This window comes from Haemaphysalis longicornis, unplaced genomic scaffold (genome assembly GCF_048455015.1).
Source record: "Haemaphysalis longicornis isolate Haplotype H1 unplaced genomic scaffold, Haemaphysalis longicornis Haplotype H1 scaffold_13, whole genome shotgun sequence".
Taxonomy (NCBI): Eukaryota; Metazoa; Arthropoda; class Arachnida; order Ixodida; family Ixodidae; genus Haemaphysalis; species Haemaphysalis longicornis.
In genome coordinates this window covers 94,534,781-94,606,869 of record NW_027526233.1, presented here as the reverse complement: position 1 = coordinate 94,606,869, position 72,089 = coordinate 94,534,781, and the positions used below count along the sequence as shown (strand labels likewise).

The 72,089-nt window shown below is 46.9% G+C and overlaps 1 protein-coding gene across 1 annotated transcript; it reads left to right on the top strand.

Annotated features, from left to right (window-relative positions):
• Nucleotides 1–30,755: 30,755 nt before the first annotated feature.
• On the top strand, nucleotides 30,756–56,566 carry LOC144164413 (acetylcholinesterase-like). Its single transcript, XM_077694941.1, has 2 exons — nucleotides 30,756–32,269; nucleotides 56,355–56,566. Exons 1-2 carry the CDS (start codon nucleotides 30,768–30,770, stop codon nucleotides 56,494–56,496), a joined length of 1,644 nt encoding a protein of 547 aa, XP_077551067.1. The 5' UTR covers nucleotides 30,756–30,767; the 3' UTR covers nucleotides 56,497–56,566.
• Nucleotides 56,567–72,089: the final 15,523 nt, after the last annotated feature.

Here is a 72,089-nt window from a genome sequence, read left to right as displayed (position 1 = left end):
CTCTAAAGTGGACGCTTTAAAATGAGTTGAAGAACCGGGCACTGAAATGGGTAATGTCAAAATAAAAGGGCATTGTTCAAGGGAAGATGACCGTTCAAACGTCCTAGTAAGACATTGCCGTTTTTTGTTGCCTGTGTTGATATGTCACGTGTATGTCAGCACAGGTTTGAAGCAGCCGCAGCGTGTAATTTGCATTTCTGTTTTTATTTCAAGGGAAAGCTACCAGACACTATGAATGTTCATTTAGTCATATGCGCCCTAAAACAGGCCATACATACATGAAAATTAGCAGCTTTTAGTGAAGTCTTTTGGGTGGGCGGCCACATTTGCTGCTGAGAAGCAGAGGGACCTGGATTCAAAACCCCATATCCCCAAAGTGCCAAAAGCATTTAGTTTTTTTTTTAATCTGCTCGGCATAGTGTAACCTATAACAAATAAAGATAGAGTCATATCGCCATACCCACAAACAATCCTAGAAGTAAGGTCTTCTGTTAATAAGCTACCGTCGGTTGTCACTAACACGACCAGTGTTCCACTGATGCCCACTTTGGCTATGCTTTGTATATATATCAGATGATTCTTTGCACAAAAAAGGTTGCCAGTGAGCTTCTGCCCGGTCGTGCTAAGTGGGAGAACTTAAGGCGCCCGGCTCACCTTCGTAGCTCGTACGGGCTCAGGGCGCCATTTACCCAAACAGAGGCTCCGAAAAGAACGCTGCTTCCCCACGTTGAGATCGAACCGGAGTTCCTCGAGTTAAGAACCTAATGTTTATCCCATTGCACCACAAATACTTTTGAAATTACAAAAATAATCAAATCGCCCTTGCTGATTTCTTAAAGGGTGACCGAGGGTTCCGACAAGCTCAAATATTCCAGAATATTCATCCATCCAACAAATCTCATCGCTTTACCATTGAGGAGCAACACATAAACAGCGGCGTGGAGTTTCTTTACCTGTTATCAGTGCTTCCAATCTTCCGGTTGTCTCATTACGGTAGGTAAAGTCACTGTTCTGACTGCTAATTCTTGGTTGCTCAATCAAAAGTTTCACACAGCCCTTGCGACATCATAATATGGTGCAGTACGCAGATCATTTGAAATCCACTCAATGAAACAGTTACTCTTTTGTGATGGCCGCAATTTTGCCATAGACAAAAACTTCCTCAAGATGTGGACTCCTGAACCTTTCGAAGAAACAAAGTCGTAAAGTCTTTATAATGGTCGCAGTAAATAGCCAAGCCTCTTCGTGTTAGTTACTTGCATAAAACACATTATTCTTCAGGGGACGCCACAATTTTTTTTAAATTTTCACCTTTTATTTTCTTTTTTCGCAGGATGTGCATGGGAGCCCGCTTTCACTCGTGAAGAGCAAGGCACTGCTACAGCCTTTGGAGAACTGTCGTCTCGAGCTGATGGGAAAATTTACCGGGCTGTTCAAGTTAAACCAGGAGCACTTGTAAAAAAATTGTTAACACCTTGAATCGCTTGGATGGTAATTTCTTCATCGGAATACCCTCAGTCTAGTGCTAGAGGCTGTAGTAAGAGCCTATAAAGGAGTGCATCCGACTGCAAATGAACGTCGACGTCGGTACAGCTTATCAGTGCAAGACAATGGAAACGCTGATTATTACATACCAAGTTTCACTTACTTGTGCGTTTCTTTAACAGAAAATGCATATTATTGAAAACCCCACTCGCATGCTTATAATTCAACCCTTTCTCACTTGCTAGACTGCAACCTCTGACCGTATAAACCGAGTAAACTGAAATTTTTATAATTTGCTGGAAAGAGTTCGCTTCCCTTTCAGCAATATTTGATGCAGAACTTCCTCAACAAAGGCAGCAGTTTTTAAATGTTGTTACCGCATCAGACCAAAATGCAAATACAAAAAACAAAAAAAGTCGATTTAACAGCTCACTGACAAACGCCCTAACCAAGGTGGTTGCTCAAATTGCTCAGTCGTAAATTCTAGGAGGACGTTTACTTCTAGCTCTGCTGTATAACGTTCATAGGTCAGAAAATGGCTTACCTCTAAGGTAGCGGTAATATTGCCCGAGAAGGTGAGATTTACAATACAAACTGTTTCCTTTCTATAGCAATATTTCAATGCGTGATGTGACCCTTGTGTGTGTCTTAATTATGGAACACCTGGAGGTAATGAACTTCGACTATACTTAGACAAAACAAGAGAATAAAACTGAGCCCTTTTACACATTAGTTCAACACAATAAAAACTGATATATTTATTTCAAATCATTCAAAGTAACCATAATACGGCATAAATTACAACGATGATATAGAAAAAAAACGTATACAGGTATCATGAAAATTACCAAAAATTAATTTGTGGCATTATGGAACTACATACAGTGACACACCATATACGAAATTTACTGAGACCACTACTATTGCAATATGACATCCATGGCTGTGAACATGCTACGCCGAATGCAACCCATCTCGCCTCTGTTGATCTTCATCTCTGGTGATCTCGAATTCAATCCATCCATGTGTGTGTACAGTTGCATGTATTTGTTGTAAATATAAATACATACATTACCTTGTACTGGGATAATACCGACGTGGAAAGGAAGGCAATTTTATCCCTAAATAAATGTTGTTTAAAATTCTTTTTTAATTTATATTTTTTGGAAATCCTCCAATGCTTAAAAGCCAGGAGCAATAGAGTTTTGTCCAGGGCAGATACAATCTTTTCATTATTTTGCCAGTGATCAAGGTTCGAGAGCGAGTAGTTTCAGTGCGCAAGCATTCGTAGTGTCATCTACCACAAGAAATCTGTGCGCGTGCCCGAAGTGAAGGCTCAAACGCGTCGTCTGTAGACGTGCTCCTGAAAGTGGTCTGTACGTACTCAAAGATATTAGCAAAGACGGCGGCCAAAAACAGATCCAAGAGCATGAATTAGTTCGCTGTCTGATACACTTAAGATAATAAAACCAACAAGATGCATCTGCTTTTGTTTACGATGGAAATTATTAACCTACAGCCTCCTGGCGGACCTAGAATGAATCTTGAATGTGAACATCTTCGACAGAACTCTCTCTGGTTGGGTTACAATTTAGGAAGAGGCAAATAAGCCAAACAAGAGAATTTATTGAAAGCGGTGCCAACTTTTCGGAGCCTACTCGAATCGTTCATCAGGGGTGATTGTGTATCACAAGAAGCAGCCCTTACTGCTGGTGTTATTTTTTTTATTTTTATTTTTAGTCGGATCTGCTCTTGCGCGTCGGATGCCGTCGCCGTACATGATGGGAAGGGCTCCTATGGATCTATTCAGGCCTTCCGAGTTCCCTTGTGTGGGCCAGGACTCGAGGAGTATTCTTTCTGAGTAGTTGGTTTCACTGCCAATTACCTGCGCGTCGTCCAAGTCAATCTTGTTGTCAGGTTTTTTACAGTGTGCGGCCAATGCACTGCGCTGAAAGTCCTAATTGCGGATGTCGTTTTTGTGTTGTCGGGTGCGTTTTGCGAAGTTCCTCGTCTTGCCAACGTAACTTGTGGGGCATTGGGCGTGAACAGTGTTGTACACCACCCCTTGGGGGTTCCCTTTTAGCGGGAACCCTTTCGGTAGGGGCATTACCCATCCAAACGTTTACACTGGTTTGTGGGAGACGACAACCCCTTCCTTCGAAAGAGTGCGGGATGTTTCACTCCTTCCTTCAACAGAAAGGGGAGAAATACTGGCGGGTCTTCGGGTAGAAATGGTGGGGGAGGGGGGGGAGAGGAGCAGACGACGAGGAAGAAGAAGGGTTGTTGACCAGCGGCGTCAAATGAGCGGTATTTTTATGGTTGCTGTCCGAACGGGGGAGATGGCGTTTGATGCGCCGTATGAAGTTGCCCGTATATCCATTTTTTGGGGGGGTCTTCGATTACGGCTTTTTCTCCTTTCTTCTGGTCGTCTTCTGTGGAGCACGCAGTTCTAGCTGTAAGTGAGAGAGCTCAGACTACAGAAGATTTCTGGTAATTTGGGTGGTAGCGGTAGGTATGCGTGGGTTCCCTTGAGAGTGTGAAATTTGGTCTATCTGGCTATCTTTTTACCAAAATGTCGAAAAAACGTAAGGTGCTCTCCGTTTCTTTTTCTCATGGTGGTAGACCGAGTGGATGGCTGGTTCGATCCAATTTAGATCTGACAGGAAGTTGTCTGCTATTGTTCCTTAAAAGCAGTCGTTGAAGAACCGGAGGAACAGCTCGGGCTTTTCGGGGAAATTCTCCAAAGCGGTCTTTTAAATTTTATCCATTAGCAGATTCTCTGTGGTTACGGAAACAGCCGCCCCATCGCAGATCCATTCGCTTGCGGGAAATATTCCTACTTGTAGCAGAAATAGTAGCTCTGCAGGCCGAACTGCAGAAGATGCACTATTTCGCCGACGCTCAGGAAGGTCATGGAGCTCAGAATGTCGTCGTTCACGAGGACAGTATGCGGTTGCACGGCCAGGGAAGCCAACGGCTGCTTTCGTAACAACACCGAATCTGGCAATAGAAAATTTGAAAAGACCGCTCTTGAAAATTTCCCCTAAAGGCCCGAAATGTTGCTCCGGTACGTGGACGACTGGTTTTGTTGATCAAAGGACCAACAGCAGACAACTTCCTGTCGCAGCCTAATTCGATCGAACCAGCCACCCAGTTCACTATGAAAAAAGAAACGGACAGCACCTTACCATTTCTCGACATTTTGACCAAAATACAGCCAAGTAGACTAAATTTCACAGTCTACAGGACACCCACCCATATCGGCCGCTACCTAAAATTCGATTACTACCACCCAAATTCCCACAAATATTATCTACTGTCAGCTCTCTCACTAAGAGCTTGAACTCCATGATCAACAAAAGACGGCCGGAGGAAAGAAGAAAAAATCGTCACCGAAGAGCGGAAGAAAAATGGATACAGGAGCAACTTCACACAACGCGTGAAACGCTGTCACCCCCGATCTGGCTGCATAGAGAAGCTGAAGGCCAACTAAGACAGCAGGCGGCATTCCGTACTCACGCGAGTTTCTTTGCGTGTTTGTGTGCAATAAAAGCGCTGTAGAACACGTCGCAATGGAATAAAATAGACCGCTCTCAACGATACTCAACTTTGTTCTTCATTTTTTTCTGATGTGGCACATGACTGCACACACCCAGTGGTTCCTGTGCTTATTTTATAATTTACTTGGGGGAACAAAGACTGCTTCGGTGTGTCAAACCACATAATTGGAGTCGACTTTGCGTAATGGAAGGACCGCTATGGAACGCGTCGCAAGTAATAGGAATTGAGAATGTGGAAGTTAGCTGTTGCGGATCATTTCGGAGGACGCTATCAGGTTGCGACTTTTCTCGACGCAGGCGTGCGTCTTTTATCGCCATTCTATCCAAACGCGTTTTCCCGTTTAGAAGCTCTTCATTTAAGAACACCATAGGCCCACAGTAGGGTGAGCTCTCTCTCTAAGGCATTAGCAAACGATTAGTAGAACTGACATAGGAAAAAGATGAAACAGCTACGACGGCAATTCAAGCAAGTGTATCTATAGTGGACGAAGAGGAGACCGTAGAGGATGACCCAACAGATTACTAAGGATCAAATGCGGCGCCAGCCGTTGCAGCGGCGACGGCAAAAAATTAAAAAAGCCTGCCAAGCAAAAATACAATTCGCGCACCGCCTCACCGACCATGGGAAGGCCACAGACGCGCGCTTGCGCGATAACGATAACCGTTTCAACTTAGAACAACATCCTCTCTTGCGTCGTATCCTTGTAAGAAACAACACTGGTTCGTATTTCTCGGAAATCACTCCGAGAAAATGGCCCCCTCAAACACAAGGACGATCACCGATAGAACCCCTTCGCTATGTGGCAGCTGGAGCATGACTCTGAGCTGGACCATGCGACTCGCATCGCGGAAAAAACTTTGGAGTTGTGTTGACCGGAACGAACGGTGTTGATTCAGTTCATTTGGTCGGCCGTACGTTGCCGCACTTCTACTATTTCGTTGCAAGAGTAGAGTTAAACTGTGCGAATAAAGCTGTTTATATCTAATCTGCATGCCCGCGCCTATAGCTGCTTTCCGAATGCAGCGATCCTGGCGACAACCGGCTTACAAACAGGAAGGGGGAGAGGCGAAGGGCGCGCCGACAACCGTGAAATTTTAGAGAAATATGGAAGGGATGGATAGTAATAACACTGCTCCGCTACTAATTCATTATTTACCGAAGATATATCAGGCCAAATGAAAAAAATTCCCCCGCATTTCCCCGAAGGGGAGTATGAGTTAGTGCGAAGCACGGGGTGATGCTATGAGGGGGAGTTTGTTGAAGTTTGGTGGCATTTTCCCCGTTAGTTACATTAACACCCCCTCGTGATCACGTTCGGCTTAACACGCCTCGTTTGTCCCTCTGCGGAAATCTTGGTGAATTAACGTGTATGTTCGAGAGATGTTCGAGAGGGAATGTAATCACGCACACACACAACACACACACGCAAAGTAAAGTGAAACGACAGTATTTATTTCAGCACTTGTTTGTGTTGTCGTTGTATGCGACGGTCATTACGACCGCCTTGTGGTCGCTAAAGTGGAGCGTTAAGGGTTGTTGCAGGACAGCCCTTACATTACAGTTCCTAGCAAAGGCCAGGTCTATATACCCGCCGTTGACGGTGGTAGGAGACTCCAACGGTAGGCACGTCATGGAGTGATTGTCGAGCATGTAGTCCACCAACCACTCGCTGCCCTTTCGCACGTCCACGTTAAAGTCCCCGACCAAGACGACGGGGTCCGAGTCTCTTACGCGCGCACTCGCGCGTTTGAATGCGTTAAAGATATAAGGCGCGTTACTAACACTGATATCAGCGTCGCGTCCGTGGCTGCGAGCTCGCAGTCAACAATTTTGAGGGAAGGGTTTTTCCGTATTAAAATGGCTGTACCGCCTGCGCGGGCTGAAGTTAAGGTGTGGAAGCACCAGAATTTGTGGCCGAATAGGCGGACAAAATTTTGGCTGTCTTCGATTGATAATAACTTGGTTTCTTGCAAAAGGGCAACATCGATATTCTCGTTGTTTAAAAGGCCGAGCAGCCAGTTCTTACGTTTGGAAGAAATTAGGCTAACTACGTTAAAAGTAGCTATTTTAACCGCGTTGAGGGGGGCTGTCATCGTGGGGTGAGGGCTTACCGATTATCCGCTCAGTCGCAACCGCTGCCATTGTCGCGCGGTGTCGTGTCCGCACAGCCGGTGGGGGAGGCGGTCCTGCCGTCTTGCGCTGGGGCTGTTTTCTGTTCCCCCCTGAGCTGTTCAGGAATTCTCGGTGGTGCGTCTTTTGTGGTGGGCCTCTTCCCCTCCTGACCGTCTGGGGTGGTGGCGGCTTGCTTGGCTCGTGCCTGACGTCGTGTTCCGACTCTTCTCTCTTGAGGTGCTCCCTGGCTGGCTACTGAGGTGGAAGGGCACGGGTCGCTGATGGGCGCCGGCGCCGCGTTCTTTTCTTCTCGGCTGTTTTCCTGCTCGTTTTCCCGCTCCGCTGCCTGTTCTTGCTCGGTTCCGGCGGCGTTTTGAAGGAGGGGGCGGGGGGTTGCGGCTGCGTCATTCTCCAGTGGCAAGTCGGGGACACCTCCCTCCTTCCCCGCAGCTGTATCCAAGGTCTCGCCAGGGGGGGAGACGTTGTCGGCGCCTTCATTCCTTTCATTTTCCTTGGCGGGTTGAACGCCCTTTCCCTGGGAGGAAGGCTGTGGGTTCGTTGTTTCTTACATTTCTTCGATGTCCATAAACTCATCGAGAGGTTGTTCCTTGCGCTTGCCTCTGGCCTTGGCGGCGTAGCTTTGCACACACGCAGCGCTGTCGTGCCCAAACGTGCGACAGACGCGACACCAGGGCGTTGTACACTGCCGGCGCATGTGGCCGAGCAATTGGCAGCGCAGGCACATGGCAGGCCGGCCGGGTACTTCTATTAGGACCAGGTTTCCGTAGATGGTGACCTGGTGGGATATGGCATCAAGGGAGTTCGCGTCCCTCGGCACGATCTGCACCACCCTCGTGGTGCGCCACTTCTCGAACGAAACACTTTTGACGACACCGAAGCGTTCCAGGTGGTGCAGCAGAAGTTCGTTTGGCACGGTTGTGGGTACCCAGTGGAGCTTCACTGTCTTTTCCTGATTGTTCGGGTCAATGACCAGGCACCTTTTTCCTTTCGCCTCGATTTCCCCCTTCGAGGCCAGTTCTTTCATTTCTTCGGGCGACTGGAACGTAACCATCCATACATGGTTAAACTGAAAAGGTCCTAGGCCGGTGATCTTCTTCAAGGCAGTCACAGCACTGAGAGCCGCTGCAACGTCGTCGATCTTGTACGGCCGTGCCGACGGGTCGCCATGCAAAAACACCCAGTTTTCACTTAGCTTACCCGTCGGCAGGGTGGGAAGCAGGGTACGGTAGCCCGTCCGAGCGGCGGGCACTTCGGGTGGCGCAGAGGACCGGTTCGGCGCGCTCGCGCCTTCCGCTCTCGAGGAGCCGTCTTTGTGCATGACTGCACCCTCTGAGAGCTGGGGAGACGGCCGTGTTTGCCTCGTTGATGTCCTCGTGGGGAGCGAGCTGGTGCGATTCGCGTGTGTCTACGCCCCCAATGAAACAGCAGCTCGCTCGGACCTGTTTAACGCCCTGCGGCCTTACTTGTGTGTGTCTGGGGCAGTTTTCCTTGGGGGTGACTTCAACTGTGTGTTGAGGGCTAACTACAGAACAGGGAAAGGTGGTGGCGTCGACGCATCGTCCCGTGTTTTGAGCGCAGTCCTACGGGACAGCGACCTGTCCGACGTAGCCTTGGGGCGCAGCTGGCCAACCAAACGCTACACGCGCTGGCAGGGCTCGTCCCACGCGCGTCTGAACCGGATCTACGTGTCGGGGGAAGGGGTTACACGAGTGTCCGACTACACCGTCACTCCCATCTCGTTCTCTGACCACGGCCTCGTAACGTGCACCGTGGCCCTTAACACATACACGGCTAAGCAGAACTCAAGTACCCGATGCCTAATGAACTCCACAGTACTTAAAAACGAGACATTTGTCGAAAACACTCAAAAAGAAATTGAAGCACTTCGGTCGGGAACCATTAGTGTGGAAAAGTGGGAAACGTTTAAAGCACGCACAAAAAGTTTTGCAATCACCATAGGGCGCGAGGAGGCCGCACGAAAAAAAAAAAAAGGGCCGCCTCACGGAGACTCTCTGCGCGCTCATCGAGGCTGATGAAGAAAAACCAGGGGAGTTTAAAGACGATATCCGGTTAATTAAAGAAGAGCTCCGGGGAGAGCTTGAGAAGAGTTTTTGGGGAGCCCTGGTGCGGAGCAGGGAGCAAAAGGTAGAGTTCGAGGCAAGGCCATCGAAGCTTTTTGCAGCCTTCGAAAGGGAGAACTCGGCACAGAAAAACATCACGGAGGTCAAACATCCCGCAGGTGTGGCAAGAAGCAATGAGGAAGTCGCAAGAGCTTTCGCTGGATATTATGCAGAACTATTCTCTCGACGGTCAGTCCTAGATGCAATCCCAGCTGAAGTACTAAATCAAATTCCCAAAATACCTGAAGAAACCAAAGATCTGATCAACACCCCCATAACAGAAGCGGAAATAGAGCGTACCATCAAGAGCCTGCCGCGGAACAAATCGCCTGGACCGGAAGGTATAATCTCAGAGTTCTATATAGCCTTTAGAAAGGAACTGAGCCCTATCCTAGCCATGGTCTTTAAAGAAATAAGAAAACAGAAGCGCCTGCCATCCTCCATGCGGACAAGCCACCTGGCCTTAATCCCCAAAAAAGTACCCACCGATTCTATCCCCGACGTCGCCGATTACCGTCCGATCAGCCTTCTCTCAACGGACTACAAGATCCTGGCCCGAGTTCTCGCCAGACGGCTGGAGAGTGCACTAAGCGCTGTAGTTGGTCCTCACCAGACATGCGGTTTCAAGGGGCGGTCCATCAATTCCAACCTACATCGCATGAGGGTAGCCATCGAGGCGGCTGAATCAGGTCTGCTACCTTTGGCCATCGTTCAACTGGACCTGAGGAAAGCGTTCGATCAGGTGGACCATAATTTTCTACTGGATCTCCTCCAACACTGCGGAATCGGTGACACAATGATCGATTGGATCAAAACTTGCTACGAGGACATATCTACCTGCGTAGTAACAAATCGGTCTGTGGGAACGCCCATAGACATCCACAGGTCGGTGCGCCAGGGCTGCCCCATGTCACCCATCCTATTCACCCTCTATCTTGAGCCACTTTGCCGTATGGCCCTTGCATCCGAGGTCATCAATGGCCTGGAGATGGGAGACGAGGAGCTCCGTGTTCTCGCCTATGCGGACGACGTGGCCTTCATCTGCACTCGTGGATCACAAGTGGGTGAGGTAATTAAACTAGCAAACCAGTTTTGCCGCTTTTCGGGAGCAGAGATAAATTTACTTAAGTCGAGGGGAGCCTGGTTGGGTGATTGGACTTCCAAACCAAGTCACCTATTTGGAATAGCCTGGGAAGAGGAGATGTCCAATTACTTGGGAGTCAACCTCAACCAAAGCGTCGCAGTCAAAAATCGGTGGAAACCCAAGCTGTCAGCTGCGGAAAGAAAGCTGCAACCATGGAGAAATAGAAACATTGCTCTATTCACGAGGGCTCATGTGTGCAATGCGATTGCATACCCCGCAGTGCTGTACGGGGCCTGCATAACTTCCATCGATGCAGACACCCTGAATAGGCTGCACCTGTCCTGGGCGGTGTTTCTCTGGCGGTCCACATTCGAGCCCATGCGCCGCTCAAACCTCTTCTGGAGCCTAGAAAAGGGTGGATTTAGGCTCGTCAACGCGGAGCTCAAGCTCATTATCCAACGATTCTTGTAGTTTCTGGGTCTACGCGATCCGTTCCTAGTGGCAGCCACGCAGTGCCTGGGCACCAGACACTTGGCCCCGTGGCTTGCCACGACAGCATCACTCTGCTTTGACACGCGCGGAACGAGGTTCTACAAAGAAATCGCGCTAGCCTTAGCCCTGCTCGAGCAGCATTTCTCTTGGGATTATCTGATCAAAACAAAACCCAGAAAACTATACTGGGACCTCGTGGAGAAGGTCCTGCCGCCCCCTCTCTATCGACAACCCCCAATACCCAACGATGTCTTGAAGCGAGTAAGACGACTCCCTGTGCCCACCGCCTCAAAGGACTTTTTCTTCCGCCTCCACATGGGGGTGCCGCCCGCAAAAGCACGTCTGGAGGATAAGGGTTTCTTTCTCCTAGGCGGCGCGGGTTGTCTCCTCTGTGGAAAACGCGAGACGGCAGAACACGTCCTCACAGATTGTAACGCCGCGGCCGTCTTCTGGGACGAGCTGCAGACCGCGTACACCGAGCGATCGGACCTGTCGTGGTCAGGCCTCCGGCACCTGAGTGCGCCCACAGACAACAAGGCGCTTCGGGACTGCGTGCTTGTCCTGGGGCTCCACTGGCTGTGGAGGGCTCGAGTGGATGCAGTGGAGTGCGCCAGGAACCCCAGGCCTACCTGGAGGCACTTCACGGCAAAGGCTGAATGGACAGTGAGCGTGTTGGGGGCATCAGATTCTGACACGGAGCTCCGCGACTCACTGCAAAAAGGATGCCAAGCACTGCAGCGCTTTAAAGAAAAAGAGATGCAGCGCTCGCAATGGCTGTGATCTTGCCTAACTAGTACTTTGTAGAGACGCTTTTCCCCTCTGAACAGGCTTTGTACATCCTTGCCCAGAGTTTACACTCATATGTCAACATGTTACCTTCACACGATTCCCAGTTCATGTACTCTGATATTACACTGTCTCAGGATGTCATATTTTCCTGCTTGTTTGTTCGTTGTTGCCACCGCAGTCCCACTACGTTGCTTACTCTGCGGCTCACGTGAAGGCACGCCTAAAGGTGATTGGAGTCCCTGCGGCCACAGTATGTACGCGTACCAGCATTGGTCACCGCATCGAGCGTGCCAGTGCATTATGTATATATGTATATCCTTGTAAATAAAAAATTGTTTGGAAAAAAAAAGTCGCGTCCGTGGCTTAGTCGGTAGAGCGTCGCGCTGCGGCCGCAAAGTCCTCGGATCGAAACCTGGCGCCGGATGCTGTTTTTTTATATAGTGTAGTGGCCTGGCTGGCGCGCCGAGAGACGGTGTTGCGAGCTGGAGAGTAGTAAAGGGGCTTTAGGAGAGTAGGCGAGGGGGGAGTGGAGGCGCTATGCGAGCACCCTCACGCGTCGGAAATCCGGCGCCGTTGCTAGGCACGGTAGCTAGCTCCGTTGCTAGGCTGCGGACGGAGGACGGCGGTGGAAGCAGGAGTAGGACCGACTAAGAAGTGCTTCGCACTTAAAACAGCGCCAACGTGGAACGGCAGTGGGGTTATGGAACGCTGGCCGGAAAAACAGCTTCGTCCTCGTTTCTTCTGTTGTACCCTACTGTTGGGGCGGTCAAGCAAATTGTCGCATGCGTACCCTTGGGCGCATCTATATTTTTGCGCGCCAAGCGCCGGTGGCAAACTTCACGAAATTGAGAAACCTGAGGAAGGTGCCAAGGACGTTCCTCACGTTTCAGGGTTGGATGCGAGATTGGGCTGAAGGCTAGAAGCGAAAGACGCTTCAGCCATGAAAAGGACTCCGTGCTTACACAACCTACTGCGCTTTACATGACGCATTGCGGGCCACAATTCACATCCAATTACCTTTGCAGAGAGAGTGAAACGTCCGCCGCGGTGGCTCAGTGGCTAAGACGTTGCGCTACTGAGCACGACGTCGGGGTTGCGATTCCCGGCCGCGATGGCCGCTTTTCTGATGGAGGCAAAAAGCACGAACGCCCGTGTGAACGAGATTTTGGCGCACGTTAAAGACCCCCCGGGGGTCAAAATTAATCCGCAACCCTCCACTACGGCGCGCCTCATCGCCTGCGTTGCGTCGGCACGTTAAACTCTACAATCAATCGATACGTCCCCTGGCCCCTTTTTGAGAACACGGCCATATACGAAAAGGCTTCCGACATACGTGAAATATAACGTGTGTTTAAAAGCTATGTATTTTCCAGAGGGCGTTTGAACTTCCGTGTTCTAAATTTTTATAAATTCAAACCTCGATTTAATTAAGTTGAGAGGACTCGCGAATTATTTCCTTAACTCAACAACATCGGTAAATCGAGGTCGGCATTTCTTGGTCACTTCATTCGGTTCATTCGATTACATACTGTAACGGAATCCAGCAAGCTTATGCGGAGTGGTATGTGCGAAGCGTAATAACTCCAATGAAAAAGCGGCCTCGGCGTATAAATTGAGACCACAAAAAATGAACTGCCTCCGTGGGACTAAGAATTTCTTTCACACCAAAGGTCGATGATCTTTGTTTGCCTGTACTTTGTAAGCAACGGCCGTATGGATGCCTCGTAAGATTTTAGTGCGTTTAGTACGTCTTCCGTATCCTCCTGCGTTCCAGCAAACATCCGCACCACATCAAGGGCATACATTACTTGACCCGGTGTCGGCACGGGAGATTCGATATCTTCAAAGTCTTCGTCAGCGACTTGAGCCGCCAGTTCCTCCACGCTAACTGCAACCCTGAAGATATCTCCGCCATCCAAAACTTCCGAAGAGGCTGCATTTCCGTCGGCGTTCACGTAGTCGGTGAAGCCTATTCCGGCCGGAATAGAGATTACCGACGGAAGGTGCTCCCAGGCATTTTCATTCTGGTGCGCGTGGCTCGGCGGGCTCCACGTTCGACAGGCTTGTCAGACAGTTTACTGTTGCGCTTGCTGGCGCCACCAATGCCGCCCGCATGGGTAGCTATACTAGGCTGACTGTAGGCTTAACAACTTGAACCTCACAAAAACAGCATGAGTGCTAATGCAGAACGAGGAAATAGACGGGAGAAAATGCCGGAACTACGCGCAGAACGATGGCGAGCGAACAACCAAAGAACGCTCTGAAAAAGCCCATCGAAACTTTTCTTTACGGCTGACCCCATCTGGTAAATTGAACAAAAAATTGCAACTCCCGGTTTTCGCCGCGCAGTTTTTCAAAGCGGGACAAAGGCGCTGCGCGATGTCATGGTTGGCGCACTATGAATCTATTTTGGCGTTCTCCACAAAATAGACCAAAAATAAGAACACTTTTTGTGCTGCATTTTGGAAAAAAGTTCTGTTAAACTTTAACAGATCTGGACAGTGGTTATATTAAATCATGTTTTTACCTGCGATATATATATATTGTTGCAGGGCAAGGAAAACGCTTGTTCACAAGTAAAGCAATGTGTCTCTATTGGCAGATAATTAAGAAGGCAAATTCGGACAGGCAGCTAGGTCTTTCAGCTCGTGCACACGCTAGTCCACCAGAGCGTCTTCTTCTTCCTCGACTGATAGCCAGGCTGCCGCACAACCCCGGCACATGCCCACTTTGGGGGACTGCGCCCTTTGCAAGTCGAGTGTCTGGCCAGCTCATTTCTCTAACACGTTCCACGCAGCATAGCTCCCCCGCAGGATAAGCACCGACTCGGTGCTGTGCGGCTACAATGTGGAAGGTGAATCAGGGGAGTGGTACGGCTTGAGGCGGGCGACGTGGACGATGTCACTCCGAGGTTCAGAGCTGGAAGGGACGACGAGGACGATTTCATACGTAACGTGCGTAACTTGACGAAGTACTTTGTAAGGGCCAGCATAGCGGGAAAGCAGCTTCTCAGAAAGTCCGACACGGCGAGTCGGACACCATAGTAAGACGAGGAACCCTGGTGAAAAGTGTACGACACGGTGACGTTCATCATATCGGTTCTTCTGGCTGATTTGTGAAACGGCGAGGGGGGAACGGGCAAGCTGACGTGCTTCGTCGGCTCTTGCGATGGCTTCGTGGACATATTCGGTGCACGGGTGGGTGGCGGGACGCAGAATGGTATCAAGCGGCATGGCCGGTTCCCTCCCGTAGAGAAGGTAAAAGGGTGAGAAGCCTGCAGTGTCGTGACGGGAGGAATTATACGCGAAAGTGACGAAAGGCAGCGCAATGTCCCAGTCGCTGTGGTCACTAGACACGTACATTGCAAGCATGTCCGTAAGGGTTCTATTAAAACGCTCAGTAAGGCCATTCGTTTGTGGGTGATAAGCTGTAGTCACCTTGTGGCGAATCGAACATGAGCGAAATATGTCCGCAATGACTTGAGAGAGAAAATTTTGACCGCGGTCTGTGACAAGCTGCCTAGGGGCGCCGTGGTTCAGTATGACATCATAGAGGAGAAAATCGGCCACGTCAGTTGCACAGCTCGTGGGTAGCGCACGGGTGATAGCAAAGCGGGTAGCGTACTCGGTAGCGACAGCAATCCATTTGTTTCCGGAAGTAGACAAGGGGAAGGGCCCATGGTTCAGTGGGAATTTCAAGTGGTTGCAGCTGGCCTGCTGGTAGCTTGAAGGGTAGCTTACGGCGTTGGCACAGGTCACCTTCACGCGCGTAACGCTGCACTGAGCGGTAGAGTCCTGGCCAGAAAAAACGACGTCGCACGCGGTCGTAGGTGCGGGTCACGCCGAGATGGCCGGCCATGGGTGCGTCATGAAGCTGGTGCAGCACAGTCCGACGTAGGTGTTCCGGAACGACGAGCAGGTTACCAGGACGATCCGAGCGAAAGTTGCGACGATATAAGACTCCATCGTGTATAACAAAGGAGCGGAGGGCAGGGTCGTCGGAACCAAGGTTAACGCCGTCAATGATAGAGCGCAGAGAAGGGCCGCGCCGCTGTTCTTCGCCAATGTTCAGGAAGTCGGAGACCGCTAGGACACAGGCGTCAGTGTCGTCCGCAGAGCATTCCGGAGGGCTGACCGGGTTTCGAGATAAACAGTCGGCGTCCATATGTAGGCGGCCGGACTTGTGAATCACCGAAAAAGAGTATTCTTTAGGGCGCAACGCCCAGCCGCCAAGCCGACCGGTAGGGTCTTTCAAGGAGGAGAGCCAGCACAGTGCGTGATGGTCAGTCACGACTGCGAAGTGCCTACCATACACGTAGGGGCGGAATTTGCCGACGGCCCACACTAGAGCAAGGCATTCGCGCTCCGTTATAGAGTAATTGCGCTCCGAGGCCGAAAGGAGGCGGCTGGCGTACGCGACCACTCGATCAACACCGGCTTGCCGTTCGGCCAATACAGCTCCAATGCCGTAGCCACTAGCGTCGGTGCGAATTTCAGTGGGGGCAGAGGGGTCGAAGTGAGCCAAAATCGGCGTTGAGGTCAAGAGTCCAATCAGTGCGGAGAATGCTTGCTTTTGGTCGGAGCCCCAGATAAACGTTGTGTTCTTCTGAAGGAGATCGGTAAGAGGGCGGGCGATGGTAGCAAAATTTTGATGAAGCGGCGGAAGTAGGAGCATAAACCAATAAAGCTACGGACGTCTTTAGGTGAGCGGGGCTCAGGGAAATCGCGAACGGCACTTATTTTACCAGGGTCTGGTCGAACTCCCGCCGAATCAACCACGTGGCCGAGGATAGTGAGCTGATGGCATCCGAAGCGACATTTCTTGGCGTTGAGCTGGAGACCGGCCTGACGAAAAACTGATAGGATTTTAGAGAGGCGGGAAATGTGGCTGTCAAAGGTGGGCGAGAAAACAATGACGTCGTCCAAATAGCAAAGGCAAATGGACCATTTGAACCCGTGCAAAAGTGAGTCCATCATTCTTTCAAAAGTAGCCGGCGCATTACAGAGGCCAAAAGGCATCACTTTAAACTGATAAAGGCCGTCGGGTGTCACAAAAGCGGTCTTCTCGCGATCTTTTTCGTCCACTGAAATTTGCCAATAGCCTGATCATAGGTCTATTGATGAAAAATATTTGGCTCCATGGAGACAATCAAGGGCATCGTCAATGCGCGGTAGAGGGTAAACGTCTTTCTTTGTTATCTTGTTTAGGTGTCGGTAATCAACGCAAAACCTCCAGGTGCCACCCTTCTTTTTTACTAGTACTACGGGATATGCCCACGGGCTGTACGAAGGCTCTATGATGTCTTTGTCGAGCATCTTGTCGACTTCCTGCTGTATCACGAGCCGTTCAGCCTGCGACACACGGTACGGCCGCCTGCGGATTGGGTTTGCATCACCAGTGTTTATCCGGTGCTGGACAGCAGAAGCCTGGCCCAACGGGTGGTAACCCAAGTCAAATATGTCTTTATAGTACTCCAAAAGGCGGTAGAGCCCTTCAGCTTCGGCTGCTGGAAGTCCGGAGGCGATCATGTCCTTGAGCGCGTCTTCCTGCCTAGGCTCCGCAGGGGTCTCGTTGAAAGGGCTCGATGGTGCGTCCGCCGATAGAGGGGAAACTTGATCACCGTCCAAAGGGCAAAGGGTTGCAAGCGAAATACCCTGGGGCAGCACTTCCGTTGACAGGCCAAAGTTCACAAAAGGGAGGCTCATCACATTATCAGTAATTGTCACTACGGTGTGGGGAAGAGCGACGTCGCGCTCGAGTAGCACTGAGCGTATCGGCGAAACGACGTAGTGACCATTAGGCACGGGCGGCCGCGATAACAAGGGCACCAATGTAACGCTTTTTGCCGGCAGACGAACGCTTCTTTCGCAATTAAAGCGTGGCCCTGGTTCGTCGCCTGCTGTTGACAAAAGAGGCGGCTCTAAACGGAGGACACCGGAGGAGCAGTCTATAAGGGCAGCATGTTCTGACAAAAAGTCGAGACCAAGTATAACGTCGTGGGGGCACTTCTCAAGGACAGTGAACTGGACGGGGATTTGGTGGCCGGAAATTTCTACGCGAGCAGTGCACAGCCCAGAGACGACCGGCATGCGTCCGTCGGCAACACGTATGACACTGGTTGGGGCAGGGGTGAGGACTTTTCTGAGTTGGCGGCGGAGATTAGAGTTCATTACAGAAATTTGGGCTCCAGTGTCAATAAGGGCACGTACAGGGACGCCGTCTACATAAACGTCGAGTAAATTCTTCCTGGCAGGTAACGGCTGTAGAGGATTTTGAGGCCTGGTCGTCAATGCAGCGTCACCTCCAGGCGCTGCATCTCCTAGTTTTCCGGCGAAGTGGCGTAAGGGGTCGGAGAGGACGAGCGGCGAAACGGCGGGGAGCGCGATTGGCGACGCTGCGGGGACGGTGAGCGGTCGATGCGAGAGGGCGAAGTTCGGGCGGCATCGTGTGGCTGGCGTCGAGGCGAGAACGAACGGGGGGCATCGTTGGCGTACTGGAAATCCGGGTAGGGGCTGCGGGTAGGCCGAAGAGGACGGCTTTGGCAGTATCTAGCAACATGGCCAGCCCTATGGCAGTTGAAGCAGATCGGCCTGTCGTCCCACGTCCTCCATTCGGCTGGATTCCTGTAATTGGACGTGCGATAAGTATTTCGGCTTGCCGTTCGGAAAGGGGTCTCGTGGCGGCCGGGATGGTCCACAGCGCAGACGGAGCGTATGCCCAGGTTTTCGATCTCCTGACGTACGACGGCTTGTATAAGCGGGATGGACGGGTGGCTGCTCTGAGATGCGTGCTGAAATAGGGAGGCTGGTGCCATTGCCTCGAGCTCGCGTCGTATGACGCGCGTCAGACCCTCAGGAGCATCTCGGCCAACGTCAGACGGGGACTGTCGGCGAGAGGGTACGGGGTCCTCGCACGAAGATGTCGGAGCGGTGTTCGGCAGTCGGGTGAACGGCGCTGTGATGCGGCGGCGTTTGGCCTGCTCAAACTTCTGACATTCTTTGATAATAGCGCTGACGGTGGTGCAGTCTTTGCAGAGCAGCAAGTGAAAAGCGTCATCAACGATTCCTTTGAGCACATGGCCTACTTTGTCGGCCTCTGTCATCTGGGCATCAGCCTTCATGCAGAGGGACAGCACGTGATGGATATAAGACACGTAGGACTCGGTGGTTGTTTGTGCACGCGTCGCCAGTTCCTTTTTCGCCGCGAGCTGACGTCCTTCTGGTTGCCCAAATAGTTCCTTCAATCGGGACTTGCAATCGTCCCAGCTCGTCAGGTCGTGCTCGGTCGTTTCATACCAGACTTGCGGTGTTCCCTTCAAGTAATATCCTATGTTGGCCAGCATGAGTGTCGGATCCCACCTGTTATGGCCACTGACGCGCTCGTACATCTTGAGCCAATCCTCAACATCGACGCCATCGGTGAGGAACCCGGGCTCGCGAGGGTGGGAGATAATGACGAACGGTGGCGCGGATCCAGAGGCTCCAGAAGCCAACATCGTTCCTGCTGGGATGCGGCGGCCGCTCCGAAGCTCCGTTTTGGGTAGCACCTCCACCACAGATGTTGCAGAGCAAGGAAAACGCTTGTTCACAAGTAAAGCAATGTGTCTCTATTGGCAGATAATTAAGAAGGCAAATTCGGACAGGCAGCTAGGTCTTTCAGCTCGTGCCCACGCTAGTCCACCAGAGCGTCTTCTTCTTCCTCGACTGATAGCCAGGCTGCCGCACAACCACGGCACATGCCCACTTTGGGGGATTGCGCCCTTTGCAAGTCGAGTGTCTGGCTAGCTCATTTCTCTAACACGTTCCACGCAGCAATATATATATATATATATATATATATATATATATATACATAAATATATAAATATAAATATATAAATATACATATATATATATATATATATATATATATATATATATATATATATATGTAGCAGGAAAATATTTCTTGGACACCGGCAAGTCGTAGCAAAAAAAGAGAAAGACACACGTCGAAAAAAGAAAAGGTTTAACGTTTCGGCCGAGGGACCGGCCTTCGTCAGAAGGCCGGTCCCTCGGCCGAAAGCTGGAAAGCTGCCTGGAAAGCTGCCTTTACCCTATCGAGGGGCCCCTGACCCTTGTCCATCTGGCGGGGCCCCCGGACATCATGCCGCGTTGCGCCATTGCCGGGGGTGAAAGAGTCTGGCGGCTTGTCCTGCCACAGGCGGTTGCGAGTTGAGCGTCCATCGTGGCTGTGGAAGGCACCATGTGAATTCGTGTTCCTTGGTGGCGCCGGGCACCTACCGGTAAAATAGGTACAAGCGACTCCCCGGCCCGGCGCTCGGCCCTTGTGTGGGACTACAACGCTTGGGAAGTTCACCCGGCTTGCACGGGAAATCGCCCCTATGGAATGGGGCGGCTGCAAAATCGCAGGAACTTTTTTTTTTTCTGACGAAGGCAGGTCCCTCGGCCGAAACGTTAAACCTTTTCTGTTTTCGACGTGTGTCTTTCTCTTTTTTTGCTATATATATATATATATATATATATATATATATATATATATATATATATATATATATATATATATATATATATATATATATAGATATATATATATATATATAAATCTAGAGCAAGATAAACTCACAAAGCGCGCAGAAATAGTATAAGTAAAGAGGCCGATACACAGCAAGAACAATAACAACCAATGTGTACTTACGTAGCGGCAACGGGACTTGCCTTCATCAGAGTAACGTTACATGATTTTGCTGTCGCAAACATTTTGAACACATTTCTTATATAGGTTTGCATAAAACTGAGAGAAGGAGCGGAAAATGTTTCGGAAAAGGAGAGTGGGCATACAGTCAGGCTACGCCTATGTTACAACATAAAAAAAAGGGCGGGGGGGGGGGGGAGCGAGAGAGAGAAAAAGAGGTCGTGTTAACAATGCAGCGTTAAAGGTTGCACCATGACGGGTCAACGTATGCCGCGCGGGCTGCAAGTTCAGACAATGGGGGAAACAGGACAACCGCGGCTTGAAAAGAAAGAGAAGAGTATACAGTAAGGCATTCAGTGGCTGGGGAGACTGGTTCGGGGGGAAGCGAAGATGGGTGTGCCCCCCGCGGATGAAGAGAATAGATAGGGGGCACAAAAGAGCATTTCACAGAAGCTAACAATTGAACAGGAAATAGGTAGGGTCACAAAAGGTTAAACATGAATAGATCACAAAGAGTTAAACATTCTTAAGTGGGGGTGGGAACGAGGGGTCCTTCCCCAGGACAAATGGCATTGTTGGGCCACATTAGGCTAATAAATCTGCTGTATTAGGAGAGTTCCTGCGAATGCTGATGGCAAACTGGAGGGTAGGAATAATGAACATAGTAATAAAAATTATGAAGCCGCTAATTTTAATCGAGGGATAAGCACGTTAGTTTTCCGTAACTTTCATTAATTCCAAGTGTGGCTGACCCAAACTTATAAATGAGATAAGATTCCCGAACCTCGCGGTCGTGGTGCGTTTTGAAGGCGGATTCTAAAATCGTTGCTTTAAGATGTTCAAATGCATGCCCGGGACTGTTCACATGTCTTGACAGGGGCAAGTAAGGGCAGCTTTTTGCCTGAGAGCGGTGAATATTGAACCGTATTTGGAAGGGCGTTTCAGTTTGGCCGATATATTGTTGCCTACAAATAGTGCCCTCTAGAAGATATACGACATTAGCGGAGTCACAGTTAAAGTTACCTTTTATATTTACGTAGTAGTCTGAAGCAGTGCTGGTGGCGCGCTGTGTAGTGGTCATGTGTGGTCATACTTTACATCGGGGTTTATTGCAGGGCATGCAGCCAGTAGTTGCCGGTCGGTTGATACGAGAGTTAGTAAGAAAGTCACGTAAAATTCCTATTACGCCGGTAGACAACGCGTGGTGGTTCGGGGAATATGCTTTTTAAGCGGTCACTTTGCATTAGGATATTGTGATGTTTTTTTAGCACGGTTGACACTCTTAGAGCGTAGGATGAGTGGGTTAAAACTAGGTTAGTTTGCGGGTTCCCGTTCGGGGCTTTTTTCTTACAGATTTTGTTACTGTCTAATTGGTTGGCTCGCACAATAGCGTCGTCGATAACTTTTTCCGGGTATTTTTTATTCAGGAGGGCGGTCTTGAGTTCTCGACAGTTTGAGTCAAAGTCGGCTTGGTTTGAGCAAATTCTCCTAAATCGGTTGGCTTGGCTGTAAGGTATTGCTGTCTTGCAGTGTCTGACACGGCTACTTCGAAAGTGCAAATAGTGCCGCGTGTCTGTCGGTTTTCTATACAGTTTAGTTTGAAGCCGACCTTGGAAGGTAGTAACGGTAACGTCCAGAAAGTTTAAACTGTGTTCCGAATAGGAATGAGCAATGGAAATACAAGGATGGGCTAGGTTAAATGCCTCAATGAAGGTGAGGAGCTCCGCCTCACCGTGTTGCCAGATCATGAATATGTCATCAATATAACTTTTATAGTACATTGGCTTTAAATTTTGGGTGTCAAGAAAGTTTGATTCGAGGTGAGCCATAAAGATATTAGCGTAGTTAGGTCCGATTCGAGTTCCCATTGACGTTCCGCTGACTTGCACGTAATGAAGTCCGTCGAACTCAAAATTGTTAAGTTCAAGAATAAGCCTAAGGAATGTTTGGAGAGCAGAAGAATCGATAGGTTTGTCGCACGATGACTGCTCATACGCAAGGTATACAGCGGCGATGCCATCTTCATGGGGGATGTTAGTATACAGTGACGCAACATCAAGGGTGACTAGAAGGCAGTTATCAGGAATTTCAATTTTTGAGATGTCTGAGAGAAAGTCATTGGTATCCTTAATGAAGGAGGGAAGCTGGGCGGAATGTCGCAAATGAGATTTTCCACATAGCGCGAGAGGTTTTCGGTAACAGTGCCAATGCCAGAAACAATGGGGCGCCCTGGGTTGTTCACCTTGTGAATCTTTGGGAGAAGATAGAATTTACCGGCTACTGGGCTTAAGGGGATCAGGGAACGAGCCGTGGTTTCATTTATTGTTTTATTTTTAACAAGCTCAGCAAGTTTATCTTTGACAATTTGCTTATAATCTTGAGTGGGATCATTGGGTAGTGCTTTATCGAACGTCGATACTGATAGTTGCTTATTGGCTTCGTTAACATAGTCGGTTTTGTCAAGGATTACCATTGCGCCTCCCTTGTCGGCAGGTTTAATAATTATGTCGGGACAGCTTGCGAGTTCGTCTAGGGCTTTCTTTTCGTTGGTAGTCATGTTGTGGTGGAAAGAAATTTGTGTTTGGTATGCTTTTCGCACATCGCGTTGGACAGCTTTGATGTACATGTCGAGGCAACTATCACGCTGTGTGGGAGGGGTCCAGTGCTTATAGCTAGGTAGGGTTCTGCGGGCTTCTTCCGTCGCGGGGTGATCGTAGAAGTATTCTCGTACACTCATGTTTCTGGCGAAGTTATCTAAGTCCTTAAAAAGTTGAAATTCATCAAAACCACCAGTAGCAGGGCAAATGTTTAGGCCCTTTGACAAGACGTTCATCTGAGTTGGGGAGAGGGTTATACTTTAAAGGTTCATTAAATTCCCGGTAAGGTTTTCTTTTGTGACGGCAGGCGAGGGAAAAATATTAGTACAGGTGTTTAACTGAACTGTTTGGGGTGCAGTAGTCGAAGCATTTATTACAGTCGTAGTGACATTATCGGCCGTATTGTCAGAGTTGGGGCAGTTACTAGTGCCGGAGCTTGTTAGGTTCTTACGCATGTGGCCAGTGTTAGAAATCTTATCTCGGTTAAACTTTCGGTCTTTTGTTCGGGATATGGCGGAGGCCGTCTTCAATTCGTAGTTGCTTAAACGGTTCAACTCTCTTTTGCTTAGTTCCTGACTAAGTAGTTCCTCTTTCTTTCGGAGAGAATGGGCCGTAGTTTCTTAGTGATTGAGGATTATTTCAGTTAATTGTAAAGATGCTTTATCGAGTACTTGTTTCCACTTATTCATGTTGGACGGGGAGTGGAAGAACAAATACAGAATGGAGGCCGGCGGTGACACAACCATTTCTGAAAACAGCAATGATGGGTGGCGCGGGGAATTTACGGGCAATTCACAAGTTCACAGAAGTCACAGAAGCTCGCACGTGCCAGCAACGCAACCAATTATAATATGTAGCTAGATAGGAAGTGGGTAGGAAGTAGCTGGGTGTGTTCTGCGGGGAAGGTACTATAAATTGGTCACACGTGAGTGTCGAGAAGTTTCCGTCTATATGATCAAAGCATATCACAGCAGAATGCCGGCATGGAAAGAACTGAGTAATGAATGAGAAATTTCAGAGTTCACTAATCTGCCAAAGAAGCGGAGGGGTGGGGTAACCGCGCTCATGGCAAATGGTGAATGACCGCGCGAACGGTGCGTTCGCGGTAAATAATTTACCCCAAAAAGGCGCTTTCAACTGCAGTAAACGCCGCCCTCTCTCAACTGGAGTGGAAGACGAAAGCGGTGGCGTACTGGGAATGCCGCTACTATTCCGCGAAAAAAAGAAGAGACACAAGAAAAGAAAAAAAGAAAGAAAGAAGAAAGGCGGAGGGGGGGGGAAACGTATAGTTGCTGAGAGTGTTCGGTATTGCGGATGAAACAAAAAAAGGAAGAAAGGGGAAAAAGGCCTAGGTGGGAACGAGCCCTCTCGTAACAAGCCCACTCGTCACCGGAGAACTCGTCGTAGGCCAACTCGTTACACCGGCGTTTTCGTACTATGCCATCTTGAGATAGGAACTCTCGGGCGACGTGCCTTTTCGCCGCACGGGTTTTGTCGCACCTCGACCGTGTGAACAAAGCCCTTGAAGTGCTGACCGGGAATTGGCATTGAAAGCGGTTCCGAGGCTGGTTTCCACAATGTTAAACTCGTTACAGTTCTTTAGGAGGGCGTGGGGAGGTCTGTTCCACCTGCACGAGAGTATAATTCCCTGAAGCGCTGCGTTTTGTCTTTATGAAGGGGGTTGGTGAGGAGAAGTTTGCGTTACCTGGAACTTCTTTCAATACCTGTTATGGACAACGGTACTTCAAGGCACAGCTGTAGTTGGGAAAAGGTGGTGGAGAGGTCTACGGGACCACGTCATGGTGTGACCTGCACATATGTTTGAACTTTTTAAACGCAGCTGAAGCGCTGTTCAGGAGAAAGGGGGGGGGCGGGGACTGCGGCGTGAAGCACCGCGTCCATGCTTGTTTAGAAAGCACGCCTGCTACCCGAGTATTTTTGCTATGTAAATTTGGGCACAGAAAATGTGTTGGTTTTTGTCGGTTGGATTTCATTGCTCCGCGACATTGTAAACAAAGCACTGACTTTAAAGGGATACTGAAGTGATTTGTAAACAATGCGGGATTACGAGCGTAAACTGTAGCCCGGAGTACCCGGACCCTGTTTCGACCACTCTGTGCGCGTTTACGCGAATTTATTTAGTAGAAAAATCAATTCGAAAATGCTGTCCTCCTCTCTTTACGCTCGCCCATTTTCTGTGGCGTTTTCGTGTGACGTCAGCAGGAGAGGAGCTGACAATTGGCTTCGCTACTACACGGCTCGCCGACCTTCCTCGACCGAGTCAGTCGGCCCACCGTTTAGTCCGCCGGCGGCCGACGGGTTGTCGCAATTGGCTCGATCAGTTGAAACTAAGGCACAACACGTTTGGGAATGGAAGAATGCGCCTTTCTTTACTTCGTTAGTTTATACACTGTATCTAGCTCCAAGTCAAGGTAGCTTCACACAAGCGCTGCACAAGGGCACATGCGACGCTTCGCTGACTGGTACGCCAGTAGGAAAATATAAGGCCTCTTGAAGGGAGAGAAGAGTGACCGAAGTCAATAAAGGTACTAAGGAAATAAAATCAACCGATATTTTTACCGTACAGCATAAAAATAGGGTGCGGGAAGCACTTTTTTGCGCTTGGCGAACAAGCAAAGCGGTCAGGAGCACGACTACGCATCTGCGAGCGCTTTCCCGTCGACGAAATGCAATTGCTAGACATGAGCTATTGTGGAAACTCGGGGGACGCTTACTGCACGAGCTCAATACAACAAATAGTCACCTAAGCTGCTTGAAATACTAAAACTAAATAAAAGTATAAACTGGTTATACATTATATACCTTATATTATCCACCACCGCCAGCGGCCTCCTGTGGCCTAGTCGTCTGGGGCGCTAGGTATGTCATCGCAAGTGTTTTGCCAGTCACAAGTTCGAATCGCCGTGGGTACATGCATTTTTTTATGAGTTAACTTGTTCGTTTTTCGACGAAGTTTTCTATACTGAGTTCACCTTTTTTTGGCCCTCAACGTTCATTGCTCCACGAACTAGTCCACAGAACACGCGCAGCCTGGCACTGCCGCGCTAGCGAATTCTCGTTGGCATGCTGTTGCCATAAGCACCGACTGCTTGCGGGCAGTGGGCACAGGCCAGAATCAACAGACCCTTGGCCTGGTGCGAACACGCTTTTTACGATACAGGCATGAGCGAGGCAAGCTCCAAATATGGGGGAAAAGCGCATGTATTTGAGCGTCTGCGGGGACGCGGAGGGCGTTCATGCACTGCGTAGGCCTCAGATAGTGAATGCTACGATTCCAAGCCGTCCTGGGAGGCTTATCTTGTGCATTTTACAGCCGACAACATGGCAGAAGCGCGGTACGATGATTACTGAGATATTGAGAATGCCCATCCAACAAAGCCATTGGTTATGTTTAACAGAACCGAAACCGAAACCGAAACTTGTGTGATTGCTAACCTTGGGCATCGTCCAATCACGGTGCCCCCTCCTCCCAACGTCACAGCTTAGTTTGTGCGGCCGCCGCAAACCGCGCATGGTAGTTTTTCTTCTTTCGCGCTTTGTAAAATAATTACCGATTTGTCAACCGGATAAACGATGAAAAGTGTGCTAATTTGAGCCAGTCTACGCAGAGAACAGGGAGGATTTTAGAGAAGCAAAGGTCTAGCTTTGCCTGAAAATTGCCTGAATTGCCGGCAATTTGTGCAGTCGAGATTAGGGCCCCTGGTCTTGGAACGAGTGAATATGCCAGTTTATGTGCCGCATTTATTCTCAGCTCCTGCCGAAGATGCTGACACAGAACGCCTGTAATAAATGTGTCCTTCATTGGAACAGGCGAGAACTAGACTCCTTCGAGGCGCACGCCTCCGGCCCTTGCTGTTTGACCCTCCCGATCTTCATTAGTGCATAAAGGGACCCCACCACCGCTCCCTTGCGCTATTCCGCGAAGCGGAAGCCAACATTTAACTGTAATATACGATTTACGCGATGAGACATACAATCGCATTTAGAAAAAGAAAGGCGTATCGTTGTTGGCTGTTTCTAGGTAGACCGCACACAACCGCTGAGTGCCCCACGTACGGCACCAATAGTGCAGCCCTGCATTCCCACAGAAAGGCAAATTCGCGGAGTTAATACAATTTATCACTACAAAGCGTAGATAAAGATAATTAGTCGAAAGTAATTTAGAAAAAAACAAAAGGTACAGAAAGTAGAAAAATATGAAATATAGAAGTAATATTAACGAATTCCAAAATATAAATTTTACGCAGCTCTTCGACAAAACAAAGACAAAAATAAAGGAGCAGCGAAAATACTGGCAAAAGCGTGAATAAAAAGAAATAGCGCGAACAGACGAACCTTGTAACGCCCTGCTTTATTTGCACAGAAATACATAATTGTCGGAGTTAACAGATTTAATTGTTATAATGGCGCGAATAGAGGTAATTTACCGAACGGAATATTAAAAACAAGAAATACAAACCCTAGAAAGAAATGATAAAGGCCAACTTACGAATAAAAAGTATGAGTTCTATACATCTCTTGCGCAAAGCGAAGACAAGAATAAAAGCCCTGACAAAAATAAACGACGGAAACACAAATAAAAATCATAACAACAGACCAAAGTGTAACGCCCTGCGCATTTGCGCAAAAATGTGTAATTGGTGGAGTTAACACGTTTAAGTAACCGTTATAATAGCGTGATTGAAGATAATGGTTTGTACAGAATCTTAGAAGAACTAAAAATAGAAAATACGTTATAAAGGCTAGCTAACAAAATAAAAAAGCGCATTTATACATCTCTTCCACAAAGGAAGACTAAAATAAAAAAGCTCTGAAAAGAACCACGGAAACACGTATGAAAATGTGCGAACAAACCGTCTAAACCCCTTCTTTTGCATAGAAGCGCATAATTGGCACGATAGCATGTTTAATATGTTTGAAAAAGCGTAAATGGAGCCATTTAAATATTGGTTATTGGTTATTGTCTTGTACCTGTCATTTTAAACCTGGCTGCTCGACTTAATTTCACTGCAAGCTGCGAAAACGCGCGTTTCTTCGCTTGCGCCAAGCTGCCGCGGAATAGTTGATGCATAGGTGACGAGCGCCGCGGTGCGGCGAAAGCGGCGGCCACGCCCCCTTTTCAAATTACGCTCTCTCCGGCACATTCGGACAGCCGGAGCAAAACGCGCGCGGGGTAATCTTGGAGGCCATGGTTTTTTCCTCGAAACGTTCAATGTCACCGCTACGTTTCTGTTATTACAAGCGGTTCACTGTCGAATTATTTTTGGCTTGCTGCCATGATTCGTTTGGAAAATTTCTTTCGATCCCCAATTCAGTAGTCAAGCTTCCCGTCACGCCAACATCTGCCGTCATTGCGCAGCGTGCCTGCAAGCACCTTCCAGATCACCTTCCAGGAGCCTCCATTACAGTTTGTTAAGCACATCAAGCTTAACAAAGTGTACTGTTAGGCGACTTAGTAGTTCATTGTAAAAGATGATACAGCGTGAAATAAAACACGGACACAGAAAGACGACGGGACGAGCGCTCGCCCCGTCGTCTTTCTGTGTGCGTGTTTTATTTCGCGCTGTAGCATCTTGTACATCAAGCTTTGCGAGACGACCATCAAACGCATTCAATCTTGCCTGCAATGGATCATGATGGTTGGTTGACGACATTTGACACCGGCTAAATGCTCAACTATTCTAGTGATTGACCTAAACTGCACCAGTTATTCAGAGATGGATCTTTAATGCTCTCCAGTACTCTTTAGGGCCCAAGTTTGCGAGGGATTCGATGTTTAGTAAGCCAAAAGCCAGCATTTAAAAAAAAAATGGCAGTTTTTGGAGATTTCTTCCACCGAAAAGATATTAGCACCAATAGTACAACCCTGATTTTTTCTCTTCCAAGCAGCGCCATTTGGATTGATGTATTGACGCATTGACGCACTTTAAGCTTCAGTTATACGGAATAACTGGACCGCCCCTTCAATTGTTCAAGAGCTTCTTATCAGATAGACAGCAAATTGTTTGCGTAAATGGCACTTTTTCGTCCTCTGCTTTTAACAGGAAAGGCGTCCCTCAAGGCTTAGTTTTAGGGCCGCTTTTATTCCTTACTTACGTAAATCATTTACCGCAGTGCCTCACGCGCTCGAAATGCATTCTATACGCCGACGATACCACCATCTTTTCAGACAATCCTGATGCAGAGATATTAGTTTCTGACTTGCAACATGACTTATCTTCTCTTGAAAATTGGTGTGCTAATAACAAACTATCTATTAACTCGTCCAAATCGTCCCTTATGGTATTTCACTCCCCGAATAAAAAGTTGCAAATAAATCCTTGCCTCCATATAGACCTCAATCCCATTCTAGTGCGGAACCAAACACCCATTTTAGGAGTTATTGTTGACACTCACCTAAAGTTCCAATGCCATATCTCCTCCATTTGCAAAAAGATATCATTTGGCATTCGAGCACTTCTTAGAGCTAGACTGTACTTTAGCACGAAAACTCTGTTGGATTTATATTATGCATTTATACATAGCCACTTGAACTACTGCATCACATCGTGGGGTCGATCGTATAAAAATCACCTTTCACCATTAGAAAAACTTCAAAAACAAGCAATGCGTATAATAACGTTTTCCCCAAAAACGTCACCATCTCTTCCTATCTTTACTCAACTTAATATATTACCTTTGCCAAAGATGTATTTGTATAGCGTTGGAGTTCTATTTTTTGAAGTGCTGCATAGCCTCCTAGATCTTGACATCTTACCCCGCCACATGTTAACCAACCCTAATTGCACTAGATTTTCCTCCCGTCAGAATTTGTTATTGCCCAAGGTAAGAACTAACTATGGCAAATTTAGTCTACTTTTTTCTGCTGTTTCTTTTTGGAATGATGTACCATTGGAAATAAAGACAGTTAGCTCGCTTCAACCATTTAAAAGAAAATTGAAGATGTTCTTAGCTACTCACCAAGAACTCCTAGAAATATTTTTTTTTCGTGTGACATCTTTCCCTGCTTGTTCTGTCGTCAATTGTTTACAATTTTCCTGTTTTTTTTCACAATGTGTTATATTTGTATAACGTACGCAATACATACTAGTTGTTTTCGCTCACAACTTTTTATCTCCAAAACACCTAGCATAGGAGGTCCCGCCTGCGGTTGGGAAACCTTGGGACCTCCTCCTGTAAATTCCCACTATGTCAATACAACCTTGTACTTTTTGAATAAATTTGAATTTGAAATTTGAATTTCGCTGCTTTTGCGTGATACGCCGTATTGGGTTAAAAAAAGTTTGAATCCGCGAAAGCACTGCTGCCTATACACATACTTCGTCGCACCTTAATTATTTGGTGGTAGAGAGTTCCTACCAACTTCTCCGGGTATACTATTTTACGTGTGGTATCACCTATTTGCATAATTTTTTATTTCTGATTGCTTCAAAGAAACCTTGGTACTTTTGAATGCGTTTATGTCACTGCAGTTTAAAACGTTGTGATTCTTTTCGATTCACCGCTGAATGTTTACACGACATATCTATAGTGTTCATAAGTTAATTGACATTACAGTATATGCCTCGTCCAAACAAATATTTTTTATCACTTTATAAACATGACTCAAGCCACGCCTTGTGTTTCAGGGTAAAGTGGAATGTTGTTGAGGCTGATTGTTTTCAAGAGTTTAACAGAAAAAAATTCCTAAAAAGTATTCGTGATAGAACTACGTATGCTTTTAGGGCAAGTGGCATGATAACATCATGTGGTTTTAATTTTGATTATTTTTATTTCTTTACAGGGGCTGCTATGAATCTTGCTACAACTATTGATGTCCTCCTCGTTGTTCTCCTGCGTTGTACCGGGTCATATGGCAGTGACGTGGAAAGGGAGACGGCTCTTGGTGCAGTATCCGGAAGAAAGCTGAACATCTTGAACACTATTGTGGAAGAGTATGTCGGAATCCCTTATGCCAAGCCCCCTTTAGGAGACCTCCGCTTCCTGCCCCCCGTTCCCATGGAACCATGGGAAGGCACGTACAATGCATCCCTGAAACGGACAGGATGTCCACAGGTAGTCCACCCAGGCATCATGGCGGGTGAACCTACATATACAGAAGACTGCCTGCACCTCAACGTCTGGACGTCACGTCCTCACAGAAGTGATCAGCAAGAAAATGATGACTTATCTGCAGTACTTGTCTGGATTCACGGAGGCGGGTTTTCGTACGGTAGTGCGGCGTACGATAACTACACGGGATCCATTCTGGCTGCAAAGACAGGCTTTGTCGTGGTATCCATGAACTATCGCTTGGGAGTGCTGGGCTTCCTGGATGCTAGCTCTCCTGGAGCCCCGGGTAACATGGGGCTTTTGGACCAAAACTTAGCACTGCGTTGGATAAAAGAGAATGCCCGCTTTTTTGGAGGTGATCCCTCTAAGGTCACTATTTTCGGAGAAAGTGCGGGAGCCATCAGCGTTCATTGTCACCTGCTATCTCCCATGAGCAGAGGACTTTTCTCGCGGGCAGCCCTACTTAGCGGGTCTCTGTACACGATCGATTTGTATGACACTCCTCAGGAAAGTTTGGGAAAGGCCAATCGGCTTGCTGAACGAGTGGGATGCATGGAAGCGGGAAGGAATGTAACCACGCATCCTGAAGAGATCCTGGGTTGTCTCCGAACAATACCAGCGGACGATCTAATCACTGCTTCTCTTGGCGTAGTAGAACCCAAAGTATTTCCCTTTTTGCCCACGTACCACAACGATTTCCTGCCTAGAGAGCCAAGACAGGCTTTGGCCAGGGGGTTTCTCGATCCAGTGGATATTCTCGTCGGTGTCGTATCCGATGAGGCGTCTGTTGCCTTTGTTTACCCTCCTGTCTATGAGTTCTTGGACGGCAGTCTCGAAGGGCTGACACGGGATAAGGTGAAGAGCTTCCTCGAAACGGCCATTGGTTCGTGGGAGAAGACTCCCTTACCAGAAGCTTTAGAGCACTACTTGGCTACTGCAAAGGATGACAGCAGGGGAGCTCTGGCAAGGCAGTACATCGATTACTTCTCAGACAGGTCATTCAACTGCCCCGTACGTTATCTAAAGAGAATACACGCCTCCAGAGGCAGCAATGTGTTCGCCTACGTTTTCGACCACAAGTATCACTCACCGTCCCTTCCGGCTTGGATCGGCACGCCGCATTCGGGGGAGTTGGTGTTCCTCTTTGGGTTCCCTCTGGTTGCGGACAACGGGATCGGTGACGAGAACCATGCCTTGAGTGAAAGTTTCATCAAGATCATGGCCTCCTTTGCCGAGTATGGGTAAGTGGTATAGAATATAGCCAGAGATACAGACGCGGAGCTGCGCCGATTGCAGCTAGCCTATAAGTAAATATCTCCTTGCTAGATTACACCCGTTATATTACTTTACTTACATATCTTCACGCTAAACGGGGAGAAAGAGAAAAATATTTTTCGAAAATCTTACATTTTCTCCGTTCACCGTGAATGTATAGCAGGAATGTAACCTAAGTCTGTGGGGCAGTAATGTGATTTAGACGGTACTCTGACGAGGTCAAGTCACTTTGCCGACAAACGTAAGTAAGTCTTCCAGTTATTGCCCTTTCACATGTAAAGTTTTTACTCATACTGCTTCCACGTTGGCTTTGCGACTTTTCACTATTCTAAATAATATGTAAATATCAACAACAACAACGAACATTTATTAAAAGGGATGGCTCAAGGCCACATGGGGGAGAGAAGGGAGGGGAGATGAAGACCTCAATAGTGTCCCAACATTGAGGAGTCCAGAACGAACCGCCAAAATATATATATATATATAAATATATATATATATATATATATATATATATATATATATATATATATATATATATATATATATATATTGTAACGAGGAGGCAGGACAGACGACACGAACCATGGCGAAGGATTAGTAACGATCTATTTAGATCATTTATAAGCGGCCATGGCCGAGTCCGCTCAGACTGCACGCGCCCTCTTCCTCGTCGTCTTCCATGCCGAGCTATGCTGCCGTGGGGCATTGTCCACCGGTCCCGTGACACTACCCTCCCCCGGGCAAAAACGAGCGTCCCGGTCGAGGCCACAGGGATACGACTCGAAGGCGGTGTCGTTGATTCCTTTCGCCTGCGATCGTCTGGGTCGGCAGCTCGACCTTGCCTAAGCAGTGCTCGATTGCCAGCCGGAGTGGTTCACGCAGCTGCTGATGGGTTGAGCGCAATTCAAGAAGACGGGTGCTGTGCGGTTGGAGGTGCCTGTACGATGTTCATCTTTGTTATTGTGGCCTCTCAATCGGGCAGCTCCTGGACCACAAGCTGTTGCACCAGTATCTTCATTTCTTCGCGGCAAAGCTCTACCCGTCACGGAGTATCCGTAGGAAGTAACCAGCGTGAGCTCGATGAGTCTGTACGCAACCTCTTCTTCGTCGTCTTCCACGCGGAGCTATTCCGCCATCGGGCATTGTCCACCGGTTCCCATGACACTGATATATATATATCAGGGTGTCGAACCGGAACCGAACCGAACTGAAAACCGGAACTGAACTGGTGTTTTTGCCGGGACTGAACCCGAACCCGAACCGTTATTTATTCAGCACTCTGAACCCGAACCGCAACTGAACCGAAAAAAGAAATAACGGTTACCGGTTCATGCCGAAATGTTTCGACCCTGTGTGATTGATTTTGCGCAGTCAATTCAATTCAGGACTTTTTTCTTTCACGTACCATCACCTTCGCACCCGCTCTTGCACTTTCCCATCCAGCCACTTGAACATTATCACACCCTATGTAATAACAGCGGAAATGAATGAGCACCAATGTAGCAATGGTCTGTTGCTGCTGGAAGTGCGAGCGTAGTGCAAGCTGACCAAACGAAATGTCATTCTCAGCTTGCAGGGAATATAAAACGACTTTGCCCCTCTTTAGCTGGGACTTTATTGGAGAACTCAGGCTGCAGGAGTGCTCCACTGCGCAACACCGAAAGCCCAAACACGATGCGCGCAAACTTTTTGTATTTCATAATTTGTTCAAAACGTCCAACACCTGCATATTGTTAATACTTGACAAGTGTGAACGCAGGAGCTGCTCAGTGGCTAAGCCGTTTGCTGCTGACCAGAAGTGGTCTAGATCTGCCTTCCCCACAACCATTTTTCTGAATTAGATGGAAATGGAGAACATCGGTGTAGCAAGGTTTTGATCCACGTTTAATATCACCAGCTGGTTCAAATAAGTGTGCCGGCCTGCAACATAAGCTGCGCCTCTGAGCAGAGATATGCACGGAGCATCATATGCGCCAGTTTTTTTAAATGTGTTTACACGGAACGCAACAAAAAATAAAAGGCGAATCACGTTTTTTTAGAATATTGCGCAAGAAGTAAGTAAAACCTAAAAAAAGCACCAGGACGTAGATATTGCTCTATACTTTTCTTTGCCTTGCCTTTCACAACCAAACGTGTCATCAATGCGAAGGAAGTGAGTCCCGTGGTCAGTTTCTGAGGACAGTACAGTGGACAAGTTCCTTTTTTTACCGATACAAAGACCAACAGATATGTCAGGGAAAACTGTTAATGTGGGCATTTAATCCCTTGCCAAGAAACTGCAGCCCTCGACCTTGTCGTGGAAGCAGAAACAGTAATAAAGCCGGTGCCACGTGCAGAAAGGCAGGCCGGTAGCTCACACTGTCCCATTCGCTCAACGATCATTTTTCTACTTGTTCTGCAGTTTTGCCTCTTTTAGGGCTGCTTTTTTTGAAGGTGCACTTGTGCTGACTGCCCAACTCGCTACATTATTTCTACTGCTACTCGTTCCGGAGAGGAGTACTGCTGTGGAGAAATTAAAGAGCATCTACCCAAAATAGTCCCATTTAATGCTCCGGGCGTCAAATTTCCCTTTCATTTTGTAACAGCATAATCTGTTATAAGATTGCGCAATGTACACCCGGAACGATGGCCGGGGGTAAGGCGGTAGGAGGACAAACTGATTGTAATGCACACATCCGGTAAAGCTATCGCAAAATGAATTGCAGTGGTCGGAGCAATAATGCTTGACTGAGCGTTAACTAAAGCTTTCTTCTAACAAAAGTGTGGCTAACACATTCGATAAGGTGACAGCTAACAGATTATTCAGCGCGACCAAATATTCTAATTCCTTGATAGTATTTATGTGCCCGTTGTAGGTTTTGTTACAAATATAAAAAGATGTGCGCTATTGGTATTTAGCGCGGGTGTATGAACGCGCCAGTACGTAGGCCTAAATTTGAGGCTTCAATGTTAGCGTGATGGGCGATTCTATGGCAACGATAGCGATTTCAACAACAAAGACCGGGCAGAAAATATATCCCACCGTCATATCTCTTGGCGGTGGCTTAATGAATAGTCGCAAGGACAACACAAAAGTCTGGGCGAGAAAGTAGGTGGTAAATCGTCGCCACTGTGACGAATGGCCACGAGAGTGATTGGCCATGCGAGTGAGCCAGCAGAACGACAACGACGATGACAAAGAAGAGAAGCTGCGCGTAAGTGATCGCGGAGGCTGGAACGGCAACGGCTGGAAGCGAAGCGGCGGAATAGGGCGCGGTCCGTGGGAACTACCCCGTGAGACGTCTGGGCGCCGTCATTGAGGTGCTGGTGCGCCGACTGCTGACGCGCCATTCCGGCTGTTGGGGCTGCCGTTCCTGCTGTTAAAGTGGCTAGAACCTCGTCGGGAATGAGAGTGAGCTGACTTGCCTATTGGGCATTGCTCTCGGACCTTGTCAACTGCGAGGTTACATTGTGTATCTTTGAACTGTGGACTGTTTGTACGCGTGACCCAAACCCATCCTGCTTGTAACGTCCCAGCGTCTACTGTCCTGTGCTTGTCCTTAGTCCTCTTAAATATAGTCTTCGACGTGTTAAACAGTGTTCGTCTACTGCCTGCCTGCGTGGTCCTTGGCCCATTCATAACAGCCACTTCATCTGTTTTTCTAATATCTCGTAAATGTTAAAGTTTGCTTTGCAAGTGCGCCACTGCCCTTTGGGAGCAGCAGCAATTTGAATTTTTGTTTGTATTTTGATTTGATGGTCGTTTTAAACTACTAAATGTTTTTATAATGGTAGTGATAATTCAACTCACCGAACCGGTTCGCCAACCAGTTCAAGCTCCCGAACTGTTCGCGAACCGGTTCGGTACGTGATTTTGTCGAACTGGAACTGATCCGGAGCGAAATGGTTACGCCTGAACCAGAACCGTAACTGAGCCGCTATTTTTTTCTGTTCGACACACTGATATATATATATATATATATATATATATATATATATATATATATATATATATATATATATATATATATATATATATATATATTTATATATATATATATATATATATATATATACAGTAAAAGAGAAGACTAACGGGTAACGAACGAACATGTATTAACGTTTCGGCTTGGGGCAAGCCTTCGGCAGACGAGGGCTTGATTCTGACAAAGGCTTCTGAAAATCAGAATCCTTCGTCAGATTCTGACGAAGGCTTGCCCCAAGCCGAAGCGTTAATACATGTTCGTTCGTTACCCTTTATTCTTCTCTGTTACTGTACATCTTTACCTGCCCCATTGTACTTCATTCATACAATATATATATATATATATATATATATATATATATATATATATATATATATATATATATATATATATATATATATATATATATATATATATATATATATATATATATATATATATATATGCATATATATATGTATATAAAATAACGGAAGGGGAGAATGCGATAGGTCGTAGAACCAGTTTTTGAGTCAGAAAGAAAGGGGTGAAAAAATGCCCGCCGGGTGGGATCCGAACCCACGTCCTCCCGAATACCGGTTTGGTCCGATTACCACTATTCTACCGGCGGGGCTGTATCTCCGCCACTTTCTCGGGTATTTATGTTAAGGTATTTTTTGTTTCCTGCACTTGAGGGTGGTAGCCAGCGCCACTAGGACTACTCGGGGTGAAAGGGTACCTTCTCTTTAACCCCCGGGCCGTGACTCGAGTGCCAACGACATGTCGAGGGGGGTCGACCAGCATTGAACCCTCTTAAGCTACCTTTGGCACCAAGACTGCCAGAACCGAGGCCCTCGCTATGTATGTAGCGAATCAGAAATGGAAAATGAGGGGCTCGGTGAATTAGAACAGAATAAGGGTTGGCAGTCAAGAAAACCTCGGAAAGCAAAGGGGAGAATGCGGAAGTCGTAGGCAATGATGAAGAATTTTTTGAGTCAGAAAGAAAGTGGTCAAAAAATGACCGCTGAACCCATGACCCCCAGAACACGCAGTAAGATTACCACTATGCTACCAGCGGAACTTTTTTCCCTTCCACTTTCTTCGGTATTTATGCCAAGGTAATTTTTCCCCGTTCTTGGGGATGGTAGCCAGCGCCACTTTATTTCTCCGTATTTTCTTCACTTGCTTTCCAAATTCTTCATTTGTTTCAATGACCGACCACATTCTTCCCTTTGTTTTCGGAGGATTTCTTGACTGCCAGCCCTTATTTCTGTCAGTTCAACGAGCCGCTCATTTCCATTTCTGATTCGCTATATACATGCATACATACACACACACACACACATATATATATATATATATATACATATATATATATATATCTATATATTTATATGTGTGTGTGTGTGTGTCTGCATGTGTGTGTGTACGTATGAGCCGTTATTTCCGAAATGAGCCAGATCTGCCTAACGCGAATTTGAGAAACAAGTTAGTTTTTTACCGTACCTAAATGCAACGCTTTCGAGGCTATTTTATAGTATATTTGACATGACAGCAAGAGGAAGTTTATGGCCACAAGTGGTAAAAAATTAGGCTGGGATTTTAACAAGTTCGCAGGGACAAATTTGAATTTGCCTCATATTGAAGTGAAATACTACAGTTGATGCGGAATTCTTATGAAAATTTTATTTAAATTGACTTTAAATAATGGTGCGATTGACTTTTGGTGGAAAAGCATTACACATGCAAATGGCTTCGAGGACAGGAGAACTATACAACGAGAGCAGGTGAGACCTCTTGGCACCACTAGCAGCTCTTTGAGGATTCTTCCCCAAGATACCTTTCTTTGACACGCCTCATGCCACTCGCGTAGTAAGGAAGCTCTTCATTGCCTTGAAATGAAATTCCACTGCGCGTCACAAGAAGGCTGCTCATATATTCATCTTAAACCTAATGAAGTGCCTCGTATTATTACAGCGGTGGGAGGGGAGATTTTCCAAGACTTCTAAGCGGCGGCTATATAGGAAATTACTAAAATGGTAAATATACGAGTAGAAAATAAACGTAACCAGAGTTATGCTGTAGGGAAGAGAGAGACGAGACGAAACCATTGCTTCACATCTCTCTGTCTCATTTTGTTCACTTCTTCTCCAGTTCACTTCGTCGTTGAGATCTGAGGACAAATGTTTTGCCCATCTCACAATTGCTGTCTGAATTCATAATAAGGCAGCCAAAAAAACGAAAAAGAACATTTCTGAGAACACCCACAAAACAATGTGAACAGTCAAGCCAAAAGGCAACTCCTATTGAACAAATGAATTTGGCGCATTTTGATCTGTTAAACGGCAGCATCTGACTCCTTTTCGGCACGAACACGATTGCAGGGCGTTATTTTTAGGGGATAATTGCCGACTTTTTCTTGTCAGTCCACTTTCATCTGACTTAGTTTTGGTTTCTGAATCTGGCCCATCTCGAAAAAAACGTCTCATATATATGCATACATAGTTTGGAAACACAAAAAAATCCCCAAAAATGCGAAAAAGAAACGTAAGCAAAAAAAGAGACGCACTAATATAACATTACCAATTTGTGTTTACTATCGTTTCAGGAAGAGGAATTTCTTTCTCGGGGTAAAGACCATTGTGAGTTGAGAGTACGTCACATGTATTACATATATATATATATATATATATATATATATATATATATATTGGTTGGCAGACAAGAAAACCTCCGAAATCAAAGGGGAGAGTGTGGAGGGTAATAGGAACAGATAAAGAATTTGGAAAGACATAAAGTAGAGGAAAAAATGCTCGCCCGGTGGGATCCGGCACCACGACCTCCAAAATACGCGTCGGGGGCGATCACCCCTACGCTACCCGCGGGGCTATTTTCCCCGCCACTTTCTAGGGTATTCATGTTGAGGTATTTTTGTCTCCTGCACTTGGGGGTGGTAGCCAGCGCCACTCTGACTACCCGGGGTGAATGGGACCTCCGTTTTAACTCCCCAGCCGTGACTCGAGTATCTACGACATGTCGAGAGTGGTTGACCAGGGTTGAACCCTGTTAAGTTCCCTATGGCACCAAGACTGCCAGAACAGAGGCCCTCGCTATGCATGTAGCGAATCACATTAGGAAATGGGGGGCTCGTTGGATAACACAGAAATAAGAGTTGGCAGTCCAGAAAACCTCGGAAAGCAAAGGGGACACTGTGGCGGGTTATAGGAACAGATAAAGAATTTGGAAAGACAGAAATAAGGTGGAGGAAAAAATGCCTGCCTGGTGCGATCCGAACCCACGGCATCCAGAATACGGGTCTTGTGCAATGACCACTACGCTACCGGCGTGGCTATTTTCCCCGCCACTTTCTCGGGTATTTATGTTAAGGTATTTTTTGTTTCCTGCACATCGGAGTGGTACCCAGCATTTTTTCCTCCACTGTTCTTCGAAATTCTTTATCTGTTCCTATGACCCACCAAACTCTCCCCTTCGCTTTCCGAGGTTTTCTTGACTGCCAACCCTTACTTCTGTCTTAATTTAACGAGCCCCTCATTTCCTATTCTGATTTGCTACATGCATAGCGAGGGCCTCTGTAATGGCAATCTTGGTGCCACGGAGCTTAGAGGATGCAGCGGTGGTCGACCACACCGTCATGTCGTATACACTGAAGTCACGGCGCAGAGGTTAAAAAGAAGGTCTTCTCCTCGGGTAGTCAGAGTGGCGCTGGCTACACCCCCAAGTGCAGGAAACAAAAATACCTTAGCATAAATACCCCAGAAAGTGGCGGGCAAAGTATCCCCGTCGGTAGCGTAGTGGTCATCGCACCAGACGGGTATTCTGGAGGTGGTGGGCTCGGATCCTACCTGGTAGGCATTTTTTCCTCCACTTTCTTTCTGTCTTTCCAAATTCTTCATCTGTGTCTATGACCCACCACACTCCCCCTTTTGCTTTCCGTGGTTTTCTTGACTGCCAACCCTTATTTCTGTCTCAATTCAACGAGCCCCTCATTTCCTATTCTGTTTCGCTGCATGCACAGCGAGGGCCTCTGTTCTGGAAGTCTTGGTGCCAAGGAAGCTTAAGTTGGTTCAACGCTGGTCAACCACTCACGTCATGTCGTATACACTAGAGTCATGTACAGGGGGTTAAAGAGAAGATCCCCTTCACCCCGACTAGTCACAGTGGCGCTGGCTACCACCCCCAAATGCAGGAAAAATATATACCTTAACATAAATACCCCAGAAAGTGGCAGGGAAAATAGCCCCGCAGGTAGCATAGTGGTCATCGCACCAGACGCGTATTCTGGAAGTGGTGGGCTCGGATCCCACTTGGTGGGCATTTTTTCCTGTACTTTCGTTCTGTCTTTCTAAATTCTTGATCTGTTTGTATGACCCACGACACGGTCCCCATTGCTTTCCGAGGTTTTCTTGACTGCCAAGCCTTATTTCTGTTTTAGTTCAATGAACCCCGCATTTCCTATTCTGATTCGCTATATATATATATATATATATATATATATATATATATATATATATATATATATATATATATATATATATATATATATATATATATATATATATATATATATATGTATATATATATAATTAAATATATATATCTATCAATATTAATACATATATGTATATATATATACATTTATTTATATATTTATCTATCTTAAGCTTCAACTGCAGGACGAAAGCTTCTCCTTATGATCTGCAGCCACGCCTATAGATTCCCTGAAGGCCGATAGTGTGTGTAATCATTAGGAGGGTTTTAGAAAATGTACTCAACCAGGGTTGCTAAATCCTTGTTTTGAGACGAAATGCTGTTGGTGTCCCAGGGCGCCTCACGTAGCATGGTTAATCCCATCTAGTATAGCCTCCCGTGGAATCGGGTGGCGTTAAATACTGGACCAGGCAGCATTTCGAGCCGTTGTCCTCATGGACTCAGGACTGCAGCTTTGAGTTTAGACCTAATAAACCTTCTTTATAGCCTTCATCATTCGATGTCCCAAGTGTCATACGTGATATTTTGTGGTGGAGCAGCCGGGTACACCCCATTCATGCAGAGTGCCCCATCAAGCGCCGTAAGCCGAGCCCCATACCGAGTCCGGGCAGGCGAGCCTTCCTCCAAGACCCCGGTGTTTGCACCTGTCGACGTCTCCAAGGCTAAGCACCGGTACTCGGGCAGTAGACTGCGCATCCTAAAAGTACACCTGGGGACGCCTGTTGACGGTGCACAACCCGCGTCGAGATCCATGTGGTGCCATGCCCTGTAAAGTTTGTTGGTCTGGAGAAATGCTCCCGAGCCATCATTGTAGGTATACATTTCTTCTACGAGTCTGGCGCCGTAATTGACCTCGGCTGGAAACGCCTCATGTTCCGGATGGCGGAGGCACCACCGAGCCACCCGGCGCCGAATTTCATCTCAACTAGGGTGTTAGGGGAGCACGTGAAGCTGCCTACCCTGGCCATTGTTTTCTTGTTGGTGCAAGTGGACACGAACTCTGGCGGGGAAGCATTCCTAGAAGGAAGCATCCAGCTTCTCCTGGAGAAAAAGATCGTGGTCGCCAGAAGCTTACTGTGGCTTCAACATGGGCATGCACAAGTTGTGGGCACGATTTTTTAAAACGAGTCACAGCACCTCACCAAGGGCACGATCGTAGCCCACATGGAAGGCATCGCCGAAATCTCAGCTGTTGACGTGATTCCCAACGCCGGTACATCGTCTCGACCAGACGGTGGGACGTTTGGAACGCGAAGTAAACTCAAAACGTTCGGGTCAACAAGGGGGTGAGTTGCTTTCAGTGCTGGATGAATTTCGTCACTGTTTTGCCGCGCCTTTTTGAGTTCGCCGAACCACCGTTGCTAAGCATAGGATTTTTACTGATGACGCCACGCATCCAACTTGCTAACCGCCGTACCGAGTTACGCCGAAAGAACGAGAGGCAATACAAACCCAGGTGAAAGACATGCTGAAGGACGATATTATCCAACCGTCTAACAGTCCGTACGCTACAACAGTGTTTCTTGTGAAGAAGAAATATGGCACATTGCAGCTTTGCGTAGATAATGGGTGGTTAAACAACATAATAAAGAAGGACCTGTACCCGCTTCCACGCATCGATGACACGTACGATCGGCTCTGCCACCCCCGTTTTTCTCGTCAAAAGACCTGAAGAGTGCGTATTTCCAGATTGAGGTCTACGACCGGGATCGAGAAAAGACGGCCTCTATTACCGCAGATGGACTCTATGAATTCAAAGTTATGCCTTTCCGGCTATGTACGGCAGCAGCGACCTTCCAGAGCATAATAAACACCGTTCTCGCCAATCTTAAATGGCAGATTTGCCTCGTTTAGGTCGGGAAGGTCGTCATCTTTGCAAGTGCATTTGACGAACACTTACAACGACTTAAAGAAGTACTGAAGGCTCTGGAAACCGCCGGACTTACGCTCAATCCAATAAAATGCCTGTTAGCGTTCGATGAGCTAAAGTTCCAAGGTCACATTTTTAGAAGCGCAGGTGCAAGTGCTGACCCATCGAAAACAGCCCCCGTTCGCGCCTTCCCAACCCCATCTGCGAAGTCGGCAGAGAGGTCTGTGGGTCTGTGCGCTTAGTTTCGCCGCTTCATCAAGACCTTCTCCCAGATAGGTGCCCCATGGACTTACCTTACAAAAGAACCGGTCCTGTTCGAGTGGAATGACGAACGCCACACATTTCAGGAATTTAAATCAGTTCTGAAAAGGACGCCCGCCTTAGGCCATTTTGACCAGGAGGCTGAAACTGAAGTGTATACCGATGCATGTATCGCTCAACTTGGTGCTGTGCTTATCTAAATCGAGGATGGCGCTGAGAGAGTCATCGCTTACGCAAGCCGCACGCTAACCAAAGCGTAACAGAAATATTCAACTACCGAAAAGGAGTGCCTTTCAGTCATTTCGGCACTTACAAAATTTTTTCACTACCTGTATGGTCCCCCTTGCGTGTAATCACTCATCATCATTCACTGTTCTTGCTTGCTTACCTGGCGAACCCGTACATAAAACTTGCTCGGTGGGACTACGCCTTCAAAAATTTGACTTCTCCATGATCAACAAGTCGGGCCACAAACACAGTGATGCGGACTGCATGTCAGGGCGCTCAGACGGATGTCGATGATGCCAACGCCTTTCTGGGAACACGGCACGCTTCTTATATGGCAGCAGAGCAACGACAGGACGCTGAGCTGGAAACACTAATGGCCTACCTACAAGTTGACATTCCAAACGTTCTCTCACGTAAAGCTTCCTCGTGCTGTCTTCGACAGGGCGTCCGCTACAAAATGAGTTTTGACCCATACGGCAGGTTGTGGCTTCTCATCGTGCCAGACAGCCTTCGCGGCGAAATTATCGGAGCTTCTCATAACCACCCCACCACCGGACATCTTGGATACAACCACACACTAGCCCAGATACGAGAAAAATACTCCTAGCCTCGTCCTCCTAAATCAGTTCGTCAATACACGCAAACATGCCGAGAATGCCAGAGACGAGAGAGGCTGCCAACAAAGCCGGCGATATTTCAACATCCTATCCAAACCCCGCTAACAGTTTTCGAACATGAATGCTTTCGGCCGGTTCCACAGGTCCAACTGAATGAATAGGTGAATTATGATTGCGACGCATTATGTAACCCACTACGCTGTGTCTACGGGGGTTCCGCTCGGAAGAAGCGCTAAATTAGAGAACTTTCTTATTCAGGCACTTGTTTGCGGCATGGGATTCGCAAAGTGTTAATCACTGAACGCGGCTCTGCGCTCACGTCCGAAGTATCGCAGGACATGCTCCGCTTGAGTACCACCAGCCTCCGTCGAACAACGCCGTACCATCCCCACGCAAATGGACTTAGAGAGAGCCTGAGCAAGACAATGACAGGTATGATCGCCATGTACTACGACGTCGCGCACCGAACATGGGACGAAGAACTTCGACTTGTGGCTTTTGCGTACAACACCACGATCCAAGCAACGACGAGGTTGTCCCCATACTATATGGTGCACGGCCAACACGTATATACCATGCTCGACGCAATGCTGCCCCGCTTACCCATCGATTTTACCTACGAAGATGAAATAGTTGTGTCACCACGCGCAGAAGAACCATGGCAACTCGCGAGAATTTGGATTCAGCATCGACAATCCGTCGACGCTGACTGCTACAACCTCCGTCGATGAGACATACATTTCACTCTTGGTGATAAAGTTTGGGTTTTGGACACCAGTAAGGCACCGTGGACTCAGCGGTAGCGCGGTACTTCGGGCCTTGTGGGATACTGCATTATGAAGTCAAACGTCCAACAGCGTGCACAGCCTCCTGCCAAAGGCCACTGTCCGGAGTGGTACACGTTGTGCGGCTCAAGCCTTGTTACGAACGTTGAGGCACGAAGCACGCACCAACATATCCAACTGCAGTGTTCCCTCTTGCAGATGTTTATCCGCGATCAATAAAGTCGTTTCCTCGTCAGTGGGATCGAAGCGATGCCCTCTCAGGGGAGAGTAACGCCGCTACTATGATCACTAGAAAGTGAGGGAAGAAAACGAGAACGCTCGAACAAGCGCTTGTCCTCACGGACTCTGGGCTGCAGCGTTGTGTGTGTGTGTGTGCGTGTGCGTGTGCGTGTGTGTGTGCGTGTGTGTGTGCACGTGTGCGTGTGCACGTGTGCGTGTGCGCGTGTGCGTGTGCGCGTGTGCGTGTGCGTGTGCGCGTGCGCTTCGAACAGGGACCGAAACGACCCGAAAACCGGAAGCGAGCCTATCTTTTTTTCGAGAGCTGAGTCCGTACCCTAGCCCACCGACTCGGAACCAGAACTGAACCCCAATAATAAACAACATTTACCGGTTCACCCCTAAACGGTGGTACCAGCCGTTATTGAAGCTCAACCTCGCTCAATATCAATGTCATTCGGGCTTTTATCTTTCACAGAAGCTCAACTTCGCTACCAAAATCGAATTTTTTCCCTTCAGAGCACTCACTATTCATGACTACTGCTGCATACGGGGTCATAACGTCGGGAAAGGTCAACAAAGTTGCAGTGGTATGTTTGTAATGGTCGCGCGTGCAGACAGCAAGGCTCAGCGAAATAAATGGCACACTTTTGTCACTCTGCCGGCGATGCCAACGATCTACTTTCCCTTCCTTCATTGCGACTGTATTGGGAACATTCAGGCCGCATGATTGCGTAACTGCGAACAGCTAACGCCCACATCCTTAGCTTGGGTCCCTGTTGCATTTCATAATTTACCTAAAAGGGGCGCACACACGGAAAAAGTAAATGCTGGACAACCGTTGTTTCAGTTCCTATGGTCGTGGCAAGAATGCGTGTTCGATAATGATTCCTGGTGGTAAGACTCATCCTGCTGAAATATCGTGCTGAAATCCTGCTCTCTCCCTTACTTCGACGAAAAACAAAAACGCCCGTGCGTCGTTATTTTGACATTCGTTAGACATTCACGGGTGGTGTAAATTTGTCGGCTGTCCTGCACTATACAACAAACGCAATAGCGTGCATCATGGGAACATTTCTGGCAAGTGTGTTTCTGCGAATAAACAAAGCGAAAGGGGCCCTACCTGGGTTTCCGAATTTTTTCTACTCTTTTTCACAGCCTTCAGCCATTGAGTGAGCACGAAACCAAGGGCTAGATTTGAAGGCGGATTACAGGGGGACAGAAACTGCTCCTCGTGCTAATAAATTAGGCTCAACTAGTGGTAACAAGTAGCTGTGTTGCAATGTGGGGATTATCTGTGAAGTAGCGGAGGAAAATAGTGGGTTGCGATATGAAATCCAGGAGTATGGGTTGCGGTATGAAATCACTTATTCTAAATTCTCCAAACGTCCCTTTCATTGACCTAACGTTCACATAACCAAACTTGTCAACATTTCTTGTTATACCTTGTATAGTCGTAGGTTGTCAGGACAAGTAGAGCGGACAAGTTTGGACCTGCCATTTCTCGTATTACGTTGACATTAGAAGTTTTGTATAAACCACTCTATTGTGTTACGGCAATACAGCTACAAGGTCATATTTCGTGCTTTATAGCTGCAGAGCAATACAAATATACGAGGCGACAAGTTTTTGAGGAATGCGGTAAACTGCAACCTTCGCTTCGAGGTGTCAAAATTGGAAAAAAAAATCCAACACGACCTTCGTTATATTGGTTTTCAAATAACAGCAGTCGGTCCGACTTATGAGAAGTTTAGTGCATCTTTCAAACTGAACCATTTTTCCAACATAAAGCAAAAGTGGTACAAAGATTGGGAAATGATGAAAAAGATTGATTGAAATTCTAACCTCCTAGCATGTTTAGATGCAGAAGAGCAAGACCCGATACTTCGGCAATATTTTTAAAGCGCGTCATTTTTGAAAATGTGTGAATAAAAATGTAACTTTTTTCGAAATTATTTCTTAGGAATACTAAATATAAATGCACTTACGCATTCAAAAATAGACACAGTACACACAGACAACAAAACCTGCGGCGATAGCTGGAATGTGTGGTGTTTTAATGGGTGAAATGTTCCGCATTGGCCCGATTTACCCACCCCGTCTGTGACCCTAGACAGCATTGGGAGTTTTTTTTTAACGGCATCGCAGGTTTGTCGGCCTGCCATTACACTCCATATATTCCCTGTGCACAAGTAGCTACATAGAAGTTTCCAGTCAAAATTTGAAATGTCTAGCGGGCACCGCTGCCTATCTTTCGTGACAAAGAGAGAGGAGGAGAAAAACTAACGGAACATCTTTCGAGAAAAGCCCCATACTAGTCCCCAGGACGACATAAGGGCTCTGTGTGGATGTAACTGGTAAATCGTCACCACTTAGCCTGTTATCCTTAGTATCTGGGCCAATTGTTCAAAACTGTCTCTGAAAGTTCACCACGGAGTTATTGAAAAAGAGTCGTATCTTAAATTTTTGTTTGCTTTTTGTTTTTACGCTGTTTTTGAAATACTAAGAATGTTGTTGTTGTGATCGTTTTTTCACTTTGCTGATACCTCAACTATTCGAACTCGTCCCCGAACTCGTTTAAAGCGGTTCGCCAGATGATTGACGCAGTTTGAAGATTATAAGGTGTGGCGTTCATGTTCCGATTCGCAATTACGACATATCACGCCTTCTTATGAGATTAATATGATGCCTTGGCCTTTTTAGGAGCTTCTTTTTGTGTTTCGTGTTTCTTGCATCTCTTGCATAGTCGTATTTCTTGCATCTGGTCTAGTTTCTCCAACGGCTGCTAAAAACTGCCGCCTTAAATAGGGAGCGAAACAGTAGGACTGTAAACCGCTGCATTAAACGTGATTAACCGGCGAATGTGCGCATGCACATAGCCACTTTTTCAGCTGAATGCACTTGACCAATCGTAAAGCAGCAGGGAATGATTTCAGGTTTACACAATGAATTACGAAGGAGTCACTAAGTCGGCAACGGGAAATTTCCTAAATATATTGAAAAATCACCGTATTTACCTGAAGAGTTCTGTGATAACCTGTCAGCTGACTCGCGTTTAGCACATGCAACGACACACGTTCTGATATGTGTTCGTTTTAAAGTTTCTCAGGGCATCATATTCATGACTGGCGATAAATATTTTAAATGTTTACCGTAGAAGATGATCTGTGCTCCTCAACTGCGCTGCTAAACAAACACCGCACGTTCAACACCAGAAGGCCAATTCTACTGTTGTGATTGGCTGCAACGCTGGAGCGTACACTAAGATATACCACAAAAGCTTGAGTAACACGTTAGGAAATTTCGTTTAGCATATTTTACGCATGAGAGATCCATGTTTCGTTGATGCTGCTGAAAATATGTAGAAAAAATGGCTGCGGGTTGGCTCACCTAACCATAGATATGCGAAGCGAAAGTTTGTCTTCGACAGGGAAATTCTTGGTTCCAATTGATTACCCTTTGATTAAGCTGTAATTATTACAATATAGTGGACTACGGTTGTGACCTAGCATCCGGCGTTTTACGAGACTCTCGGATCGCTTTTCCTCGGTCTCCGATGCAAGCTTTGCGCGCTTGGAACTCCGGGCCCTCTCTTGTGAAGCAGTTCGGCGGTTGATATCTGCGGTGCCATCAGTCGCCGCTTGGCGAAGGCTCAAATCCTCTCGCTCCCTGCGCGCCCTAATAGAATACGGCCGGGCCTAGCTTTCATCCACGGTCAAGCTTACAAGCATGCGGCAAGTCACGCCATCGGACGGCCACCCAGCTGCGCAGAGTGCAGGCGCCAAGCCGGTAGCGGCTGCGGCTGCGGCTAGAGAGCGGGACTGTCGGCGGAGCTCACCATGACGTCTCGTGATGCGTTGCCAAAAATGCGTTACAGCTGCAGTTAAATAAAAGTGCAATCTCCCGTTACGGCGAAACGGCTCGAGGAAATCATTAAAACATTGCTTTAAAGTTTCATCGCCTTTTGCGCCGTGTATTCTTTGTGAATTTGCATCCGCCGTTTTGTTTCCGCTACGAGCGGCCGCACACTAGTTACGAGCGAATGAAATCGACATTTTTACTTCTTCGAAGTCATACACGGCAAGAATAATAATTACTGCGCATATTTAATGTTTGAGACCCCTAATAAAATCTTGGTTAGAGGTATCGTGCAACCGCTTCACGAGATGCTTGCACCGCACATATTTTCATTAAAAAAATTATACACTCTGAATCCACCAATTCTCCATTTGTAAGCTTGTAGGTGTAGAAATTGCCGTATCAGAATAGCTGCTGCACTTATTACATCATCATCATCGGTGCTGATCATCACGTAGGCGGCTTTCCCGAGGTGCTTCTCCCTTGCCTTCTTAGCCTCCTCTAAACCTTGCTATCTGTACGGCCGCGTCTGTGTACATAAAAGTCTTTGTCCCTAGAGACTACATGCCCACAACTTGGTGCTGAAACCCCAAACTTCAACCGAGTCGCCCAAGCCATGGCGTAGCTCGGTTTCGGTCTCGATATTATGCGAGCGGTGAGTCTTGCATTCTGCGTTCTGAGAGAAGATCACCCCCTTCCGGCTCCGATTCCGGAGCTCATTTGGGACAACGATCTACATGAACACCGAACGTCGACCTACGTAGAATTGGCAATATTTAGTCAAACTCCTAAATGAAAAGCTGCTTCCGCAATGTCAGTAGTAGCTTCGAAGGAGCAATGTTGCAAACACGCGCTGGCACTAATGAAGCAGAGGCTGACATAGCAGGTGTTGCTTGTGCTTGATCACATGGAAGACCTCATGGAATTGAAGCAATTTCCTTCATCATCCGCCGAAGAGCGATCGCGAAGCCTCTAATACTGCGTTGAAGCCCATTGCAGAAGCCTAAAAGGCCTCGGGAAGAACCCGGCTACATACTGCTCCATGTTTCGAGAAATTCTGCTACGGGAACAATCCAGAGGTGTGGTGCTTAGATATGAGGTGTCAAAAATGCCTGCGGCAATAGCCACGCGTAATTCTTCGCAGCCAACTTACGTCCACTGGAACTTTGAGAGGCGCATAACTTTTTGGAGGCAAGAACCCGAATGCTGGGAGCCAATGGCAAATATATCGTCGAACTGCGAGTTAAGGGATATGAATTCACATCCACAGCAACGAATTCGCATCCACCCCACCTTCTGTGGCTTGAATCCCTGCTGAGTAGCGTGTCTGGAACAAAAAAAAGCCTGTTTTTTTGGTTAACGCATGGGCCAGACTCTTTCTCCTCTGAATAAATCACTTTAAAAGGGAAGAAGAGGCGTTTTTCTATAGAGGGACGCTACTTTCGTTGGTTGATGCAAGGTCTTGTTAGCATTGCAGGAGAAAAATCGCCTGCCAGCACTACTCGCGGTGTCATGCTTGAGTGTGTAAAGAAAACTAAAGTAAAAATGATGGCGGGCGCGTCACCTATCTCCAGTCCAACTGATGTGCAAACCAAAGAGATCTGTTCTGCTCCTCCAAACACTCACTATCAACGGGTTAGGACCTATGCGAGAGAGAAACGACAGAATTCATCCTGACGGAGGCTCTCAATTCAGCTTTAACGCGAATGACGTCTCCAAGGAGCTCGGTGGCGAATCGGTCTGAGAAGAAACCCCCACCGTATGTGTATTTGGTAAGAAAAAATCACAGAAACCTTCAATAAAGTGGAAGTACGCGTGCATAGCCTGACAACCCAGACTAAGGTATTAAAAAAAGAAGCGCCTCAAGTAAAATCGATATCCAACCAGATGAGTTTGTTTCCAGACGAAACTGACTGTAGCTCTGCGAGAAAACTTCATCGACACGAGTAGTCTCGAGCGCTACCATGCCGCCCACAGCGACACCACTGTCCTAAATGGATCAGACTTTTATTGAAAGGCTGCTCCTGGAAATATTCAAAGTTTGACCTAGGATTAAAGCATCAAAACTCGACTTCGATGGACTATGCAAAGGACAAGGAAACGATCCCTCAACGGGAGTTCATTGCTCAAAAGTCGTAGACTCCATAAGTGCACCGAAAAGTTAGAAGTGATATCATCTCTTCAACACGTTTTGGAGGCGAAATGCACTCGGACTAAGGACCAAGCTTCGCCACATCGCTGAATCCTTGAGGTCTGAACTGTATGGATTCATCTTGAACCAAAACGGCCGCCAGGCGGTTCCCGATAACATTCCAGTTTTTAGGAAAAGGCTCGACCACCTCTGCGACCATACAAGTGTATCAACGTCCATAAGACCTGATATATTTTGATGAAGGAAAAAATGAACTTTACAGAAAATTTGGTCGAAGCGGGGGAAGGAATATGGGCAGAATTTTTTCCCTCGCAGCAAGAACCTTCCAAAAGCGTCGGAGGAGCTAACGACAGCCTCAAGTGTACTTGATAAGAATTATACAAATCCCCATGTGTTTAAGACTCGGTGTTTCTACGTGTGTATGGATGCCTCCCAATAAACCATCATTTGTCGTTGTTGCTCCTACTCCAACGAATGGACCCTGAGATCAAATTCAGCTCCTATTTAGCGCTCTACGCCTTTCCGCATAAACGTATGACAAACTTAAAATGCAGCGCTTCTTCCAACGGAAAGTTGAGTGACTGATGCTATTAGTTGCCTAGGACGATGAAGAAACTTACAAATCATCATCGCTGCTGCACCGATTACATCATGAAAATTTGTGCTGATCATCACGTAGGCGGGTCGCTGGGGCTGTTTTTCTTGCTCTTCTTAGGCGCAATTAAGTGGTGTTGGGTAGTGGAAGGTGTCCTGGTACGCCTGTGGTGACCTTCGCGGCTTTTTGAGCAAGCAACTGTAGATTGTGCCGGGCATTTGAAATAAATATCTACTAACCTCTGCAAAATAACATACATAAGTACTTATTAGTGCCTAAAGAAATTCTATAATTTTATAGCTTCTTTTGGCTTAACGAACTTTTTCAGAAATGTTCCCCTGTGACAGGGTTGAAACATTTCAGATACGAATTTTTTGCTTAAGGCTTTCTTCTGTAATATAATAATAGTAAAAGCAGTTGACATTGATTTTTTTTATATTGACACAGCCCGCAAATTTTATTCATTTATGACCGAAAAAGTTTGAAGAAATGCATACATTTGGATGACAACATGTATATTCTAGTTCATAATTTGTATATAGCATTGATAAAGAAGTCACAAGAAATGGTTCAGGAAACCTAAATAGTTCTAGAAAAATCAAATGTTCCTTTTATCAGCGGAATTGATGTTTTCGGAAATCCTACTTCAATGTTTGCATTTTATTTTTCCAAATGCCGCTTCTTGCGCTGCGTCTGAGAATCTCGAGGTAATGCCACTAGCACACTACATTTGTGGCTTGAAAGATCGCTCTAACTTTTCGAAAAAAAAAATAAATTATGTGCGTGCAAACAGAATCTTGACCCACGGCTTGGCATAAACAAATGCTTCGTAATGCATGCACAATGCTGTTTCAAGTAATGCCGCGTCATGACGACATATTGTGACCTACCGAAATATTCAAATAGCTATGTACTACATTTGTAAATAAATATTGAAATTACAAATTACAATGTATTTAAAATGTAAAAAATTACAATGTAATAAAAATTACAATGTAATAAAATTGGCTGGCGATTACCGTACACCCTCATGGGATATTTCGGCGCAACAGCTGTACGCTCAGGCAGCACTCACTCGTGGGTTCTCTCGACGGCAGCGATGATGAGCCTCTACGTCGGCGGTGCAAAGTGCGTCTGAGGGATGGGCCACGAACTGTCTTAAGCGAACGCACATCATAGTCACGTGCACGCCCCCCTCACGTTTTAGCCAAGTGTCGCACCGTCGAGCGCCTTGTGAGGGCACAGCACACTGTCCCCCTCCTCTCCCCCAACGCACACTTTCGGGGAGGACTGGCTCGCGCCTGCACGGTGAACCGCCCTCCCCTTCCAATTTCGCGACACTTACTATCAGCGCCGCATAATGCAAATTAAGCACAGCCTTTCGGTTCGCCCCCTGAGTACTTTACGCGACATTTCCCTTCCTTTCCTTTTCAAAAATTCGTGTACAGCAACAGGCCTTTCCAAATTCACCTTGATGTTCCTTCCATTAAATCACGTAGATTGCATATTCACTAAATCCTAATGCCATTACATGGGTCAACTGATGCGTTCAACTCATCTGCTCTTCCTCGCGCCATACATACGTAGAATAGTCGACCAGACAACATCGCATCTTCATTATACAATAGTACTATCCGTCATTTGCTACAGGCTCTGCTTTCGCAATAAGATCTTACCACTGTTTTGCACAATTTTTTCTTCTGCCTTGTCCTGTATACCACGTACGCACTTATAATTTTTTGCTTGAAGGCCACTACAACATTTCTTTTTTATATCACAGCACCTGCTGTGGTGTTGTTTTAGGGGCGAAGCTCCTTAAGTAATAGGTCTGTCCATCCCTTGTGTCTCGTGGTACGTGACCGCCGCATGCTTTCGGAGATGTCGCAAAGTGGGCCGCGTTGCACGCGCAAGAACCGGCTACAACCGGCAGCGCAAACTCGGCACCGGGAGCGCGAGATTGTCTGTGTTCGCCAACGGAGGCGCGAGCGCACGTGCGCTGCGAGGGGGAGATCACGCAAGAGATCACGCCACGAACGCAGGCAGTCGTTCTCGGAGATCGAACGAGACGCAAGGACCTTTGCTCGTTTCCTCTCGTCTTGTTCGGGCACAAGTTCGCCCTAAATAAAAGTTCTTTCTTTACCGTTGTGTCCCATCCTACGTGACAAATTGTGGTTGAGGTTCGGGGTAGTCCTCGATGGCGCGGGGTCTTTCACCAGGTCTGGGCGTGGGAGCATTGATTCCGAAAATAAAAGTTGATTTGTACAATGTACGCACACAGTCTTACGTCTTTCTTAATGATGTAATGGGCGAATTTTCAGGGGAGAGGTACGGTTACCGATGATCTTCCCCTCTCGAGCTTCGCCCCACTTATTATCATTCATTCCGTGGATATGGCGTGATTTTTTTTTCTTTTAGGTGCGGAGTGCCTTACAACCACAACATGTCCATCCGCGTCCGTGCGCATAGCATTTACCATAGCAAAAAATTACACAGGCACCGCCAGGACTTGAGGCTGTGTCTCGTAGACCAGACAAAGTTAGTGTCAGCCTGCTTACCCATTGGGCTACGACCGTGAGTCAGTACCCAAGAGTCAAACGGCTTACTCCCTCGTCTGTAACGGCCTGGACTACCTCAGGACCTCCGAATGTCCGTCCGCGTCCATCCGTGCCCACACCAACATCAAGTCAAAATCAAGCGAAATTCGACTTGCACCGTGAGTTGCAGTTTCATTCACGGAATATTCAAGGTGCAACTCAGCGGTCAAATCGAATGACGGTCGGGGTGCAAATCGGATGTCACTCGGGGCGCAACTTGCATGTCATTTCGAGTCCCCGTACTCCGCACCCTCACCATCATCCACGGAGTGAGATGCTGCCATTTGTTTCCGTGTCTATCGTTGAGCCCCATTATGAATGTGTTTTTACCGAAAATGTTTTTACGCACGAGCAGAGGTTCTGCGTTTTTTTAATGGGTTTTTCTTGTGCGCACCGCAAGTATACCAACCTGTTGGTCTGCGTCGCATCCGTATAGTTGGCTATCGTGGGTTCTTTTGTCCTTTATCTGCTAACCCGATTGTATTCCGCAAACTTTGTTATTGCTGAGCGTAGATTTCGTGTGTGACCCGCCGCGGTGGCTCAGTGGCTAAGGCGTTGCGCTGCTGAGCACGAGGTCGCGGGTTCGATTCCCGGCCGCGGCGACCACTTTTCTGATGGAGGCGAAAAGCAAAAACGCCCGTGTGTTCGAGATTTCGGCGCACGTTAAAGATCACCAGGTGGTCAAAATTAATCCGGAGCCCTCCACTACGGCGCGCCTCATCGCCTGCGTTGCGTCAGCGCGTTAAACCCTACAATCAATCAATCAAGATTTCGTGTGTGCGCTATGCTATCGACTTTTCTTTTCGTTATCGTCTTCCGAGCTTGTATTGCAAACGTCGTCGTAATTAGGTATTCTGCTATGTTTTGTAACTCGCGAATTTATGCTGTATGCTCTCGCGCCCCCTTTACTCAATGCCGTCAAAACGGTCCGGCAAAGTATTTTAAATACCTCAATCAAAAATCAATGGGTTAACAAATAAATAAATAAATACATAAATTTCAAGAAATAATTGAAAGTGTTGCAGTATAAACCCTTGTTCAATGTTCGTGAGCGCGGCGTGGAATGCAAACACTGAGGTAATGGGGTGGCATGTCCCCGTCCATGACACGTTCACGAGAAACGTATGCACATAGGTAGCACTAAGGTACAATTCAGCCTCTGGTAACCGTGCGACAGAGTTTCCCACCAAAGATGGAACGCTTAAAAAGCAATTTTCTAAGAATTGATGTAACTGGCACTCTAAACCTGCTGCGGCAGTCAAATTAACGATTCCACTGAGTGGAGTTCCATCTTAGCGCTGGAGTGCAGCACTAACCATGTCGGCTGAGGCGATCATAGGGAATTCGAGGCGGTTATAGTCGGTGTGATGATCGTATCGGATGTTCACTTAAAGCACCAGTGTACCCAAAATATTGAAAAGAAGGAACCAATGCTCTCCTTGACATAAAACGATTTGTTATAGGTGGGCCAGGTTTCAAAACTGATAAACTGGTTTTTATTTACAGTAGCCATGTTTAGGTTGCCAGGCATGGCACTTATTGAGAAGATACTCTGCTAAGTTGTTGCACGTGTTGTAGTTTTCCCAGTGGTGAATGTGTACGGGTAAAAAATCATTTTGTGTCGCGAAAAGAACAAAGAACCAAAGTTTTTTGCTCAACAAAAAGTTGGTTAAGGAGCCCAGGTTTCTTCATCCGAACTGATTCAAATCAAAGTTCAAAATCTGCATCGACAATGGCCAAAGCCAAAGTCAACTTTAACTCAGCGAGTGCAAACCAAGGCCCCCCAAAGAGCGCAAAATAAATTCCGAGTGACCGAAAGCGATATTTAACGTTCATCATCATCGGCGATTCTATTACACTGCGAATCTGTCTCCCAGTGCTACACCATTTATAGCTTGCTCGTAAAGACCTCCGATTGGGAAAGTGTATGTGGTATAATTGATGCGCTTTTGTGGAAACCAATTGTGTAAAAGTGGCTTTCCTACAGTTCACTTGAGGGGTAGCTGCATCACCACTAGTGAGGCCTGGAAAGTTTTGCTGTTAAAGCTGCTGCGATTGTGCAAATAAAGCATGATGCTAAGCAGAAAGTGTGCACTTCAAGTAACTGGAAGTACATCACAGATCACTGCTCCCCGTTTTAGGGACGAGGGCTTCGCATTGGCTACAGAACGCTTCAGTTTTGCTATGTGCGCTGTGGCTTGCTCATAGGTTAACTTGCTCGTAGAGCAAATTTAATTATTAAAATTCACATTTTCGAGCGCACAAGGGAAAATATCGCGATAACATTTGTGGTACGTAAGCGCACTAAGAAGAAGAAACTTCATCACTAGCACAAAAAATATGGCTACAAGTGCAACGGATGCTGCGCTGTGAAAAGCGTTCGTGTAGAAGCTATTGAAAATTTATACCTGTTTTTCAGACACCCCCAGCTCCCTGGGAACAAGACCTGGCCCCAGTACACCAAAGAGAATCCAGTGTCAATGGTGCTGGCTCCTGAGAACTACACCGAAATCCGCGATTATCGCGGAAACCAGTGCGAATACTGGAAAAAGTTCTTCTAGCTTGGCGCCCACAGCTCCCTTCTTAGTTTTTGTTACCTGGCGTAATCTGCAGGGTAAATAAAAATACGGGGTCTATTTTACAATATAGTATTAGTTTTATGACGATAAAGATCATTACTAAAATGACGCCTTGGATGAGGATTGTGTACGGAAGTCCGAAAGCTTTTATTTGGAGACCCCGGAGCAAGATTATATTTCGCTCTCTAAGCTACTAGTCCGTCCTGCCAAGCATAAAGAGTTGCAGAAGAGAGGTGACGGAGGCGTTTTTAAGCGGAGCAAATCAGTACATCCAGCAATTCCTGTGACCCTTCATCTAAGATGTGTATAGTATAGCTCCGCATATGGCTGGTATATAACAAAGCGAACGGTTAGCACTTGATGTTTGCTGCACTATGGAGGCATTGTTGCCCACTCACACATTCAACATTTTCTTCCCTACACAGGGTGATTGTGCTACACTCTCATAAACTCCCTGCTGTGGTGGTTTAGTGGCGATGGCCGTGGGCTTTAAAGGCCCATAGGCGGGGTTCCATACCGCCTCGTGCGGCCGATGTGGTGACGGAAGCGAAAGACTAAAATGGCCGCAGGGCGATTTTTCGGCAGACGATAAGTTCCCACGTAGTCGAAATTGACTCGGCACCCTCCTTTACGAGCTGAATCATGACCCCGGTTTACCTTCGAAGGCCTACCACCACAAAATTAGACTTTTGTTTTCAATTCATGAAAACAATGGTCCGGTTTTTTACAGTAATGCACGAATACCTGCAGCTCTCGAAGCTGACGATGTCAGAGATATCTTCACGAACACCAATTTTTCAAGGCCTGCGGTGAAGGTCGTGATATCACATCCATAGGTTTAACCAAATAGCCGGCAGTAGCTTTGGTGCTGGTGAAGCATCTCGTAACAGTAGCAAGAACGTGGAGTTGGTACGTTTGAACCACCCAATGATAACCTGAAAACGCTTGAAGTCCGACCCACATGTTTCTAAGTGCTTCTTCGGAAGATTTTATTTTCAGTATGAGTAAGATTGTGAAGGAAACCATATGTGTGAAACAAACGAAACCAGATATTTCGACTTTGTTCGAAGTGACCACTTACTACATTAACGCAACGAATCAAAACATTTTGTTTGAAGAATATTTTATGTACTCTGTATTACAAAGACTGGCTGGGCTCTCCACTCAACCACTGAGGATTTCGGTAAAGCCCACGCAACTACTACGGCTATCGTTTATTCAAGTTGGAGTGTTTTTTTCTAGATAAAGGGAAGTAGTAACACCAATTATAAACGTCGTTGTAAATGAGTGGACTCGCGGCGATAAGCCACTCTAAACGAAAACTGCAAATACATAGCCCCCACCAAACTTGCGACCTCATGTAAGTACACAAAGAGTTAAAATACCGAGGATATCTGAAGCGAAAGTAAAACCAACCTACGAATAATGATTTTATTTCCATCATGAAACACTTTCCACCTATGAGTGGTCTACTTTAACCGTAAGTATTTCATAGATATCCAGCTGGTACATGTTAAGAACCTGGAAGTATTCTCTTTTCCAGAAAGAATATTAAAATGCCCTCCGCCCACGTATACACTAAGAAGTCTTCAAACAAGAGAATAATGAAATAAATCTTTAACACCAGTTGGTACTTAAGCTTACAATAAACAACCGTATGCCGTAGGAAATTTCGATTTCACATAACGTGTTCCGCTCCATTTTCTTCCTTGAGAACTGAAGAATGTCTTTCGTGAAGAGCATGAGTGTTTCAGTGGTTTTTGCTAGGTTCTCGTCGAAGCGTCACTAGTACGCCACAGTATGCGAAATCTTTGGACGCCTTTCTTGTACTTGTGCCTCCGAAAGTTGCGATAGCGGAACTGTTCTCCGCGTCAGGCAGGGCTCCCTCCGAATGAAGAACATGGACCAAAAACATCACTTCCTGCTATTGCAAGGCGCACTCTTCATATTCGGGGGTGAACGCCGATGTAACGATGGCTTCAAGCACAGACTCGAACCTCACAAGGTGTTTCTCAAAATTCATGGCAAATACGACGGCATGGTAGACGAGGCAGGTCCCTTAGCGAAAAGTAATGTTTGAAATGCGTACGAGTACGCTTAAAGTGCACTTCAAATATGCTTTGTATTTGTAAATGCATTTCAAGCGCATTAAAAATTGCATTTTCTCAATTTTTAGTTAATATTGAAAATACATTATTAAAAATGCGGGAAAAATACAGTGCTTTTAGTACCCTCCAAATGGATTAAGAATGCACTGAACCTCACGAATATGCTCCTGGGGCATTGAGAATATATTCAAAATGTATTTCTTCCCGCCAAACGATAATGGTGTAAATGCACTGTAAATATTACAAAAATACACTTACCTAACTACATATAGGGCAGCATTCAGAGTACCTATACTTTAAAAGTGTGCTGAAGCATAGAAATACACTCCGAATATATTCGAAATATATTTCAAATGCCTTTTACGTTTGTGGAACGAAGATGGTTGAAATACACTCTCAATGGAGGAAAAATATTTATTGAAAATACATTTTAAATGTATTAAAAATGCTTTGCCAAAATTAATTTCGAGTACCCTAGAGGCGCTGCTTCAGTTGATGAATTGAAAATTCACGTCAAGCTAAGTGCCGGGTAAAATACATCTCAAATGAATAAACGTACTGAAAAATTTCTCCTGGATGTTTACTTATAACAAAAGAAACTGAGGGAGATACTCTCACTTACTGCGCTGTCTAAGGCTGGCATGCAAAGAAACTCTGCGTATTAGAGAGAAACTCGGCATACAAATATGTAAGCGGCGATGTTCCGTTGCAATCGGCAAAGCGAAAACATCTAATTCAACGAGTATAGACAAGAATTTCCACTGTGTATACTGGGCGTCGCCATTTTTCAACGACCGGGGCGCCATCTGGCGGGCATTTCTTGGGGACTGCGTCGCGAGCAGACGACGCCGCAGTCACACTGTGTTGTTCCGTGCCGTGCGTGCATATCAGACGTCCCAGCGGCATGAAAAATCGGTAAGTGTCATTTATTCGGTATGTCAGCAGCGCGAAGTTTAACATTGCTTCATGGAGAACGTTCAAAGCGTCCGAGAGCCGTCAGGTTTGCCAATAAATTCCGTTCTCAACCCGCAAAGGCGGCGTGCCACCATGCACGCTTTGTTTTCACGGGCGTGCCTGTAAGGCTACGTTTCACCGCGCCAGCGGGACGCCCGACGTTTCATCACCAATTGATGTTTGTTTTCTTAATTCTGGGCAGGTTGCCGTAATTGCCTTTACTTTCTATGTAAAGAATCTACAAACCCGGGCGTCACTACGCTGTGGTTGGCTGCAACAACAATCAGCGTAAGCGGAAATTGCTCATACAAGATACGTGCGAAGTGCACCAAAAGAAGTGTCTGCATGTGCGGAGTCTATTCGCTCAACGAATTTCCTGCGTCCCTTGAGTGCCGCCACGAATGAGTAGTAACACTGAATCGGAAAGATTTCGAACCTAGCAAATTCGCGAGGGCAAGTACGGCCGTATACGCCGATTTTGGAAGCGCTGTTTATTCACCCTCATGCTAAATACTTATCGCACATTACTGGGCTCTGGAGGCATTCTCTGTTTATTTTATTGACGGGAAGCCAACAAAAATCAACCCGACACATGTATGACCGCGCGATCAGAGGCATTCGCTGAATGTACCACTGACTTCTGAGTGTGCGTAGCAGGCATTCGTAGGAGACATATTTGCCGCCGCATAACACCATTTCCTGCTAGAAACACAGGAAAAACGTATTGGGTACACCAAGATTTCACGGCCGTTTGCTTGCTAAAAAGAACTTTTGCGTTTCAGCGGCGGGTGGGAACCGGCAACAGCAATTTAATTACCGCCATGACCAGGCGTGCTCCGCCACCGCGACGCTACTATTTCACTTTCAATGAAATGAGCAGAGAATGCCTCCAGAGCACAGAACTGTGCGATAATGATTGAGCATGCGGGTGAATAAACAGCGCTTCCCAAATCGGCGTACGGCCGTACTTGCCCTCGCAAATTTGCTATGTTCGAAATCTTGCCGATTCAGCGTTACTACTCATTCGCGGAGGCACTCAAGGGACGCAGGAAATTTGTGCAGCAAATAGACTCCGCACATGCATACACTTCTTTTGGTGCACTTCGCACGTTTCTTGTGTGAGCACTTCGCGCTTACGCTGATTGTTGTTGTAGCCAACAACGGTGTAATGACGCCAGGACGAGTAGATTCTTTACATCGAAAGTAAAGGCAATGACGGCAACCCGCCCATAAATAAGAAAACAAACATCAATTGGTGATAAAAAGTCGGGCGTCCTGCTTGCGCGGCGAAACGTAGCCTTACAGGCACCTCCGTGAGAACAAAGCGTGCAGGGTGGCACGCTGCCTTTAAGGGTTGAGGACGGAATTTATGGGCAAACCTGACGGCTCTCTTTGAACGTTCTCCATAAAGCACTGTTAAACTTCCCGCTGCTGACATGCCGAATAAATGACACTTACCACTTTTTGATGCCGCTGGGACGTCTGATATGCACGCACGGCACAAAACAACACAGTGTGACTGCGGCGTCGTCTGCTCGCGACGCAGTCCCCAAGAAATGCCCGCCAGATGGCGCACCTAGTGCCGCAAAAGGCCCGACTCGCCAACATTCCGGTCTATAGATATGTACGAAAACACTTGCACTTTGCCAGCGTTGTTCCGATGGTATCACTGTGAAGGCTTTTAAAATTTTATTTTTCTGAAAAACATTGGCAGCTTAGATGGACAACACTGGCTATGCTTCCGAGGGCGACCAGCTCGGCGCCTTTCACTACCTCCTCCTCTAACCTGCGGCGCTAGTTTAGTGGCGCACCCCTCATTCACGTTTTGCCTGCCCTCGCTTCGTTTCTATTGCCTGTCTTGTGGTCTTACAAGTTTTCGGACTCCTCAACGCGCCGTCGTCGTGCGGATGCAGTCTCTGCTTGGACGGCGCGTGCCAGCGGCGTTTGTATCAGGATTGCCGTCTAGCCAAGGTAAGCACGATTTACCAGCTATTTGAGCGTACGGTGTAGCACAACAATTAATCGATGCATGTTTGCCTTGCAATCAAAGAGTGTTAACGTCTTTTATGAAATCCGCACGTGGTCGCTTAGCTTACCTCCACCTGCGGGCAAGATTTTCCACCGTAACTACTCCGTGCAGGGGAATGTACTAACAAATCAACGGCAGCAAGAAGGCGTGAAAAAACGGATTTTAGTGCCTTCCTTTTTGAGCCTAATTTTTAGCTCGGGTCCTGCTGGGTGGCCGGGGGACTGTTGCTACGAGTTTCCTTGTAGACCGAGTTATTCCGGTGTGAGCTTATTGAGGATCATCACTTACAGTAAACACATAACAGCCAGGAACGTTTTTAGCACAGCTTGTTCACAGAAAGTCCACCGTCCATGTTTACGCGCTTGAGAAATTTGCGAAATGTGTCCAGGGACACAGCTTTCTTTTTTTTTCTGTTAGCAGCAGCCGCCGTGCGGGGAAGGAACCCAGTTTTTGGCATACATGCAGATGAATAATGCGCATGGCTGGGCCATAGTTTCAGAATCCGAGTAGCCTTCGCGATTTTTGTCGGTCGCTTGTCGCCATTCTGTCAACTAAAGCCATGAAAGGGTTTGTGCCGTCTGTTTCGAAGTGACCAAAAGTGTTAAAAGCAACCCATGTAATCTTCGGTGCAAGTGGCTGTAGCGACACTAAGTGCTTCATGCCCACGACCAACTTTACTTCGGACCTGCCCAGCAAGCGCGGCCCCAGCACCGCCGTCGCAGGGATAAGTTTAGCCGCTGCGAGTGGAGTGGCGCTTCTTACGCCCTGTCGTTCTCCCCGCCTCTGCTCCTCCGCCGCGGCCGCCGCACGCGCGGCCGCAGCCGAGCAGAACGCGCAATCGCAAACGCGGCGTGGAATGTAAGTTGCTTCTGCGGTACGTAAAGCACGAAGTTTAAGACATAAAAAATACAGCTTATCCAGTCCTATGAAAAGAGTTTTTCTTTTGAAGGAGCACGATTGTATGCTGTTTCGTACCTTATTGTAGATCTGAAAAAGGTAAGGCGAGAAATGTTTCCTCTCACGACTTCCCCGTCACTGAAGTTCGAGACAATAAAGACAATATCAAAGAAAGGTGAGAACACCCTTCGTTTTATTTTAATTTTTTTTGCTTCACAATTGTGTTTTATTTTTGGAATTATGCGCTTTAATCGCTCGACCAATCGCGACAGATTGAATCTGGAATACTTCGCTGCGCATGGTTATCGTATTTTAACATGGTCGATTGGTGTGAAATAGCAGGAGCAGCGGTGCGCTGTATTTACATCTGAGCGCACCCTCATGTTCACACCGAATTTTTTGGTGTGTTTTTAGGTTATCCAGTTCCAAGCATCAAGGCCACCACACTGGCCGTAATAGCGGGCTTTCGCAAGAGAACCGTCGAGGAACGCATTAAGTGCTCTCTCTGCGTGGAGCGGCTTAAGGCGCCTCGTTCATCTGGACCTGCCACTGCGGTGATCTTGAATTTGGACCGGGCTGGGCTATCTTATCCGAGGCTTCAGTTCCCCGAATTCGTCTGTGTATGGAAAGAGCCGCCCAAACATTCGCAGAACTTGCGATACCCTACAAAAAACCGATGGCACGGTTTGTAAAGACGATGCTACCAGCTGCACTGGAAAACAAGCTTTTCAGCCACGACGGCTCAACGGATAGTCATACGAGGGCAGTGGTTGAGCTCGTGCTGGGGAAGTTCAGCCGACCTTTTTTCAATAATTTGGCTGCGGAGAAAACGGCCAAGAGTAGCAAAGGGAAAAGGATTGCGGAAAAACCAAACTCAAGAAAAGTGCTGAAAGTGTTACTACGGTGCTCCATTGTTCAAGTGAAGTGTAGGGTTGTGAGCGAAAATGAATTCTTTAAAAAAATACCAAAGTAAAAAGACTGTGAAATACCAGTGTTCATTATAGTTCTGAAAACGTGACTACAGTTTGGCATTCGTTTGCTTAAACCATGGCATTGTGTATGTAAATAAAATTAGCCTCTAAATAAGCTTCAAATGGCATAGTTGTTGAGTTAGTACTGTAGCAGGTCATTGTAGCACTTCACTTGCACTCGCAATGGAGAATTTCCAATTTATTCGCAAAAAAAGGGGTCAAGTCATCGTCGCTTATTAGTGCGTGTAAGACAGTAACTGGCATCTTCGGTGCTTGAATTTGCATTTTGTTTTCCAAGCACAGAAAATACCTCCGCAACTTTATAGCAAGAAAACACTGCTGCAGTTCATGAGGAATTTCAACAGAAACCTTCAATTTTGTTGTATATACTATGACAAAAAGAGTTACTTGGAGGCTTTTATGACCTAAGTTTGGTTTATGCTATGAACTTCCGAATGTACACCATATTCGGAAATAACTTCCCACTGCGAGTACGAAACTGTACACTTTAGTTAGCAAGCCAGTTTTGTTGTCAGTACGTGAGACAATGTTATTTCTTTTCGTCTTCACTTCCTATGAGACCGCGAAACCAAATGTGTCGCGTGCACCGCAACGCATCTCACAACGGGAAAGCCAGCCAAGAGGCCCCCCGCCCCGCCTTAACACGCTTACCAGAAAAAAAAAAATCATTCAGGGATTGCCACCGCAGAACCTATTCATTCGGAATTACCGAAATCAATTAACTGAAGTGTGATTAAACACGAATTCCCGGGCCAGACGGCTGCTGCTAGGGCTCGAGCACGCACTCCCAACGGAGCCGCACTTGCCGCAACAGTGCGTAAAAGCGCCCCTAGCAGCCGGGCGCGAAACGAGGCTCGGCACAGGCGCTCCCATATAGCGCCGCTGGCTGGGCAGGTCTGAAGTAAAGTTGGTCGTGTTCATGCCCAGGGACTAACAATGATTTGTCCATCTAAGACAAACTGTATGAGAGTCGCCGCTAAGTTACAATCAGTTTCTGTTCCTACCGCCACCCAGAACCAAGAAACAGCAAACGAAGGAAGGCGGGCGGGGAGGGGGACTGCGAGGGAGGCTACCAGTTCCACGTACTAGACCCCTCAGTTCCCGGAACGGGTCTTCCGGCGGAGTCGAGTTCGTCTCTTTTTGTTCGTTGGATCACTCCTCCAAAATTTCGTGAAACTTCAGGACGTTCCACCCATCCTCTTTTGTGTTTCCTAGCAACTTTTCCCCTACTTGCTGTATTCACTTTTTAGCGCATTCACCAACACGTGTGCGCGTTCCGAGAGGCCCTTCGGCCGCTTGTGGTCGAGTGAGAATTTCAAAAATGTGGCCAAAGACACCGCAAAGCAGCAAGTCTAGAGCGGGAGCGCACGGGCTGCTTGGCGGTAGTGTGTGTTCCCTCACAAAAATGGATTACGAATTTCTGAAGAGTTTTCATGGAGATCTTATGGAGTCACAAGAATTACTACAGAAACTCATCAGGAACTCTGAGCTTATAGAGTTGCCCCCATAAAAAATCTACAAAATTTTTATAGCTACTTCTCCACAGAAATTCAGTAAGAGCTAACTCTTCAACACCTCTATAAATATTCTGTAGAATTTCTACAGTCACTTTTCCATAGAATCTCTATGAACTTAAACAACTGAAGGCCTCTATAAAGACTGTAGAATTTTTGTTGTGACTTCCCCATAAACGTTCATTAAGAGCGAACTCTTCAACATCTCTATGAATTATCTGTAGAATTTCTGCCGTCACTTCTCCATAGAAACTCTGTGAACTTAAACAACTCAAGGCCTCTATGAAGACTCTGTAAAATTTTTGTTGTGACTTCCCCATAAAAGTTCATTAAGAGTAAACTCTTCAACATCTCTATGAATATTCTGTAGAATTTCTGCCGTCACTTCTCCATAGAAGCTCTGTGAACTTACACAACTCAAGGCCTCTATTAATACTCTGTAGAATTTTTGTTGTGACTTAACCATAAAAGTTCATTAAGCTTCCACTCATCAAAGCCTCCAAAAAGACTATAGAATTTCTACAGTTAGTTCTCCATAGAAACTCTGTGAACTTTAACTCAATTATAAGCCAGCTCCCCAGCACTTTTATTGTTTGCCATCATAACTCGTGTGTACCAGCGGCCGTCCTTCCATCCAGGCAATATGATACACGCGCGCACACACACGTACACGCGATTCACGCGTCGCGCGAGCGTCGGCGTTGATCGGCGTCGCCGCACCATCACGCAGGAGAGCTGCAAGAAGCCGCAACCACATGCAAACGCATGGAACAGGCGAAGTCATGCGTCAACCACTGCGTCGACGAACGTTGCTGAGCACGTTTCAATGAACTCGATCTGCAGGACTTTTAAATTATTTTTGATCGTTTATGAACAGTTATTTCAATTGTTTAAATGCAGTAATTAGCATTCTAGATTTGCCATACAAAATGCACTTTCTTTGCTCTACAATAATGCTTGCGGGCCATTTTCGAAATGTTGCAAAATGTATTTCAAGTTATCACAGTCAAATCTGAACAAAACAACACAGCCTCATGAACAAAGACGCACTTCGAACAAATTCCTTACAACTTGATGTCCTACCTAGAAGTAATGTACAGACTGCTTGATGACTTTAAAGCGTGAGCAAAACAAATTTTCAGCGCTGCCTTGCTACTGAGGTTAGTCAGACTTAAAAGGCAAGGTGTCCTGGTACCCTTTGTTTACGCCAGTACAAAATAGGTGTTCTAGCTATCGCCAAAAAATAACCGGCACTTTGTGTGAAGATTCGAACCTTTGACCTTCAAAACAGTAGCCCAGTAAATACCGAACCTCACGGAAGGAGGTAGGGACTTAGTGCAGAACTTCGTATACAAGCGACGTTGCCAACAAGCCTTCTAAGTTTCTTTTTTTTTTTTGCGGGGGGGGAGGGGGGGGGGTTATTGTCGTCAAATATGAACAAAATGTGATAGGATGATGAACGAAGACGCAATTAGCACAACTTTACTTGCTACTTGATTTAACCTGAGTGTATGTACCGACTGCAGCTTCATGAATTCAAAGTGTGAGCGAAACAAATTTCGGGGCTGCCTTGATACTGAGGGGACCGTCGAACGTCACTTGTAGGTTAAACTGCAAGGTACTCTGGGTTTTTTTTGTCTATGACACCCTCATTGCACATTAAAAAAAAAAAGGTTTTCTACGATTCGAACTATGGACTTTCAAAACTTAACGCAATTGTCCAAGCTCCTAACCACTCGACCACGCCGGGAGGTACGCGTGGACGTAAGAATTTGTTACACTAACAGAGGCTGCCAACGAATATTGTCGGGTGATTCGTTTTGATCGTATTTGAGAAATTTCAGCTGTGATAACGCTTGTTTCTTCCACACCGATCTTGGAGGCGAGGCCAATTATGCTAATAATGCAAGTGATGTAACCAAAGCTCCCTTATTTGAGCCAAGAAAAGCAATCGCGCTGCATCGTTCCCCCTATGCAAGCTACGGTAGCCGCGAATGAAATTGAATGCGCCGCTAGATTTCTGGCTTTAATAAACTTTGTTCGTTACGCACCGATCTTGCAGACAAGCCCATAATGCTAACACTACAAGCGATGTAGCCAAAGTTCGCGTATTTAACTCACAAAAAGCTATCCGAAATCCCCGGTCTCCCCGATGGAAGCCAAGCTAGCCACGAAGGAATGCGCACTTTCGAACAGAAATAGCTTGTAATTTGCCTCAAGTCACACGATTACCGTAGGTTAAAAAGAAATTGATTATTTTCTGCGAAAGTAATGACCCCAAACCAGGAGATGGACATGGAATCCGGACGATGTCGTCTGCTTTCGGATGCTTCCTGGCGCTCCCGCGTCAACTCACGTCGCCGTGCATTTGCCGACACCGTCAACGCGGGGCGATGTCGACACGCGAAAGTGCGGAAAATGCGCTGCTTGTGGTAGCGGCTAAAGTCCCTCGATCGGCGTTTTTAGTAGCGGCCTCAGAACAAATCGTAAAATTACGGCGCCCGCAACCCCACGCCAGCTGTATTTCCACCGTAGACCCTGAAATTGCCTTAAATGCCGTAATCTACATTGTCGGTACAATTACTGTTTCCTTTAAAAAAACCCCACGCTCAAGCTTTTCTTGTATATAATTGGCAACTAATATCTGTATTTACCAGTAACTTGGGCATTTAATTTGCTACGCGTTTTTTTCAAGGTGGGTGTCATTTCAGGAACTAGTTTTTCCCTCGGACGAACATGAGACAGGAAAGTGCTGCGCGGCGAGCCCGACCGTCCTATCTGCACTCCGTGCCCACCCGTGCTGTTGACGGCACGGGTGTGCACGCCTTCAACTTTCGTTGTTTCGGTGATTTGACTACCATGGATTTATCTACCGGCCGAAGAAATACTGCGAAGTAGTGAAGGTAAGTGAGTACTAGTGAACTTTGTTTTCTTGTCATATGTATTTATCGTAGCAGAGTTGCTCGCGAACTGCGGTCTGCGTAAGCGGTTAGTCCTAACGATTTCAGTGACTCGCTTTGTGCGTTGCGCAGATCTGTCCGTAGACCTTTGTACCTGGCCGTTGCGTGTGTAAACAGAATCAATTCTCACGCAATTTCTAGCACTGTGTTTGGTGAAGTGTGTGTGTGTCCTGTTCTGTTTTGCTAGCCGAATGTTTTGATATGATATGAAATGAAATAAGGGAAGCTGGAGAGTGCGAATATGAGAATATGAGTGCGGTACGAACATAAGTGTGTATGCATTAAACGCAAATCGTGTATTTTTAGCATGATATGCACTCTTGGTTTTTGTTTCGTTTGCAGATGCTGTTTTTTTTCCCGTCATAATAGCTTTCAGTTAAAAAACGTGCACAATTAATTGAATTATTGCCGTGCGTGTAGCATTAGAATAAAATAATAAATCGAGTGATTTCCCAGCGTACAGCATTAGATTAGAATGCCATATGGATGTTTTTTTCGCGTTTCGATTGAATGATTAATCTTTTTGAACGCTCAGTTTGGTCGTGACATGTTGGAATGAACAAAGAGTATGGAACCCGAATTTATTTGTAACGTCAGAACTACACGCATGTCGTAACTGGTACAGTAGTATGAGTAGCGCTGGTTGCGCTTCGTACTCTTACTGTAGCATCGCAAACGTAAATTAACCATTCAGAACCAAGTAAAAATATTCAAGAATGGCTGTTAAATTTGGGTCACTTACGGAATTTCCAGCTTAATGAATTTTAGTGTGCAACACACCTTGGTGATCAGAGTAACGCAGCAATTGGGATTTCGCAGGTTTAAGGCAGAGTATGATTCTGGTGTCTGGCCTGTCGTTTGCTAATAACTTACATGTTGCAGGCTGCTGACTGGTGCAACTTGCATTCAAAATGACTTCTTGGTGTGGCCTACTTCAAGGACCGAGGCTGTTTCCTCATCGGGCACCGCCGACTGTTTGGCAGTCTATGCAAAAGTGGGTGAACACGTTTCTTTTATGGTTTTTACAGACCTCGTCTTCCTGTTACATGCACAACGGAATTTCAGTAATCTGAAGTCGTCATTTTTTCACTAGGGACTCTTTGAAGGTGTTTAAGCAATCTTACACCAGTGCTGTTTTTGGTGACTATTTGTGCAGATTAGATTTTTTCCGACACAACGTAGCACTGCGAATGCTTGATGTAGATTTACAATCTGAACGACACAAGGTACGAGCTGACTATCATTTGTTTATTGCACACTAAATGTATGTATATACTGAACTTTTGTGGAGACGCAGATGTGCTGCTGAATCTCAAATGATGCCAACCATTTCAAGAGGCTCTTTCGGCCACGGCAGCCAATTTTGGAATGAAAAAAAAAAATAAAAACGAAAGTGCCGGCACTTCACTACCGCACCTCTTAAGACCAGCTATAGCTTCAGCGCGTAGAACCCCCAAGTTGGATTTATAAAGGCAGATCATCCCTCTCGTCAACCGAAGCAGTGCGCGTAATGGTAAAAAAAACTTAAATATGCATGAAAAAACTTCAGACCGATTCAACTTAACAGTAGTGCCCTGCTGAGCATCCCTTCATGAAAGCTTTAATGACCTTGTGGGCTGGTTGGTATCTGCTTTGCCCTAAAATCCTAGCCCCACTGAATTGCTGGTCACGATTGCACGCCCCACAATGGGGAGGAAATGGTGGGCAAGTGGGCCAAATCGCAATTTTACCTGTCGCAACTGGTCAGTGCCCATTTCGTTGGCTAAATCATTAATGCATTGTGTGACGCAAAGAGAGAAAAATAAATCTTTGTTCAACACCTTACACACATTTTTTTCTTTTGGATGCACATAGGAATGTCGGGAAGTTCGGCCTGTTCGAAACGCCTGGCATTATTAAAGCATTTGGGCATCAGCGCGATATTTCAGTGCATATTGGCCTCGAGGACATACCGTGCCGCCATCTACGAGTGACGTCACTTGTAGGACGCCGAATCGTGTTGTCGTCAGCTACAACACATTCCCCGTGCGTATGCGGAAGGGTGTTTTTTGTTGTGGCCACCGCCTCGCCCGCCTCCTTGTGGATTTGATGCAAATTACCAAAACAGTTGTCTGTAAACCAAATAATTTGGGCAAGCAATCAGCGACTCGCTTTTTCCCGGCGACACCACCGCGTTTAGGTAGTTGACACCATCGCGACCCACAGCTCTTACGTACGCAGCCAACTAACGCCAAGGACGATGCAACTGATGCCGAGAAAAGTACGCGGTAAATTAATTATGAAATACTTGTGACGGGACATGTGTGTGCAAGCAAACACCTTGTAACAGCGACGTAAACGCGTCGCTCACTTATGATCTCACCGCGCGAACTGCTCGTATTGCCTGGTAAATGAATGACTACGCGAGAACGGTGATCAGATTGCTTCGCCGCACATGCTTGAAAGTATTTTATGGTCTGCAGTTTGGCCTAATCAGTGCCTATTTCCCCTACGATGTTTTTATAGGCATGCCCGGATTTATTAACGATCACTGCCGTAGCCTGTATTCTGCACGGCTGATCTTTACTTTTCGCGACAACTTGTCCGCAATGTATGAACAGTATGAAGGCGAATTTTTAACGCCTTCGAGCGGGTTTGGACGAGGCTGTATTTAGTTTTCATTAGGTGCTTGGCGTGGTAATTTATAATTGCAGCGTGTTTTGTATGTTTACAGTGAGCCGGTCTTTCTCAAGGATCAATTTCGAAACTCACGACTGCTCATAGAAGGCGAGGCTGCGTACGAGGCGAAACACGTCGTTAATGATTTCGGGTAATGGGGAGATTTAGAATAGGAGAACCGAGCGTTGGGGGCCCCCAAGAAGTTAAGAGGAACCCAAACGCAACACGCGCGTCCGCGACGGGAGGGCCTTCTCCAACAGCTCGCAGCCGGCTTCGGATGCACGTAATCGGATGTTGGGAAATTCAGGCTTGGCGTCGCAGCAGATTTTTCATCGCCGTTAGAGTTGCGAATGGCACTAACACAAAGTTTCACCGCGCTGTGAACAGTGTAAGCGCTGTGATTTCCGTTGAAGCGATCGACGATCAAGACACCTGCACGGCCTCGGTCGATTCTTGCGCGCAAGCATAGCCATCCTTCGGCCGCTCGCCGCAGCGTGCGTGAACGGGCCGGCGCTGCCGGGACCGACCTCCGCGGCCGGTCGGCGTAAATCGCGGCAGATATTTGAGCATCGCTTTGAAAACCACAGCTCATGACACTACCTATCAGAATTTTTCATCACACTAACATCCGCTTTCACCAATCTGGAACTTCTTTTCTATGACTTGTGTGATTTTAAAAAGCGGCGACAAGTTGTTGCTGCCGCGACCTGCGTCGGTTCGAGCCGCACCGTCGGCCGTGCGGGCAGGCACGGCGGGTGCGTGTGCTTCTGCGAGTAGTTAACGCTTCAGAATCACGATTTCCTGCTTTATACGTTTCTTGCAAACAAGGGAAATCTAGAAACTTCACTCGGCGATCGTCGTAGTCCGCACTGGTGTTCGGGGAAACAAGCCGCTGCTTACGCTTCGGTCGCATACGTAATACACCACCACGCTCATGGTGTTTGCGGATAATCTAGCACAGTTGATACGGTTATAAAGTCCTCATGAGGTCGAACTGCGCTTGACGCACTGAGGATTAACTTCAAACGAAGGAAATTAACACGAAAATACTTTTAGAACGCGCTTCCTAAGCGAAGAGTCACGCGCTGCGAGCCAACTTCGCAGCAAGATAGGAACGGTGATCCTACAAGTGACGTCAAAACGATCGCAGCGCCGGCCTCTGCAGTGGTGGGCCTCGCGGCCAATATACATTCTTTGTGTTGTTGAACAGCTGAGAAATAGCACTTGTTCTTGTCCTGTGTTTTTGCAATTGGGAGCTTAGGTCCAATTTTCATGCTGTTTTTTTTTTTCATGTTTTACAAGCGGCAATTTGCCTGGTAAAATATTCTTTTGCTAGAAAACTTTTTCAAGCAGCAAGCAAGTTATGGCTTTTTGCAAAATTTACTTAAGGGATTTATTGCTCTGTTTATTAGGGTTGACGGGATTTGACTACTGTATTTAATGTAAATTGTGAACACTTTTTA

Excerpts from the sequence above, each read along its gene's own strand:
- LOC144164413 (XM_077694941.1), top strand. The coding sequence starts at position 30,768 with ATGAATCTTGCTACAACTATTGATGTCCTCCTCGTTGTTCTCCTGCGT. Across the intron at positions 32,270-56,354 it reads GCCTCCTTTGCCGAGTATGG|ACACCCCCAGCTCCCTGGGA; the intron begins GTAAGTGGTATA and ends CCTGTTTTTCAG.